General features: G+C 38.0%; 2 protein-coding genes across 4 annotated transcripts; one reads left to right on the top strand and one right to left on the bottom strand.

The window, feature by feature from the left end:
• Positions 1-15,705: 15,705 nt before the first annotated feature.
• Positions 15,706-46,155, top strand: LOC140764302 (carbon catabolite repressor protein 4 homolog 5-like). 3 transcript variants are annotated; one of them, XM_073102786.1, is made up of 15 exons: positions 15,706-15,959; positions 16,130-16,293; positions 28,605-28,670; positions 28,748-28,800; positions 30,221-30,305; positions 31,266-31,315; positions 31,575-31,653; positions 34,398-34,490; positions 34,609-34,641; positions 34,721-34,815; positions 34,931-35,063; positions 37,062-37,150; positions 37,223-37,307; positions 45,130-45,229; positions 45,823-46,155. In XM_073102786.1, the coding sequence occupies exons 1-14, from the start codon at positions 15,746-15,748 to the stop codon at positions 45,217-45,219; spliced, it is 1,329 nt and encodes a 442-aa protein (XP_072958887.1). In that variant the 5' UTR covers positions 15,706-15,745; the 3' UTR covers positions 45,220-45,229; positions 45,823-46,155. The 3 variants fall into 3 exon arrangements, with proteins under 3 accessions (XP_072958887.1, XP_072958888.1, XP_072958889.1); XM_073102787.1 differs by having other exon boundaries at positions 37,065-37,150; XM_073102788.1 differs by having other exon boundaries at positions 30,224-30,305.
• Positions 46,156-66,584: 20,429 nt separating this feature from the next.
• On the bottom strand, positions 66,585-68,045 carry LOC140765114 (ethylene-responsive transcription factor CRF4-like). Its single transcript, XM_073104033.1, has 2 exons — positions 67,761-68,045; positions 66,585-67,616 (listed from the first exon to the last, which is right to left on the bottom strand). Exon 2 carries the CDS (start codon positions 67,471-67,473, stop codon positions 66,760-66,762), a length of 714 nt encoding a protein of 237 aa, XP_072960134.1. The 5' UTR covers positions 67,474-67,616; positions 67,761-68,045; the 3' UTR covers positions 66,585-66,759.
• Between the last annotated feature and the right edge of the window lie 4,044 nt (positions 68,046-72,089).

Consider the following 72,089-nt stretch of genomic DNA (forward strand, 5'->3'; position numbering starts at 1 on the left):
ACATGTTTCAAGGCTAGAGATGGATGGAGATCTTAGTTGAATGGTTGGGCAAACCATCTTATGAGGTGTCATGGGAGCTTGAGTCTGAGATCGTCGATCAATTTCCCAACTTCACACCTTGCAGGCAAGGTGGAGGAAGTGTGGTGGGCTGATATGATTTAGCTAGTTATGACTTTTGTTTAGTTCTGTTTTAAAAATAGCTTTTGTTTTGGGAAGAATAGGATTTCTGGAAGATTTCTAGTAGTCGCATTCGAACATGACTTCCTATGTTCGAATGCGACTATCGAACGCCTACATACGTTTGTAAAAATAGAGAATGTGTTTAGTGCATTTGAACGTATTCGACCATGTTCAAACATGTCGTTCAAATGCCTACACACGTTCGCAACGACAGAGAACGCGAAATCCGCGTTCGAATGCGTTCAGCTGCGTTCGAACGCAATCGACGAATTGCATTATCTTAGAGATATCTTTTAATTATCTTAGGGTTATCTTTTAATTATTTTGTTGATAGGTTAGCCTCTAAATATGTGGAAGGTAACCTAATTAAGGATTATTAATGAAATATTAAAGTTTTCCTTCCCAACTCTCTCTCTCTCTCTCTCTTTCCTCCAACGGCATCCAATCTTGGATGTCGTCTTCTTCTACCCTCCATGATACGATTCGGACTTCACCGATGTCATCTCAAGCATGAATTCACTTTAGGGGAGTCTTTGTTTTTTGTTTTAATATTTAATTCTTAAGAAAATAAGTTTTATGTATGTCGCGTTCGATCGTAGGTGGAGTGCGTTTGAACGTGGTTGTGAACGCCTACATCACGTTTGCACATCCAGAGAGTGTGAATTGTTCGTTCAAACGTGCTATGAACGCCTGCATCGCGTTCACAAATCCAGAGAAGTGGGAAACAGGTGCGTTCGGATGTGCGTTTGAACGCCTGCATCGCGTTCGCAAATCTAGAGAAGAGAGAAATAGGTGTATTCAAATGTGATCGGGCGCGTTCGAACGCAGTCGGCGAAAATGTACTATTTAGGGTTATTTTTGAATTTTTTGGTTAGCCTCTAAAGGATGTGGATGGCAACCATAGAGTCATTATTGATGAATTGAGTTTTTGCCTTGCCTCCTTCATCTTCTTCGCTCTCGTTCTCTCCATTCTCGGCAACGCTGCTTCTAACCTCCCTCGACCGGTCAATCACCCTAGTCCCTTAGGGGTGGTCCTCTCCTCCCCCTTCTTCCAATCTATTCAACACTTGTCCTAACCCTTCCACTACTACATTTCACCAGTGCCACTCCATTAATGTCGGTCTACCACCAACCACTATCATCTAGGATCTCGTGCCTCCATCCACGGATCCTGATTAGACCCCCTTGATATTCGTCCACTAATCGGATGATATCTCGAGATCTCTAGATCCGATTTGCCTGAAACTTGATTTTTTGGAAAGCTCTTTTCTGGGGCTACAACATATCCAAATTTCACATTGATCCAACAGCAGAATATTTTAGGATCTATTTACAAATTTCCATGTCATATCCAATCTAAATCTGAGAATCGAAAGAGATCGAACCTTAGCCAAAAGGGGAGATCGTATCACTCCATTTGACCATGTCGCCTTGCCTCTCAAGAATCGGTCCACTCTCTCCCCCTTCATCTAGATTTATGCTCTACCCCACTACCATAACCACCAACCTCACAAAACCTAACCATTATTTTCCTATTCCATTACTCACATTACCCATACCACCATCTGACCCACGGTCAGTATTTTTCACATAACTTTTGATCTACAAGGCCGATCGACGTGATCTCAGTTGCGTTGGAATCCTTACTTCAAGAGGAATAATTTTTCCAAGTTACAAATCTACTAGATGGTTAGATCTCTCACATATTTTGTCAAAAGTTCTACCCTAAGGAGAATTTGGGCTAATCTTCAGATTGTTGCACTCTTATTATCCCTGAATATATCACTAGGTAGGCATATAACGAGATGCTTGCTCGTATCTCCTCTGAGTCTAACTCCTTCTTGGTCATCATCTATTGCTCATTCTCGTGCTAGCTGCCAATAGTTATCGTGTCCTTTTGCACATCCTCCTTAGCCTCTCCATCAGTCAACATCACCGTACCGGCTAGTCGTGCACAACGATGTCTAGGGATAAACTTCTTATCGCACTAAAGGCACAACCCCTTGGCCCTTTGCTCCTCCACCTAGTGTTAGAGTTTGCATAGAGTCCAAGGGGTTGTTTACACATCATTAGAAATGCAAAAATGTTGTCGCTATCTAGCTACATGTAGGTAATTCGAGTCGTCAAAGTGCAAGCGTTAGATTTGGTTGCGACCTGCTATAGCCACGAGTGCCCTCTTAAGTGCTCGATATTTGTCCTCCATGAGTAGAGCATCCTCTATGGCTTGCTCCTAGATCTATAGGTCACAGCACTCACACGTCGGCTTGAATGTCCTCCTGTAAGTTGGCGATAAAGGTGAATTTGAGTTGAATGTCTAACCATGGTGGTGTACATCGACTGGACACTCGTTCAAATTCCTCTTAGTCGGCTCTAACCGCCATCTAATGGATCATCTTCATCAAGATAGCAAGGAAGTCTTCATAGCTCGCTGATACACCTTACTTGGAGTCTTTTCTTATTGTAGTAGTTGTTTATTTAAAAAAAATAAGGTTTTTATATGTCGCATTCGAATGTGGGAGAGGGCGTGTTTGAACTGCCTTGTGAATGCCTACAAGCATTTACATCGACAGAGAACGCAAATTGTGCGTTCGAATGCCCGTGTGTGAACACCTATATACTTTTGCATTGATAGAGAATGCAATTTGTGCATTCGAACGTGGTCGACCCCATTTGAACGCGATCGATGAGAATCCACTGTTTCTAGGGTTAATAATTATCATTTTTTGCTTGTTTGGTTAGCCTATAAAGGTGTGGATGGCAACCAAAAATATTATGATGAATGAATCTTGATTTCTATCTCCTTTTATCCTTTCTACCCGAATCTCCCTTCCCCTTCCTTCAATCCCTAGCCGTGTGCCATCTCGACAACAGTGTTCTTCTAACCTCTCTTGTCTATTGAGTCCTCCCTCCTCCTTGGGATCTCAACCACTTCTCCCTCTTCATCCTTATCCCCTAAACTCTATAAACCATCCACCCTTATCTCTACTATCATCCCAAACCTTATCATCACCTCCACCCATCACCATCATCATCACCCCCACTCTTACATATTTTTGTCTCAGTTATAGTCCGAATCTGCGAAGGGCGTACAAAAAACATAGATTAAGAAGTTACGAATCGACCACCCCTAGTTTTGTAATTTTCTAACTACGAGAAAAAATCTGGTGAATATTTTTCCTCAGTTGCGCAGACTACTTTTCTGCACATCCTCCAAATGCCACCAATGCTCCATTACAGTTCTACTATACATCAAAACATCGTCAAAGAATACCAAGACATACCTTTATAGTAGAGGTCGAAAAATATCATTCATGAGGCTTTGAAAAGTAGCTGAAGCATTGGTGAGACCAAAAGGCATCACCCGAAACTCGTAATGCCCGTCCGGAGTCCAAAATACAGTTTTGTGCACATCCGTCGGGTAAACTCTAATTTCATGATACTCAGCCCTCAAGTCAAGTTTGCTAAATATGGTCGTCCCTACAAGCTCGTCCAACAGCTCCTCTATGACTAGAATATGATACCGATCCTTGACGGTGATAGCATTTAGTGCCCGGTAGTCGACATAAAAATGCCATGTCCCGTCCTTCTTTTACACCAATAGCACGGGCGATGAGTAATAGCTATGACTTGGTTGTATGAGGCCTTGCTCCAACATCTTGGCTATCATCTTAAAGATAACTTCCTTTTGCACATGTGGATACCGATATGGCCTCACATTTGCTAGTGCAGCCCCGAGTACAATCTCTATGTGATGGTCCGCCGTTTGCCTTGGTGGCAACTCCTTTGGTTCCTCAAACAGTTCAGCAAATTATCTAATAAATTAGATAACTTGATGGTAGTATTTGGACTCATTTGAGGCTCGTCTCCTATTGTTCCTAACTGAAGAAGATTGGCCAAATCACTCGCATAAGACAGCCCCACCATCGGCTGCATCGCTAAAATCGGCGGAGACTGAACGCCATCAAGCTACACATCTTAGTTTCCTTGCTTAAATTTCATCCACAGGCTTTGGAAATCAAAAGTGACGGGTCCCAAGCTTTGTAACCACTGAGTGCCTAAGACAATGTCCACTCCTCGCAGCGCCAACAGATACAAGTCCACAATGATGTCGTGTTCTTGCACTAGTATGTCAACCCGATGACACAAGTTCTCTGCCTGAAGCTTTGTACCGTCTCCAATAGCAACATCAAACCCCGTGGTCGGTTTAGGATCCAAGCCCAACTTCCTCACTAACCTCTTATTTAGAAAGTTGTGTGTACTCCTGGAATCGATGAGGATGTGCACACAATGCTTTCTAACGAGTCCGTCCACACGCAATGTTCAAGGTGTGGAAGTATCTGAATATGTATGCATTGAAATTTTAGCTTAGATATCTTTCTCAGCGCCCTCCTCTACGGCCTCCTCGTGGACCTCCTCTAAACATTGTCCATCACCAATAATCTCATCATCCTCCTTGAGACCATCGATGAGCATCACACTCCCAATCGGTTTGGAACACCGATGACCAAGGGTGAAACATTCGTTACATCAAAAGCAAAGGCCCTTCACTCTTCGCTTCTCCACTTAGGTAGGTGTGAGAGTTCGAACGAGGGGTCTTGTACCTCCTCTAACATCGGAAGAAGGTCTCAAAGGTGGTCATGGTCTAGTACTAGCAGCCGCTGTCTTTGAACTCGCAGAATTTCTAATCAGTATTCTAAGCGCAAACCGCCCATCTCGGTTGCCTCAACTTATTTTTACTGCCATCTTGAGAGCCTTATGCTTTTGCTCCATCCTCACGGCCTTCTCAAAGGCCTCCTCAAGAGTAGTAGGACAAAGTGCACGAACCTCCGCCTGTATCTCCTTCCGTAGCCCTGAAATGAATATGCTCATCAATGTCGATTCGGGCCAAGGTGGCTTATAATAATTACTAACTATTTCAAATTCTGCTTGGTACTCCAATATGGTTGTTCTCTGAACCATCTTTCTTAATATGGTAGCAAAATCTTCATATGCTATTGTCCGAAATCTGCGTAGAATCTTCCTACAAAAGTCAACCTAATCGATAAATCCTCCACCACGAATAACCGATCGATACCAATGCAATGCTGTTCCTTAGAGGTGAAAGCTTGCCATCTGGACCTTTGCGTCCTCTGTTGTCCCTTGATAATCAAAGTATTGTTCCACTTGAAACACCCAATCTGTCAGATCACAGTCTTAGAATTTTAGAAAGTCCAAGCGTGCGGTTCTCCCTCAAATAGTATTGTCAGGTTCGCGAAAGATCTTTGGTTTAGGACTGAACCTTTGTGCTTGTTGATCTCCTTCTCTAAATCCTCGAGCAGATCCATCACCATCTCCGAAGGGATTAACATTATCCTCTAAGTGTCAATCCTCTTTTTCGATGAAGCGCACCGGTGCCGCATGCCTTTCAGGTTCCACCACCGCCGGTCTTGGGTTGTGTATTGGAGGTGGGGATTGATATGTAAGAATAGGTAAAAGAGGATCATTAACATTAACATGTTGCACTTGGACCTATGGGGTATCAATTCGGTGTGGTCGCACTGCTAGTCCTTCTTGAGGCACCGATCTTCGTCGAGGAGATAATGAAGTCGAACGGTTTATGATATATTCCTTTAAAGCATTATGATCATTCTACATTGCATCAACCCTATGCAGCAATATTTGGAACATGCCCTATGTTCACTCGCCAAGCCCATGTTCACACCCATGGACGTTGGTTGACTTGGTCCTACCGTGGTCACTCTAAAGGAATCGGCCTCACGGTTAGGGTTATTATGGATTGAGTCTTCCCTTGTCGATGTGTTCTCCATTGGTCTCCTTGTTGATGTCATCTTTCTTTTTTTCAACCATTAATGGAGGTCTGAGGTTCGCCTGGCTCTGACACCAATGATGGGTTACGGAACGACTCCTTCAAGATTTGGATTTATTTTAGAAAGTAGTCCGCACAATCAAGGAAAAATATTCACCAAATATTCTTCTGTAATTAGAAAATTACGAAACAAAGTGGAATTGATCTGTAGCTCCCTGATCTACATTTTTTGTATTTACACCCTTCATAGATTCAAACTAAAACTAAGACAAAAATATGATATAGTGCGGATGGTGGTGGTGGTGACGGGTGGAGTGGATGTTAGGGTTATTGATGATAATGGAGATGAGGGTGGATGGTTGATGTTGTTTAAGTGATAAAGACGAAGGGGAAGAAGTGGTCAAGATCCCAAAGAAGAGGGAGGGCTCGATAGATGAGGGAGATTAGAAGTTAGGAGAGACCTTGCCAATGGTAGAGATGGTAGGTTAGTGAAGAGGGAAGAGAGAGATTGGGTAGAGAGACTAGAGAGAAGATAGAGTGGCAAGAAATCAATATTCTAATAGCATAATAATTTTGGCTACCATCCACATCTTTATAGAGGCTAGCTAACAAGCTAAAATAATAATTATTAACCTTAATTCTAGTAAATTTCCACCGATTGTGTTCGAACGCATCCGATCACGTTTGAACGAACAAAAGGCGTTCTCTGTCGACACAGGTATTCGAACGCGGCATTTGAATGTGCCCGACCACGTTCGAATGCGGATTTCACGTTCTCTATTTTTGCGAACCTAATGCAGGCGTTCGCAAATGTGTTTGAACGCGCCCCCCAACCGTGTTCGAACACGACCTACAGAAAATTTATTTTAATAAAAACAAATAACTAATGCAATATGAAAAGACTCTAACTAAACGTATCAGCCGCTGTCTCAAATCTACATGTAATCCTTCTACAAAAGTTTGCCCATCCAATAAATCCTCCACCTTGAATGGTCGATCAATACCAATGCAACGCCATTCCTTGGAGGTGAAAGCTTGTCATACATACATTTGCGTTCTCTACTGTCCCTTAACAATCAAAGTATTACTCCACTTGAAACACCCAATTTGTCGGATCACCGCCTTAGAGCTTTGGAAAGTCCAAGCATACGGTTCTCCCTCGGATAGCATTGTTGGGCTCTCGAAAAATCCTCGGTTCAAGTTTGAACTGCTATGCTTGTTACTTTCCTTCTCTGAATCCTCGAACACGCCCATCACCATCTCTGAAGGGATCAACATCATCATCTAAGTGACAATTTTCTTCATCAACGAAGTGCACCGGTGTCGCACGCCTCTCCGGTTCCGCCACCATCGGCCTCGGGTTGTGTATCAGAGGTGGGGGATGATATGTAGGAATAGGAAAAAGAGGCTCATTGACATTAACATGTTGTACCTGGACCTATGGGGCGTCGGTTCGGTGTGGTTCCACCACTGGTCCTTCTTGAGGCACTGATCTTCATCAAGGAGATAACAAAGCTGATCGATTCATGACATATTCCTTCAAGGTATTATGATCATTTTGCATTGCATCTACCCTATGCAGCAATATTTAGAATATGCCCCTAAGTTTATCCGCCAAGCCTCACACTCATGGACGTTGGTTGACTCAATCCTACTGTGGCCGCACTAAGTGAATTGACCGTACGATTAAGGTTTTCATGGGTTGAGTCTTCCCTTATTAGTGTGCTCTTCATTGATCTTCTTGATGAGGCCATCTTTCTTATCTCCACCATTAATGGAGGTCCGAGGTTTGCCGAGCTCTGATACCAATGATAAGGTAAGGAACTTTCTCTTCAATATCTGGTTTAGTTGTAGGAAGTACTCCGCGCAACCGAGAAAAAATATTTACCAAATATTCTTCCCTAGTCATAAAATTACAAACCTAAGGGTGGTCGATCTATAATTTCCTAATCTATGTTTTTAGTATTTACGCCCTTTGCAGATTCAGACTAAAACTGAGACAAAAATACGATAGAGTGTAGGTGATGGTGGTGGTGACGAGTGGAGATGATGGTAAGGTTATGGATGATAATGGAGATGAGGGTGGATGGTTGATGTAGTTTAAGAGATAAGGATGAAGGGGAAGAAGTGGCCGAGATCCCAAGAAGGAGGGAGGACTCGATAGATAAGAGAGATTAGAAGATAGATGAGATCTTGCCAACGGTAGAGGTGGTTGGTTGGTGAAGAGGGAGGAGGGAGATTAGGATAGAAAGACTAGAGAGAGGATAAAAGAAGATAGAAATCAATATTCATTCATCATAATAATTTTGGCTGCCATCCATACTTTTATAGAGGTTAGCCAATAAGACAAAATAATAATTATATTAGTGGACTCTCACCGATTGCGTTCGAACGGGGTCAATCACATTTGAATGCACAAAAGATATTCTTTGTGAATGCGAATTGATGCACGCATTCGCACATTTTGCATTATCTATTTTTGTGGACTAATGCGGGCGTTCAAACACGCCCCCTTTCACGTTCCAATGCGACCTATAGAAACTTTATTTTTTTGAAAATAAACTACTAATGTAACAAGAAAATACTCTAGCAAGGTGTATCATTGGTGGAGGAGGACATAGCCGCGGAGGATCTGATAGAGGCTGGGGATGAGGACCTCAAGGAGGATATAGCCGCCAAGATCTTCATGCATGCTTACTCGGGGACGAGTGCCCCAAAAACTCTATGGGTGGACAGGGTGGTCAAGAAGCATAGCGTACTCATACTCATTGACATCGGGAGTATGCATAACTTCTTGGATGAGCGACTCATACGAAGGATTGGCTTGGAGGCTAAAGCCACCATCGGCTTTGAGGTGACCATCGGAGATGGCACAAAGCTCCGAGCGGAGAGCGTTTATCGTAGGGTCTCATTGAGGGTGCAGGGCCACAACTTCATAGTAGATTTGTACCCCCTGGCACTCTGTGGGGGTAGACGTCATCTTAGGCACCTAGTGGCTCCAAAGCCTAGGCTCGGTGACATTTGACTTCTCACACATACAGCTCACCTTTCGGAGGGATGGATGAGTGGTGAGATTGGATGGGGTCCAGAGGCAGCCACATCCTACGCTGCAATCACTAATCGGTGTACCAAGCACCGGAGAGCTCTCCTATTTCCTACAACTGGCTCGGTGTACTTGAGCCTATTCCAAGCTCAGGTAAACCTACTGATCTAGTTAGTTGCTTATTAACTTTGTTGGGTTGTTTGAAGCCCCGACGAGGCTACCCATTACCAAGCGTGCCGACCACAGAATTAAGATTGTGCCAGGGGCTGAACTAACCAACGTTCGGCCTGATTGATACCCATATGTGCAGAAGGAGGAAATCTCGAGGCTAGTCACTGAGATTCTAAAGTAGGGTACCGTCCAATCAAGTCGGAGAACGTATTCTTCACTAGTACTACTTGTGAGGAAAAAGGATGTGAGTTGGCATTTTTGTGTGGACTACTATGCACTAAACACTATCCCTCTCAAGGATTGGTATCCCATACTAGTTATTGAGGAGTTACTAGACGAGCTAACAGAGGCATCCTACTTCAGCAAGCTCGACCTCCACGTAGGGTACCATCATATTCGAGTCTGACTCAAGGATGTGCATAAGACAACGTTCCGGACTCACGATGTGCACTATGAGTTTAGAGTCACGCCATTTAAGTTGATGAATACGCCAACAACATTCCAAGGCCTGATGAACAACATATTTTGACCAGTCCTTCAGTGATACGTGCTAGTATGCTTTGACGACATTCTTGTGTACAGTAGGACGTGGTCAGACGACATGGAGCACTTGCGAGCGGTGCTGGCCCTATTAGCCGAGCATTCCATGAAGGTGAAGCAGAGCAAATGCCTATGGTGGGAGCGCTCAATGGAGTACCTTGGTCACGTCATTTCAGTGGAGGGGGTGGCAGCTATCCCGAGAAGGTTTCTTGCATGTGCAGTTGGCCACGACCGAGGACTATTCGAGGGCTTCATGGCTTTTTGGGTCTAATGGGCTACTACTAACGGTTTGTGGCTGGGTACGGCAAGATAGCGACCTCGTTCACGTCCTTGCGAAGAAAGGACGCCTTCGAGTGGACTAATGGGGCAACTCGGGCCTTCAAAGAGCTAAAGGCTGCCATGACCACTGCCCCTGTGCTAGCCCTGCCGAATTTCTCTCAGTAGTTCATGGTAGAGTGTGACACCTCCGGGGCAGGGATCGACATCATGCTCATGCAGAAGGGGATGCTTGCCATCGGGAAGATCACAACAGTTGTCCACTTATAAGTGTGAGATGCTTGCCATTTTGCACATGGTGACCAAATAGTTGCCCTACCTGATCAGATAGCAGTTCGTGATTTAGACACTGCTGGGGTATAATTACAAGCTACAATACAAAAAGGAGGCGGAGAACAAGGTAGCAAATGCGTTGTCACAGCAACCTGCACCAGCAAAATTGGCGGCCATATCGATGCTGAGTTTTCCATTCCTCAAGGATCTCCTAAGAACAGGTACCATTGACCTAAAGATATTGAGGTTGATGCAGGAACTGGTGGACAGCTCGGCGAGCCACCCTGAGCTCGAGAGCTGCGAGGGACTATTATTAGACCAAGGGGCGCATCCAGGTGCCAGCAAATGATGGATTGCACGCAGCTCATGGATCACTTCCACTCCACTCCTAAGGCTAAACATGAGGGCACGCTAAGGACATACAAACGGGCTCTTGCAGAGCTGTACGGGGGCTAGGATGAAGAAGGCAATGATAATGCACGTGAAGGTGTGCGAGGTGTGCCATCGGGCGAAGACTGATTCCCTCATACCAGTAGGATTATTACAGTCCTTACCGATTCTAGAGCGAGTTTGGGAGGACATCTCCATAGATTTCATCGAAGGGCTACCAGTGGTGCGAGGGTACTTAGTCATATCCGTGGCGATAGATAGGCTAAGTAAGTATGCTTACTTCTAAGCCCTAGCGCACCCATTCTTGGTGAAGACTATAGCAGAGTTATTTGTATGTGACATTGGGAAGCTCCATGGCATGCCACGCTTCATAGTATCAGACTGAGATCGGGTCTTCATCAATGACTTTTGGACTGAGTACTTCGCACTTTAGGGGACTTGATTAGACCTCAGTTCATCTTATCACCCACAAACTGATGGCCAAACTAAGGTGGTGAATCGAGGCATCAAGTAATATTTTCGCTGCTTTGTAGGATAGCGTCTCCAAAGATGGCTAGATTACTTGCTTTGGGCAGAGTGGTCTTACAACACTATTTTCACACTAGCATTCAGATGACACACTTCAAGGTAGTGAATGGTAGACCACCATCGACCTTGTGGACCTACGACCTAGTGGCCTCCATAGCACGGACAGAGACAAACTTAGAGTTGACTGATCAAGATGCTACCTTGAGGAGGCTAAGGACCCACATGGTAGAGGCACAGAATTGCATGAAGCAGGTCTATGATCGCAAGCATCGTGAGCAGGAGTTTGCGATCGACGACCTAGTATTCTTATGTGTTTAGCCATATAGGTAGGTGACTCTGAGCCCAATGCGTAACCAAAACCTAGTGCACCGATACTTTAGGTTGTTTCGAGTGCTCGAGCGATTTGGCCTGATGGCATACAAACTAGCATTACCTAAGGAATTTCGTGTCCACTCGATGTTCCATGTTTCAGTCTTGAAGGCTCAAGCCTGGACGAACCAGATTGTGGATGGAGATATACGTGACCTAGTGGAGCCGGTGAGGGTTCTGGCCAAGAGGCGATGATGTAGAGACAGGTGGCTATATATGAAGATTTTGGTGGAGTGGTTGGGTCGACACTTCAATGACGCTACATAGGAGCTTGAGTCTGAGATAGCCGAGCACTTCCCTGACTTTACACCTTGAGGACAATGTGGTAGAAGTATGGTGGATTATTGTAAACCGGCCCAGAGCTAGTTGATCTAGTTGAGTCAAGTCAGGTTGATCAGGTTAGTCTAGTTGAGTTGAGTTTAGGGTTGCTTAGAGAGCAAGTAACCTAGCATGGGGTAGCCACTATAAAGATGGTGCGGTGAGCACCCTAAGAAGGCAATGAGAATTACCCTAATTTTGCTTTTCTCTCTCTCCCTCTCTCTCTCCCCCCTATCTCTCTTCCTCTCTACCTTCAATTGGCGGCATCTCCGAGGCCACTAGCTGAGATCCACGCTCCCTCTCACTCCACTCCTAACCCACCAACTCACGTGACCGACCACACCCCATTGCTCCTAGCTCCCCCTTCTTCAACCTCAAGCCTCCATCTCTTCTCCATTAAGACCTCCCAAGCTTTCCTCTCCACTGCTGACTTCCACTTAAGCCATACAATCCCAATCGAGACCACGACCCCACCCGATTTACTGAGTCGGAACCAGCACCTTCGCCTATCCGACTTGGCTATGCAGACCATCCCCATCTTTGGCGACATCATTTTTCTTCTATTTCTTAATCATTCTTTTTCTTTTTCTCTATACAAGTTCTTTTAATCGCTCTTTAGTTATTACAATAAGAGACTAATCAGAGATAGTTGTGAGATAATTAGAATAAATTAAATAAATAAAAATTATTTAATTAATGTTTCAGAAAGAGAAATTAACCTATGTCGCAAATAAATTATAGTTATGTTTAAAAAATTATGAATTATAGTTAGAATTTTGTATTTAAATATATAATTTTTTACTTAAACTAGAAATTATTCGTTTCGCCGCTGAAAGATTTCTAATATGAAGAAATTATAAATATAAAAATTTTAGATTATGATGTCACTAATTTTATCCAAATTTTTTTTATAATATTTTGGATGTCAAATGATTGTCTTTGAAATATTTCCGTTTGCAAGACCATTGGTGCGTGGCACGCAGCCAACCATCAGAGCTAATTTTGTAATTTAAGTATGGAAACTATGTAACTGCTACCATTTCCTTCTTTTTATTATTCATTTTAGTGCAAAAAGCTCTTCAAATAGAATTTTAAATTGAAGAAACTCAAAATAGTAAAATTCTAGATCATAATGTCACCAATTTTATCCAATTAATTTTATATTATTTGGATGTCAGACGAATATCTTTTGAATATATTTTTTAAAACTATGCATAATTTGAATTTCATAGTTAATCATGAAATTCATAGTTTAAATACAAATTTTCTACTCAACCTATATAATTTTAAGTCTACATAGTTTCAAAAAAATATCTAAAAAAATTATGAAAATTAATTGGATAAAAATCTATGACATCAAAATTTATAACTTTTATATTTAGAGTTTCTTTAAATTTAAAATCTATTTACAATAAAACGAAGAATTCATAGTTTAAATACAAAGTTCATAGTTTAAGCATGAATTCTGGCCGTAGTTTATTTGCAACATAGATTAAGTTTTTTATTTAAAATATTAATTAAAGAGTTTTTATTTATTTAAATTATCTTTTACTGTATTAATTGAATAGCGATTAGAAGGACTTATATAAAAAAAAAGAAAAAATTAAGACTTGAAGAAAAATAGCAGACGAAGAAGAAGAACCAGCAATGGCATAGAAAAATGGCATAGAAAAGAAAAAGAAAATGAAAAAGAAAGTATGAATCATTTATCTCTTCATTGTCCCATGCATTAAATAGTAGAAAGACAAAATTGAAAAAAAGAAAGGAAAAAAGACTCATATGTAATGGAAATCGAAAACATGCCGTCTAACAAAAGCAAAAACCCCAGCAGGGTTTTTGGTGCAAAATAACCCTAAAAATTGAAAATTCTTTTATATGTATTATGCTCGAATTCATCTTATAAGAGCTGCTCTAACCTATTCTTCATATTTGGAGCCAACACGGAGCTAAGAGCTTGGTGCACTCCAACGTACCGGACTCTATATTTATTAAAATAATAATATAATATATATATTTATATTAGCTATTTTAAATTAGTTAATATGTTATCTTAGTGTTATTATTTTTTAATAAAAATATATGGTTAAAAAACTCTAATCGAAATATTTAAAATAAGACTAATATCCAATAGTTTCAGAAATAATTTTAAATTATTAATTTTTTAATTAAACGTATAGAAATTATATTATACAAAATAAATATCGAAATAAGCATTACATGTCATTAACTAAAAATATTAAAATTACATTACATAAAATAAGTAGAAATTAACATTTCATAATAAAAATAATAGATATTTAATAATCTGGTAAGTCATCTCTATAGCTTTCCGGTTCCATAGCCATCTTCTCTTTCTTGACTGTATCACCGTAATTTTTATTTGATGTATTTCATATCTGATGTATTTTAATATTTAATATTTATATTGAAAAATAATTTTGAGTAATTATATTTTAGGACACATTGATTTTAAATAATAATAAACATATTTATTTTATAAATAATAAAATATTAGACTCATTTTTATAAATAATAATAAATTTAATATTTAAATTAACTTAAAAATAATTTTGTTAGGTTTTTTATTTATTGGCAATTTTGTACAAAATATTCTAAGTGTATTCTTTCATGTATTTGAGCTTTACACAAGTCTAGAATATCACTGGTGTGAAGAATTGCAAGATCATTGGAGAAAAACCTCGCGTTCTCACCGCGTTCACAAACGCGTTCGAACGCGGGCACTGCGTTCACACAGACAGAGAGCCGCATTCACAAGCGCGTTCGAACGCGGGCACTGCGTTCACACAGACAGAGAGCTGCGTTCACAAACGCATTCGAACGCGGGTACTGCGTTCACACAGACCGAGAGCAACGTTCACAAACGCGTTCGAACGCAACCTGAAGAATTCAAACTGTCGCGTTCGAACGCACTTGGGCTTGTTCGAACGCACCTGAGATTAAGTTAGGCCGTTCGAACGCACTCGGGCCGCGTTCGAACGCACATATGAAGTTTGCAATTTATTGGATTTTCGTGAGTACGACTTGGATTTGGTTCTATCTTGGAGATCATATATAAGGATAGTGTTGCCCTAACCTAGGGTGGTTGAAGAAGATTATTCAAGGAGACTTTTTGGAGGCTACATCGATTCTTCAACAAACAAGGCCCTTCGCATCTACAAATCTTAATCTTTCGTCTTAAGGGCTATCTAGACGAAAGATCAATCTCGAGGGTTACTGAGATTGGACTTCAATCACAAGAAGCAGTGAATCGTGGGTTCTAGCGATCAAGATTGAGAGGAACAAAGTCGTTTGGATCGACGGGTTGTTTTGTGAGTCAGTCTTGTAACTGCTACTATCATAGTGATTGGTTTTGATCCGAGTTTAGATCCGTGGTTTTTTCCCGTTTGGGTTTTCCACGTTAAAATCTTGGCGTTCATCTCTACTTTCGTTTTTAATATTTCTTCCGACTTTTACTTAAGTGAACGAGAAGTATCATTGCCTAGAGGTTAGATACATACGTGTGTTTAGGGGTTTTTCAAATTTAATACTAGACTCATTTTGAAGGTCGCGATGAGACATTTTTATTAAAAACTGATTAGTAAAACTAATTATAAACTCAGTTTAACTAACTAGATTATTTAATAAAATATACAGATGAAATTAAAATTGTTGAATGCAATAATTATTAGGCAAATTTGAAAGTTTAAAAAAACGCTTAAAACAAATTTTGGTGAGGCTCGGTGCGTGTTGCTAGCTCAAGCTAGTTATAGTTGCTTTATTTGGAACCTGGTCGGACCGGAAGAGTTGTAGTTTTAGTTCTATTACTAGCCTGACCTCGTTGTCCTCACCGTATGTCTGAAAAGTTCTCGGCCGCTATGAAGACGGCCGATGCCATCGGTTCCTCGGAGTCTGCCGCCGGAAGTCACCGCAGGAAGCGCCACCGCAATCCGGGCCCCACCAACCCTGGATCCCGTCACAGCAACCCCAAGCGAAGGAGAACGACCGGAGTCGGTGACGGGATTCGCCAATGGGTCTACACCCCTCGCGACCTCTCCTCTTTAAAAGGTACTTCTATTCCTCTTTCAGCCTGATCAAAATTACGGTAATTTTGGAATCAAGAGCCGCCATTTTGTCCATTATGAGCTTTTCTGATAACAATCTTCTTTACTATATAAGAATTATCTAGTAATTTAATCTACTTCGTTTGTTAACTGGCAGACTGTTTGATTTTTCAGATAGGTTCACTGTCGTTTCATACAATATATTGGGTGTTGACAATGCTTCAAAGCATTCGGATCTCTACCATAAAGTTGCTCCGAAACATTTGAGTTGGGAAAAACGCAAGAAGAGGATACATAAGGAGCTACGTCATTATAAACCGAGCATATTATGCTTTCAGGTGCGCAAACTTATTTACCATTTTTTATTATGACCAAGATTTGTACAAGTTCACGTAATTTTTATGATTATATCCTTAATAATGTGTTTGTTGATTCTTAATTTGTTTTTTGGTACTTCTTCAGCATCATAAATCCAATGGTTGTTTGGACTATGCTTATTTCTCACAAGGATTTAATTTGTTTACTTATTTTAGTTTGCTTTCTCTGCTAGGAACTAGATACCAAGCCCCCGTTCACTTGTAGAATAAGGGTGGAATAGGGATAAGTATTCTAATTTTTAATACAAGAAGAAGATGGCTAATACTAGCATAAGCTATTGTAATATTTAGTTCAATACTAGTAAGGTGTAATAATTACATTTGATATAACATAAAGTTGATATTAAAGTATTGAAGAATAATGAATTTGTATTGAAAATTTGTGATGTTTTGCCAAATGACAAAAATACTCTTGATTGGCTTATTGTTGTAGTAGTAATATATATTTATCTAAAATTATAATATTTTTTATTACAGCTGCAGATTTAAAATACTTCATATACCTGCACAAAAAAAAAATATTGCAGTGAAAAAATAACCCCCCACTCTATAAAATAATTATGTACTGCAACAAAATAACTGTGCACTATGGGATAATGTGGGATTATAAGCCTATACTGTAAAGAAATATAAGCCCACACACTGGGTTATAATTTTTTATTATAACTGCAATCTTACTAAACTCTATATACCCACAATTATTGTATTTAATAAGCACTTTCCTGCATTTTCAAGATTAAAATATTTTTTACACTTGCCTTCTCCGTAAAAAATAAAATTTACAACCACGCATTGAATAAGCCCTACTTCTCCACACTAGCCATTTTCCCCCATTTTGCCACACTGCTGGTGAATAACCACGCGTTCTTTTGCATTATTAGTAAATATCTACGCATTTTGCCACATTGCTAGTGAGTACCCACGCATTCCTTTGCACTGCGGATAAATATCCATGTATTCTGCCGTACTACTGGTACCCATATATTTCTTGGCACTATGAGTAAATATCTACGTATTCTGTTGCACTATTGGTGAATACCCATGTATTCTTTTGCATTGCAAATAGATAAGTCAGCACTGCATTCAAAGGTTGACAAATACTCGGCATTGAGCACTACATAAAATAAGTCTGCACTGTATATTGTTACTGATAAATACTAAGCACTATATAAAATAAGTCCGCACTGCATACGGTAAACTCGTACTAACTATTGAAGAAGGAAATACGAGTATAGTTATAAATTTGCACACCATAGTATAAGTGCGCATTCATAGAAAATAAATTCGCACCAAGACATATCTTAAGGATAGAATAAATCTAAAACAATTTACTGTAATGCAAATAGATAAGTCAGCACTGCATTCAAAGGCTAACAAATACTCAGCATTGAGCACTACATAAAATAAGTCTGCACTGTATATTGTTACTGATAAATACTAAGCACTATATAAAATAAGTCTGCACTGCATACGGTAAACTCGTACTAACTATTGAAAAAGGAAATACGAGTATAGTTATAAATTTGCACACCATAGTATAAGTGCGCATTCATAGAAAATAAATTCGCACCAAGACATATCTTAAGCAATGTTTTGAAAGGCAGCCGCGGATGGCGGGCGGTCACCCCACCGCCTAGCGCCTAGGCGGAAGGCGGGCGACAAGGCGGGTGACAAGGCGGTCTAGCATTTTTAATATAAAAAAATTATAAATAAATAAATAAACATATATAATATACATAATCACAAATTCACAACCATAATAACATAAATACATAAATAGTAACAAGTTCTAAAATAAAATACTAAATAACATAATCATAATTCACAATCATAATAACATAATCACAATTCACAACCACAATAACATTACCACAATTCACAACTATAATAACATAAATACATAATCAAAGATTCAAAATTATCACAACCATAAGTTCCTCGCAACAAGTTCACAATCATAACAAAATAATATGATAAAACAAATAACATATAATCAAAAATTCAAAATTATCAAGTTCATAACAAGTTCACAATTATAACATAAAGGACATTCTAATCTTCTTCATAATCTATGGGATAAACTTCATCTACCAAAAGATTATCATCGGAATCATCATCAAATTCTAGCTCAACATCATCCTCATCATTTGTTTCTTCATCCGACTCAATTAATTGCTCATCTAGAGAAGTGGAAGGAGTGCTACTAGTAGTAGCTTGAGTAGATCTAGTGCTCCTCCTTGATCTTAAATATTCTTCGGCTCCTGATGCTTCTGTCACCATCTCCCAAGTTAACCCTTCACCTGGAAAGACCTCTTACTCTACATGATCATTGTCCAACCATTCCCTTGCATTATTTCTTTCTTTTGAAACGACTGGATCCTTCTCTTTCGCTATCTTTCGATCCTTCATTCTTGCATTAAATTGTACATAAACAAGATCATTTAGCCTCTTCACTTCCAATCTATTTCTCTTCTTTGAATGAATCTGAAATCATCAAATCAAAGACTAAATCAATTTGATAATAAAATTCATCAATTTAGCTTAGTCAATACAATGATTAATGATATATTACCCATTCAAAGGAGCTCCAATTTCTTTCACATCCTGAGGAGCTACATGTTAAATTAAGAATCTTAACTGCCATACATTTCAAGTAGGGTGTTAGGACCAGAAAAAATAAAAAAAATAAAAAAAATAAAAAATAAAATATTTGGGTTGAGAGAGGAAGGTGCACGTGCTCTGCACGTGCAGCCCCTCCCCTCTCCCTCTCCGGTACGCAGCGGGAGAGAAGGGATTTCACCTAATCCGAATCAGATTAGATTTAATCCTTTTCTAATCTATAAATTAAAAACCCTAATCTCTGTTTAACCATCTTAGCTTTTTTTTTTTTTTCTCTCTCTCTCTCTCTTCTTCCTCCCTTCTTTCGCTTCTTCCTCACCGTCGGAGTTGTCGCCGTGGAATCGGCCAGCCGGAGCGTCGCCGGAGCCAGCAGAGACCACCACACGACTCCCCCGTAAGCCCTTTCCCACCCCTCTAATTTAATTAAATTTTAATTGAGAAAATCCGAAATTACCTGATTTGGGGGTTTTCGGCCTCGTCGGCAAATCAGGCCGGCCGGCGGCTTCGAGTCGCGGCCGTTACCTCCGGATCCCGTCAGGAACTGAGGGTGCGCCGGCGAACCTCCGCAGTGGCGGCCGCCGGCGTCGCCTTCTTCTTCTTCTTCTTCTTCTTCCTTCTTTCCTCTCTTTTTCTTTCTCTCTCTTCAGTTTGGGGAAGACAGACTCGGGTTGCCCGAGTCTGATCTTCTCCCTTTTAGTGATGGATCCGGGTCGGGTTGGATCCGAATCCAAGGAACCCGACCTAGTTCCATTATCTAATTGGATTGGGCCTCGGCCCAATCCATTTAAGAATTTATTTGGGTGGGCTGCGGGCCAACTGCAGCCCAGCCCAATTGATTTGGGCTTAATTTAGCCCAAATTAATTATTCTTAGGTTAAATTGTATAAACATTTTTAATAATTGTTTTAATTAAAAATGTTATTGTTATTTATTATTTAAGGTGGTGATTTTTAGTACGTGGGCTAGATATTTGAGATTTTGGTTGTCTTGCCTAGACTCAGGTGAGTGGGTTCACTCACGTGTTTATTTTATTGTATTTCGTATTGTTGTCAGACCATGTAAATTTTCTATACGCAAATTATTTATTTCACTCTCATGTGTAAAAATTAAATTATTGCAATTTCTGTGTGCAAGTCTATTTATTTCATCCGTATGTGCGAAAATTTAATTGTTTTATTTTCTGTGTGCATTTTATTATTATATTTCAGTGCATCACTATACTTCGTGCTAATATTAAAATTTGTGAAAAGAAAAAATGAGATTAGTATTAATATGACTTAGAGAACAGTCCCGGTATAAATCGTTGCGATTTTCCGTGGTGACTCAAGTCTATCTGGAAGTCCAGGGGAAAGTCCTAAGTTAGATCACTGTGGTGACTTTCTTAGGTGACTCTGGCGGGGTTAGGGAACAGTCCTAGGAAAAATGAGAAAAACTTCCTAGGTGACTTTAACTTCTCTCAACGGTTAGAGGAAAAGACAGAGTGTGTTGATCACAGGGTGATACCCTCTGATGACCCTAACCGGATCAGCTATGAAGAAAAGTCCCGAGCGTCATCTCGAGGTGACTTCTAGTTGATGTGGATCCACAGGGTTTAGACCCATTGAGACATATGACAGTATAAATATCAAAAAGATGTAATATGTTGGAAAACGTGCAAGGTTACAAGTTGTGACATTTCTCTATTGTTACCATTGTTATTATATAGAGAGCATGCCTATTGCATACTATCATGGATATTGTTGCTTTTAGTTAATTTATTCAGCATTAATATGTTTTAAAAATTTATTTGGTTCGAGTGGATTCCACTCACTGAGCTATAGTTGTTGGCTCACGAGTTCTATTGTTTTTTTTGTATTTGTTTATTTATTTCAGGTAATAGTCAGCGGGGCGACTGAGCGTGATGTACCCGGATTCCACCTCCACTTAGGATTCACCTATTTACCTTTCCGCTCTTTTAGATTTTGTGCTTTAGATTAGAAGGTTTTATTTTATTTTATTTTAGTTTAGAGACTCATAAACATTAACATTGTTTATTTTATTTCAATTGCATTTAGTAATAAAATTTTAATAAAGCACATTCTCATTTTATTTATTTATCTTGTCATCGTATACGTAGAGAGTATTATTAAGGCTTCGTGCATCTCAAGCATATTGAGATGCATGGCCGGTCATGATTCCTATTTTGGGTCGTGACATAGGGGGCAGCGACTCCATATACACTCCACCAATGAGCTATAACCATAAAAATTAAAAAGTAACTTAGTAACATACAAAGAATAAAACTGTAAAAGACATGTTTTACACAATTACACTTTTACAACATATGCTAATTAATAATTATTACTTGGGTTGAATTCATCATTGTTAACTTCTCTTGTTAATCTTGCTAGCGGTCTCCCAAATATCCCAGTGGCATCCTTATATGCTTTCATCTCCACATTTGAAATGTGAACTTGAATGGCTTGATCTGGATAAAAGCTCTCAATACAACTAAGAACACCATCTATTACATTAAAGTCAGTCTCCATCTCATCCAAATCTCTATAAAAATAGTATGAATTTAAGTAATATGCAGCAGCGTGGAGATGTATATCAAGCTTTCCATTTGTGTAGTGATCAATTGCATCTAGAAAAGGCTTGGAAGATGTCTCATTATTATTGAAAATATTCTTTATTTCTTTCTTGACATCTTTCAATCCACCATATATGAATCCCATTGGTGGCTTTCTTTCACCATCAACAACTCGTAGCAACTTCACCAAAGGAGTGAATACTTTAACTGCTAATGACACTTGCCTCCAAAATTGGTTATTGAGGATAGTAGAATAAACTCTCTTTCCTTTCGCAGTTTTTGACCATTTGCAACTTAAAAATTCATCGGAAGTAAACATAAGCCTTGATTTTTCTTTCTTCTCCAAAAGACTCTGTAATGTGAGAAATGAAGTGGCAAATCTTGTAACCCCGGGTCTCACGATCTCCCTTTTTTGTGTAAACTGACGCATCAAACTCAATGTTTTGTGATGTCCATAAATGAACACAGTGATTTCCCTTTCACGTTCAATTGAACCCCTAATCCTTCCTTCCTTTGATATCATCTCTAACATCAAATCTATACAGTGGGCAGCAAAAGATGTCCAATATATACAAGGATAATTTTGCTTTAGCAATCGTGCAGCTGCTAAATTAGCAGTAGCATTATCAGTCACAACTTGAAGTACATTTTCCTCTCCCACTTCCTTGATACCCTCAACAACAATATTGTGAATGTATTCACCTGTATGTGAATCTTTAGAGCAATCAACTAAACGTAGAAAACTAACCCCCAGCTCACAATTGACACATAAATTCATAATGCTTCTTCCTTTTCGATCTGTCCAAGCGTCAGTTAAAATGGAGCAGCCATTTTTCTTCCATGCAGCTCTATGGCTCTCCAAATTATCATTTGTTTTAGCCATTTGCTTTTTCAAAAGTGGCTCACGTAACTCATGCATAGTTGCCGGCTTGAACCCTGGACCATACTGACCAACTGCTTCCATCAAAACATGAAATGATTTATCAGTTACAGCATTAAAGGGAATGCCACACTTATAAACCCAATGAGCTAAGTACATTAGCACTCTATCTATTTGTTCTTTTGCAAAAGTATCTTTTATACTTGTCTGTACCATCTTCTCCCGCTCTCTAATTGAAACTTCTGGATCAATAGATGTGTATTTGTCTAAAGGACCTCTACTTCTTGGCCTTTTACTTCCAACTTCTAAAATTTCTGGATCTTCCTTTTCTCTAAATATATTTACTTCTGCTCTCAATTCTGTTTCCTCTTTTGATTTATTCTCCTTTCTCCTTTTGTTGCCCTCTATATGCTCTTTAATAACTTTTTTTGCCTCATCTGTAGCTTTTGGACAAGGCGCAACATCACCTCTAACATGAGCAATATGCTTCTTGAATCTATTAATTCCTCCCTTAGTAACCTTCCCACAAAATCTACATTTCACCGTATTGGCATCAACTTTATTTGGAAGGTATCCATATTGCCACCCTGGATCATTGGAGCCAACAGGCATAAAAAATTCAGATGAAGTTGACCCAACCACAGACGGTGTTTGAGAGGAATTAGTGGTCATATTTGACTATCTGTATTCTGTAATGAAATTGGGCAAAAAACAAATATGATTGATAATTCATAATTCACATTTCAGATTTAAAAATAGTAATTAATTACTGTTTTACCTTCTCCAGTAAAACAGATAGTAAGATATTTAGTTATTACTAATTATTGATTACTAATTTACTCTCTAGTTAATACTTAATAAGTAATAACTTAATCCAGTAATTCACTAATTCAAAAGAAATGTTTGAGACAGATTAACACTAAAAATTAACTCACTGTTAAATCTTAAATTCTTAATCTCTAATCTTAATTTCTGAATTAATTAGAGGAATTAAGAAATAAGAAACAGAGAAAACATATTATCAGACAATTACTGAATTAATTTCTGAATCAAATAATTAACAATCTTAATTAACAGAATTAAAGAAAAAATAGAAGAAATGAGGAACTAAGTAATAAGAAATAGAGAAAAACTGAAAAATCAAAAACATATTATCACCTATCAGATAGTTACTAAATTAATTTATGAATTAAGTAATTAAGTAATTAACAATCATTAACAGATTACTAATTAACATTTCAAGTATTCAACAGATTAGCAGAATAGCAGAAAACTACTTCAATTAATTTCTAAATTAACTAGAGGAATTAAGTAATAAGAAACACTAGAACAGAGAAAAACTAAAAAACATATTATCAGATAATTACTAAATTAATTTCTGAATTAAGTAATTAACCATCATTAACTAATTATTAATTAACGAACATATTATCATTATTATCAGATAATCACTAAGTAACTAACAGTGTTAAGATTTAACTACTTTAGACATAATTGAAAATTAAAAAAAAAAATTAACTACTTCGGTGTGAGAGACAGTGAAAATGTGAAAGTGAGAGAGAGAGAAGGAGAGAGTGAGAGAGAGATTGTGAGAGAGAGAGAGAGAGAGAGAGAGGGGCCCATACCTCTGCAGCGAGAGCCGGCGCAGTGAGAGAGAGGGCGCAGCGAGAGAGAAAGGGCGCAGCGAGAGAGAGAGGGCGCACTGAGAGAGAGGGCGTAGCGAGAGAGAGAGGGCACAGCGAGAGAGAGAGAGATGGCGCAGCGAGAGAGAGATTAGGGATTTAGGGATTTAGGGATTTTAGTGAGAGAGAGGGCGCAGCGAGAGAGAGAGAAGAAATATTAATGGTTAATGGTTTGGTTAGTTTTTTTCAGTGGATATTCGATAATCCGATCCACTACCGCTAAACCCGATAAAGCGGGTTTGGCAGGCCGAAGCGCTAGCCCGCCTTATCGGCCCGCGCGGCCTGCTAGCGCTTTTTAGCGCTCAGGCGGCCCGCCAATGCGGCAGACCGCCTTCTACCAACGCCAGGATGAGTGGCGGGGCGGCTGGTGCGCCGCCCCGCCATGGCGGCCGCCTTTTTCACTTTTCAATATATTGATCTTAAGGATAGAATAAATCTAAAAAAAGTTATTGTAATACATGAAAAATAGAACTATACTTAAAAAAAATCAGAAAATAATGGAGAGATGTGCAGAGGTCAACCACGACAGCAACAACTGAAAGGGGCCCAAAGTATTAACCAAAGAAAGAACGACCTCCTCCTTTGCTTTCTCGATCGAATTTTATTCGTAAATTCCTAATCTTGAAGTAGTCTTCCTCGTGAAATTCCTCGTCTGCCATGGATGGCCACAGCTCGAAGCTTTTGGAAGTTGAGGTTTTGGGGCAAGAAAGGGTAGAGAGAGAGAGAAGGGAATGGAACCCTTTTCTTTTCGCTTTCAATAATTTAGTTATTTTTAAGGCATGGCTGCCTTTGGAGAGAAGAGAAAGAGGAGAGAGAGAGAGGGAAATGAATTGTAGCTGATTAGACCAAAAATTAGTGCTGTCGGCTCATAAGGGTAAAATAGTAATTTTAGGGTATTAATAAATTAGTTTTTAAAAGTTGTATGAAATAATATGAAAGAGAATATTAAAATAATATACTAGACTAAGATAAGATATTGTTTAGTTACTACATCAGAATAAGGAGGCTTATTCTAGAATAAGCCTATTCCTATTCCATAAGTGAATGGGGGCCAAGTATATACGTTTGTTTTACTTGTCAAACTTAGTTGCATCAATAATTCAATAGGCTGATGAGATATGATCAGGAACCATCTTACTTGTACTATAATAGTAAACCTATACATGTATACATTCTGGAAAGTTTCTAGGTATTTGATATTTTAACCTAGATGGAACAGAAATGGATCTTGAATAATGGAGAAAGTAGAGAAAGATTGATGGGGAAATTTACTGAAAAGAAGAAGATAAAGGACTTAATGGTGGTGACTGTTAACAACCAAGGACTTAATGATAATTCTACTGGAGTATGGGATGCTATATCCTTTGTGGCAAGTGGATACTACTTTTACTTATTCTCTAGTAATTTTTACTAAATGTAACTAAAATTATAATTCTGCTACATCAGTAATTTTTCACTAAAGGTAACTGAAATTATAATTCTGCTACATCATCTCAAGTAATGGTTTCATTCTGCAGTATTAAATTTGCTTTAACAACTCTCTCCCTAATCTATTTCAAGCTACATGAACAAAGATTGAGCAGCATAGAAGAAATTGAGTAAGCAAAATATCTATGTGGTTTGTACGATCTAAGAGATGTGATGCAACTACATGTCCTTAAGACAAATAATTATATGTTTATATATATATGTATATATATACTTACTTTCATGTTAGCTAGATTTATTGTGGATTTTATAGCCACTGTTTGTCATATTAAAGTGGAATATACTATGAAAACAAAGTCTTAATTCTCCTACTGAAATAAGCAAACTCAAAGCAGTTTGATGTAACAAGAAATAAGTATAATCCTATATTCAACTTCAAACATTTGATCAAGCAATAGTAATAATAATGACTTTTGGTATTTGTAGTTGACCTTGTTTCACTTTGAAATATCTTGGCAATTGATGACTATGCTGAGTATTCACTTCGCACTAAGGACATATCGTGCCAATTCCATAATGGTTCACTTATTGAGGAGATCTTCATACAGATAAGGCCGTCAAATCTCAAATAAGTTTTGGGCCATACATGACGACCTATGCGAGTTTATTATTGAATGTTAGCTGGTGTGGATTTGGCATGAGGCTTACTGATTTTTGCCAACCACAGTTGACAAGTAGAGTGGTTTCTCTTGGACTCTTCCTAACATGAGGCTTATCTTTAGAAAAAGTTGGCAAAAAAGTTGTCTTGTGAATGTCCTCGAGTATTATAGAAAATCCTCCGAGTTGGTGCTCCTTAAGGAATCAAAGAATCTTGTATTCATTTTTACCCTATTTCAATGGATTGACAGGCAGACTTGTCAAATGATACATACATAGATCAATATTCTCGTGGCATCTCATTATTACCAATGGTGATACTTGAAAGTGCAAAAAGAGTTTATGCGTGATAGAAGCAATGTCAAGCTCATCTCTGTGTGTGCATGTGTGTATTTTTTGGGTGATGGAAAGAGCTCCTGACTCAATATTTAATCATTTGAATTTATGCTTCTGATGTGAGGGAATCTATACTTTCAATGTTAACCTACTTCAATACTTGAAGAATGAAGCTATCTATATTAATCTTGAAGATAGCCGTAGTTCTACTACATTCATCTTTTCTAAGTTAGATCATCTCTTGTTAGTTATTAGGTAAAAAATGATCATTGTAGATGATGATCAGTGAGATCCTTTGATATATATATATATATATATATTTGTGGACAAATTGTCAAATTGTTATTGCCTGTCCTGGGGCCATCTAATTAGTCCTCTTAACAATTTGCTGAAAAGCCGACAAAGGCCAAGACGATAATAAACTATTAGTGAAGTTTTTATTGTGTGGGGGAGGAACCTAATTCCTTGTAGGAGAAAGGCCTACAAGAGGTTTTGCATATCCTTCTTAATTTAGTAGCTATGTATGAAAGTATTCTTAAGATTCAACTATAATGACCATTGTAGACTAACTTCTGTTAAGATTACAATTTTATTGGATATAGGAGAATATTTGGACTAGTCTATACCATAGGTTTATCCTTTGGCAGCTCTTGCACCTTAAACATCTTTATCTGTGATATGTGCATCAGTACAAGTGGACAATGTTTATCTTTTTCCCCTCTTCTTCCTCTTCTTTTTCTCTCTTGCCCTTCTTTTTCTTCTTCCATTTTATGGATTCTATGTTTTCTTTATCCCTCACAATCTAGGTAGGCTTTTTTCTTCCCTTACAAGCTAGGTGGGTTAGTCTTTTCCCCCCAAAATTAGGTGCGCTTGATCTTATTTCCTTCATGGCTTGGTGGTTTACCTTTTATCTTTGTTTATCTATCAAGCCATACTAATATGAAAATGATATTTGGAGGCATAAAAAGAGATTCACAGAAGCTCTATCTTTTCTTATTGGGCATAGGGTTAGGTACTCCTCATCTTTCCCTGTATCTTCATTGTATTCATGTTTTCTCATTCTTAGGCCACATCATTTAGTCTCTGTGTGGATGATGCCTACACAATTGCCATTGCTGGTTGAATCAATATTATGCTAGGGTAAATGATTAGAGATTGACAACTAGGAAATCAAAGGAAGCTTTTCCTTTGCTTCCCCTAATTCTGTTCATTACCTAAGAAAAAGGGTCTCATCTTCTGGGAAGCATTTTGAGTTAGTAGTTTAGCAACATCTCAGTCTATTCTGAACTACTTTGAAAAGATACCCATTAGAATAAAAAAAAAACTATGGAATGTGAGAAAATTCATTGATCCTTTCTCTTCCTCTCTTTCTTTCCAATTTCCCTATTCTGAAATCCTAATCTCCGATCATTCATGTGGATTTCCCCCCTTCTCCATCCCCACGCTTTTCAAGATAAGAGATCATATTTGAGAAAATCAGATACCAGAGGGTTTTAACATGAAATTTACACGGCTATTTGTCTGTTTGGGTAGTCTAACTCAATGGTTAGTTTAAACTTATGCATGCAAGGAGAAATCTCCAAAATTTAAACATGCGTGTACATTGTGATAGTTCTAGTGTAGTGTGGTGGAGAGTTTTCTTCATCTAGCCCAAGAGCCACTCAGACGGTGATTTCATTTAGTGTTACCCTAATGTAGAAGAGAATTGATATCATTACTTGGATAATAGATGTGAAACTTCTACTATATTATAATTCTAGAAATTACAATATAACATGAAAACTATTTTTCTGTGTGTTAAACTTGAGTTACATTCCTCAAGCTAGGTATTAGAAGTAATTGTTCCAGTAGGCATGCCAAACTACTACATATTTTCTTTTCTTTTTCTTGAGGAACTGAACTTTCCTTGATTTTTTGAGGCATAGTTTTTTCATATGGCATATCTTAGACTTGATTCATGATACCAATGAATTCACAAGATGCACAACTTATTATCTGTTTATTGTTATTTCTTGTATTAGCTTGTCTTATAGGAAAGATTAACTTAGCAATATTCCTTATTCAACCATTATTTTTTAATGATTCATGCTTGTTAACAGGAAGTTGATAGATTTGATGATTTGGCTGACCTACTTGGCAAAGATGGTTATATTGGTACTTATAAGGTACTTACTCTGTTTTAACATGATCAATCTTCAATATATTGGCATGTTTCTAGTGCAATATCTTTTTTGAACTTTAGAGGCGAACTGGAGAAGCAAGAGATGGGTGTGCAATATTCTGGAAGGAGGAAAAGTAAGTCTGATATTTCTGTGAATATAAGTATTATGAGGAAGATAAATAATAACTGCACTTAGTGGCTTGTGGTGTAGGCATGTTATCATTTCTGATTCTTGTACATGACGAGGCACCAAATTTTTTCAGTTAACCATTCATTGATAGTTTGCTTCATAACTGCAAAAGGAACTTGTTATTTGTATAGTGTCTGGAAGATATATGGCAGGCTGGCAGCTAAATAGTTCTCTTTTCCTTCTTTTCCGTTTTTGTCGTACATTCTGTAACTACTGAAATGAAAGGACTTATAAAGAGGTAGATCTCTTCTACTTCTACAGCTATCTTAAGCGACCTTATATTGGTCTGAATACAAAGTTATCATGTCATATGAAGTATGAACTTTAAATATCTATTGGCAGAACACTCCTTTTGTAAATGAAAAAAATTCATAGCAAGTAATTATATTATGGAGCATCAAAGTCATATCTATTTAGACAAAACCATTCATGTTGGAGTAATTCTGATATAATCATTTTTTCTTAACCTACTAACCTACTGAAGTAGACTACTGCATACACTCTAACCTCTATCGAAAATTGCTACGTGATTTGGCAGGAAAAGGCTCAAATAGCTTTCTGTTACGATCACAATTGTCGGATCGTAGTGACTTCGAACTGTTACGAGTCTTTTGACCTGTGGTGACTAGTTGTCTTTAGAAAAAATTTAAGACTAAAAATAGAAAGAGAGGATAGCTTCGCTAGAGAGAAACTAGATCTCTAAGTTTGAGTAAAAGTATTTTCTCAATATTTTCATCCACAACTACATAAAAAGAACTCTTAAAATAGAGATGGTTATCTGCATGATCCTATTATAAAGGATATGGACGTTACACTTCATATAGCACTACTAGCACTACTCTTCTATTCCTATTATAAAGGAAGGAGTTACACATGATCTAAACACATGAACTAGAGTAACAAGACTTGGTAAGCAAGCTACTAAAAATAAGGTAAATGTGAAACACGTAGTGGGCTCCGTGATAGTTGGTGGCCAAACAAGTCATGTACGCGCATGCATGCACCTACATGCACGTATCACTTTCTGATGGCTTCTTGCATGAAACTACCAATAGATACGGTTTATCATTAGTTGTTTCATGTTATCTGAAACTTTGAACCTTGGTTTATGATTAGTTGTTTAATGTCATCAAATGTATAGTTGATCCTTTTTGATATGTCATGCTTCTTTGATATAATTTGGTCAACAACTCAACGTATCTACTATAGAAGCATAGGGAGATAAAAACTATTCTGGGATATATGTTTTTATTTTGTATATTATGATGCATAAGATAATAAATCATTCATAAATTTCTCTTTTTGATATTTTAAATTTTGGTAATGTGTTTTCCTATCGATATCGTTTCTTTGAATTCTTAAAGCAGATTCACTCTTCTACAACAAGAAGACATTGAATTTCGACAATTTGGCCTCCGAGACAATGTTGCATTGCTTTGTGCTTTTAAGGTACACTAGATGCTTAACTATATTTTGTAATGCCTTCAATAGTGTTTAAAATATCAAGGGAATGTGGCTTGTTTTTTGAAGGTGTTTGCTGCTCCAAATCTCCAATTAAAGGACTTATAAGTGTATTGAATATCTGTAATGATCCAATTATGTGGGTCGAGTCAGTCAAGTCAAACGAGTCGAGTTTAGTTAGTCTAATTTGCTTATTGTTTTTAATTTTGAAATAAAGCAGATAATTTGTATGTAGATTCGATTTGCTATGACTCTACTCGTATAAATAGGAGTTGTCATGAGTTAATTATTAGGAGTGGAATGATCATTAAGTTAAATTATTTTAGTATCTCATATTTACTGTTTTTATCTTAGTCGTTAGCTTATCTTTATCTTTGTAGGAGTAGATCTTAATCATAAAATTCTATCAAATTTTTAAACCTTAGCTACCATCTTTTTTCATGAGCCATCCTATCTTATGACCGTCTCCCACTACCTTGGTCGTCTGTCACTCTCCGACGATCGCCGTAACGACGGATATTTACAATTATATCCAAATTCAACCTTCCCTCACTATTTTATTTTTAATTTTTCACTCCGACTTCAAAGCTATTACATCTGTAACTCTTGAGGCTACCACCGATAAGGATCTCATAATTTTCTTACATCTCGATCGGTCCAGATCCGGTTCATAACAATATCCTTGTTTCTGATATCTTTGTTTTGTTTATTCTTGTACGCTTATTACTCTTTTATATTTGATTCTAGCATTAGCAACTCTTTTGAGGTGGGATAAGAAATCTTGTGATAGAAGCTATATAATTGCAAGTGATCTAGCATCAATTGGATATGCATATTAGTACTTGTGGACCTTTCTCGGCTCTAGACCAACTGTTCATATATAATAATTCATATAAGGACTTTTTCCTTTTAAATTCTAAGATTTTTTTTTTAAAATTTCTGTTATAGGTGTCTCATGACCATTCAAATTGTAACGATGCAAGATCTCAGACAGCAGAGTAAGTTTCTTGCTACCATGTTATATTGTGAAAGACTAAAAATGGCTCAATAGTAAGAGGTGTTTTTTTAGCTGAGTCAAGATAGATGATTATTGTATATGATGCTTATAGATTACATGCATGATTTAGTTGTAAGTGGTCTCAAACCAAGATAGTCAGGTTCTGTGCTTAGTAAACTTAAGCAGCTGATTTTCTCATCATGAATATTTCTTAGCTGTTCTCTGTTATTCAAATAGTAATGGGGCTTCTACATGTATAGGTCACAATGTCGGACTCTAATTGTTGGCAATATCCACATGTTGTTCAACCCAAATCGCGGAGATATTAAGTTGGGACAGGTACACTGTTTTAGCTATTGATCTGCTCTGAAGACATTTTATTGGGCTAGTTAATGAAAGAACTCTTATGGTATAAGATGTGAAGTGTGGATATTCTGGTGCACTTTTGATGTCTTTAAAACTTAAAAGCGGTCCTAGTAGGTATCTGTGATTATAGATCTCCAAAGGATTGGGCTTTCATTTTGTAACACCATTTCCCAAGCAACGAAGTCTTTAAAATTCTTAGGTAATGCAAGATATGTTATTTTTGGTAGTTCATATATTCTCTGTACTTGGCCTTCGGACTTGTTTTTCTTACTGAATAGTTTTGGTTTTTTTGCAGTTGTGATTTCTTAGCTTTAAAGTTCTTTTTCTGTGCTCATTTTCATGGATGGCTGTTCCAGCGGCGTACCGACACATGGCACGAGAGATGCCACACTGCACCTCTCTTAGTAGCTTCGCCGCTCGCCAAGATTTGGATCCGCAACTTAAGTTTTTAATCTCTCTCTCTCTCTCTCTCTCTTATTCTCGACCTTTCTTCCTCTCTACCTCGGGCTAAGGCACCCGACAGGGGGTGCAAGCTTGGGTGAGCGGATTCGGATCTGCAACCTAAGTTTTTAATCTCTCTCTCTCTTTCTCCCTTTCTTCCTCCCTCCTTCGGGCTAAGGCACTTGACGAGGGTGCAAGCTCGAGTAAGTGGCGACTCGGCGAGTGGTGACGGTTAAGGTGAGTAGTCCCTTACATTTTCTCTCATTTTACAACACAGTCGGCAAGTGCTGCGACATGTGCCATCCTGTGCCAGCCGGTTATCGGTAGGGTCTATGCCTGTGGCACGGCCATCGTTGCTCATTTTATCTTAATCCAATAGAAAGACTGCTGCTTCTGTTGAACAACTTGAAGACCTATATCAGTGACGTTTTCAGTATGTATGTCTGGCTCCCTTTTCTATTAGAGACAACCCTTAGGGACTACTTATTAAGTATTTGCCTAAGAATTTTGGTGGTTTAAACAATTCTAGGCTCCAATAATGATTGTGCTGGAAGATGGACTTAACTTAGTTTCCAGTTGATTTTGAGATTCTCTATCAATGGCCTTAGGCGCAAAATCTGCTTTTTTGTTCTCCTGGTTGACTGTTGCAATCTCCTCTACGTATTTCTTATTAATTTACCGTGTTTTTGCAGTCATCTCTTATCTCCCGCAGTCACTCTTTTCACTAGGATTCTGGGTTTTCTTGGATTGCACTGGAGCCTTTCCTGATCAGGCCACCCCCTCCACATGGCAGGCTTAAATCTTGGACACTTGGGTGTTGCACCTGCTTGAAACCTCTTTAAGGAACATTGAGGAACTTTGTTGTATAATTATCCTTACAAGGGCAGCTTCTGTCCCTTCAAGTAGCTTTGGATGGTGGCAAGGTCTATAAGTGAGTACTATGTGGTTCTTATTATATAACCCACAGAAGGCCAATTTTGTCCTAGGCATGTCATTTGGGAGCAAAGGTGATATAACTCATAAGTTTTAATCCAAAGGTAGTACCTAGACTACTTGGACGAGATTGCAGGAGACAACAACTGGTCCTATGGTGGGCTTTTCAACTGCCTTTTCATCAATTACCTTAAAGTTTAGCTAGACATTACAAGTTTCCATATTCAATGATAGTGGCTCATCATTTTGAAATGTGCTTACACATAAACACATGATATTTGTAAGAGATTCACTTGACATGTCTCATACTTTAGCTATTGTTCTTTTTTTCTGTTATTCAAGTGGCTTTGTGAATCATCATTTGTATTTGTTCCTGTTGGGCACTAACTGATGCAGAGACAAATACGGAGATGCCTGTTGGATTTAGATATAGTATATTGTGTCTATGTCAGCTTACTGAATACCTTTTAATCGTGCCACCATTCCCCTCCAACTTACACAATCAGCTTATTTCATGAGACTTGGGCCCTTGTGACTGCTGGCACTTGCTGGAAAGGAATTGGTCACTGATTCATTGTTTAACTGATATAACTTGCATTAAGTAAAAAAGAACTAAAGAACTCAATAATCTAAGTTCCATAAGTTCTAATTGATTTTGTTAACAAGAAACTTGATATGAGTTCTTAAATGATCAAGAAACAAGTGCACTGATTGTTCAAAGGAACAATAAACTAAGTTGCACTTACTATATGACTAGATTTGAATATTTGAATATCCAGATCTTTTGCAAACAATTACTTTTGAAATTTCCACCCTTTTATTTCAAAAGCTTTTCTTTCTGAATTCATCTTCATTCTTTATGAAGTTTGATAGCCTTGAAACCATTTAATGGTAATAGAAATACATGTCTTACCAAGAAAGAATTATTTAACGTTTGCATGTTAAACAGAAGAAGTGCACCCTGTTCCCTCTGCTTGAGTTAAACTTTGCCTGTTCTATCCTGATACAAATTATAGAAAAAATTGAAAACTATAAGAAATAGAAGTCTAAAACTTTTATGCAGATTGTGGTAGTTTGTCTTTTCTTATTATTCTTGAAGATTGGATCTTAACCGCCTTTTTGGGCAAATCTACCTAAATGCAGTATATTTTTAAAAGTTCTTTCTCACTAATTTCTTTCCTTAAGTTATTTGAAAAAGTTTACTTAAGGTGCCATATAACTTTTGGTAAACTTTAAAAAATGGGAGTGATGGAGGACATGTGGCCATGTTTTCTATTCCGAGAACATTTTATATTTTCTGTTTACTGTAGTGATTCTGACTTCTGCTTCACTTGGTTTTGTAGATCCGTGTGTTTCTAGAGAAGGCAAAAGTATTATCACAGGGTTACAAGAACAGTTCACTTGTAATTTCTGGTGATTTTAATAGCATGCCACAGGTGATATCTTCTGATGTACATGTAGTTTCTGAATAATTATACTACAAGAATAAACCGTTCACTGGATACTTTTATCATTTCTTGCTGATGAAGCTGTGGATTTATATTCTTGAAACAGAGTGCTATTTACCAGTTCTTAACTTCATCTGAGGTCCATAATATCCCCTTAATCAGATTATTTCATATTTCAGCGTTAATCTGGTTTCTGAATTGATGTTTGAAACTTGCAGTTGGACATTCTTGCCTATGATCGCAAGAAAATTTCTGGTCAGATTGAGCTTCCAGTTAGGCAGTTGCCTTCTTCTGCTCAAAGTGATAACTCGAGGTCTTTCTCTGATACACCATTATTCACTTATTAATACTCTTCATTTACAGCTGCATTGCTGGAAAGTAATTTTCTTCCTCTTGTTCTTATTTGAGATATGCACCTTAATCTGCAGAACACCAAAGTCTATGGCAAATCATTTGAGGTATAAATGGACCGCTGAAGAAATACGCCTTGCAGCTGGAACCTGGGGGTGCACCAGCATTCAGAACCATCTAAAACTTTCTAGTGCATATCGTGGAATTCCTGTAATTTCTTTTATTTTTCCCATTTCTTCCTTTTCCTACGTTGTGTTCTTTTTCAACTGCATGATCCATCATAAAAATTCAGTATTCTGCAAACCAAGATTTCTGAGTATTTGAAACTTGAAAGATATCTACTGCAAGAGGCTTCCACCCATGCAGTGTCTGATAAGAGCAACATGTATGCTGCCTTATCACTTCTATTGGTGTAGTTATTTCCTTGATTCAAACCCTTAACTAGGATGAAAGGGAAAAATCTTACAGTGATACTTTTTACTTTTCCTTTCTTCCTTGCAGCCATTTTGCCAATGTATTCTACCAGAGCTTGATCCTAGGACCTTGGTGACCACCACTAAATTGTGCATCGATGGGCAAAGTGTTTCCCTCGTACCCAAGTTTCTAAATGTTATGCGTCAAAATTCTGATTGGTCCTACTTTCAAGTTTCTTAACTGTTTTCCCATAAGAGAAATAAATTCCTCTTGGTTGTTATTTAGGTCCTTATGATTCCCTACCTATAGGGGTGAAAATGGGTCGGATTAACTCTGACCCGATTTGGACCAGACCCGGATAAAAAAATCTTACTCGACCTAGATACGCATAGGATTTTTTGAAAAAAACCCATATATGAATTCAGATACTGGTAAAAAATCCCATTACATATACTGATACGGGTCAAATATAATTTTTCGAATACGAATACGGATATCGGATATCTATTTACCCGTATATTTTCTGAATGATTTACAGTTTTTAATTTGCTTATTTAAATAGTGAATATTAATATAGTTACTAATAATGTGTTCTATATTATTTGTAGAGATTGATTTGCTAAATTTATATGTATTTGACATGCAAAATTTTATTTTTTTAACTCTTATTTTTTTGTATTAATTGTCATAATTTGTAAAATTTGATCTGTATTCGTTTAAGATCTGATCCTCTATTTGAAAATTATCCGATCTATAGTCGAAAATTATTCGTATTCATTTAGTTAGGATATGATTTCAAATTTTGCTATCCGTTTAATATCTGTGTTCGAATCTATATTCAAACCAAAAATATGGATACGAATGTGGGTTGAGCATTATCCAATCTATTTTCACTCCTACCTAGCCATGATCAACTCACCTTGGTTAGTATGATGGGTCTTTTAGTTCCTGAGTGCAGTTTACTTAACTAGATGATTACTTCTCTTCTATAAATAGTATAAAAGTTTACTTAACTAAATAATGAGCCTTGTAGTTTTTCTAATTGGTCCTCAGATGCATAAAAAGATGAGCTACTGGATACTGGGCAGTATCAATTACAGAGTTTCTAGCTTAATTTACATTAGTGACAATTGTCAAATTCTTTTACTATTTTCTCATGACCATTTTTGAAGATTGTACTTGTCGAATCAAATGTATCTTATGCTAAGGAATGGTGCCCCAATGCATGAGGCTCCCGCCTAGAAAGGACCTTTGGAGAGGAGATGTACACGCTACACAGTTGAACCCATGATCCTCATGTGATGCCCTCTCTAGAACCATTATTTCTGATCACATAAAAGAAATGTTAGTTTTGACCCAACCTTTTATTGTTTAGCTAGATGCTTAACTATAACAATGCTTTCTTATAATTTAGCATAGTTAAAAAAAGGTTAAGGTAGAGGTCCCAATAAGGGTATATAAGATCAGGGATGAAAAATAAGGTTTCTTTCCCTCTATTGAAGGGTAGTTGGTACGGTATGTAAAACCCCTTGAGAAAGTCATGACTCATCAATGGCCATGCCAGTGAAATCATTTTAAATACACATGGCAGAACAAAGATATATTTGAGATAAATCCATAATTGAAATTTGAGGGGTTGTTGTGTATTTGTATGAATACAAATTTATGGTAATTAAGTCAAACCATCCTATAGTTGAGGGGATGTTAGTATAATTACCCCTAAAATCTTTTCTTTACCTAGCTTAGTACATCTATGTAGTTCATTCTGGATCATACATATTATTTTTGCTGAAGCAGGGAAATCACGATACAAGAGATAATAATGGAGAACCTTTGGCAACTTCTTACCACTCCAAATTCATGGGAACTGTTGATTATATCTGGTGAATATTTTTAGAAGTAGTTTCTGGTTATGAAGATGTTGTAGCTAACATACCGTCTTCTGTTTTCTTTAGGCATTCTTCTGCACTTGCTCCTGTAGGGGTTGTCGATACATTACCACTTAATATTCTAAAAAGATTGGGTGGTCTTCCTAGTAAGGTATGTACATCTCTTTTTTGATAGTCTTTATCCTCATTCTCTCGCAAGATTTTGATATCTTTCTACATGCTTCTTCTATCGGTACATATTGTTTTCATTTTATCAAATATCACAAGATATTAACTTTTTGGTTTTTCATATTTTTCACCATTCCTAACTGTTTTGGTCAAGAAAGTTCATGATGATCGACAAATAATCATATAACTTCTTGCATAAATTAGAGATGTATGACAAGTACTATACTATTATCTATGTTGAGACTATTGTTTATAATTCTTTGCCAAGTTGGTAGATATTTGTACTCTTGCTGCAACCTTATTATTCACTTTTTGAAGTGTATTGGCAACAGCCAACCTGAAAAGGCTAGTATATTTTTATATTTGAAAATTAGAGTGATGCAAGCCATGCTAGTGTTGAAGCTATGGTTTTATGCATAAATCATTTCATTAGAAAAATGTTGTGAAGTGTAATGAGATATGTCTCCGTATTACAGTTTTAGTCTACACTCTACAGGGTAAATCCATTTAGAAATGAAGGTTAATTTGTAGATCATCGATAATTTCCTAGTGAAACACCCAAACCTCCAAATACACGTGTAAACCGCGTAGGTAAATCTCCCCACACGGTGCATTACATGACCTGTCAGTACAAGAATTTCACAAGGCACACAACAGCACAATTTCACCATAAATAAACTCAACTATAAGAGTCCGGATACAAGTTCCACAGGCCACAACAAGCCTTCCAAATATACATCCAAAATACAATGCTAAAGTTCAAAATACAACATCATCATAACGCCCTCGCAGGGGCTTAATACAACTAACATACATACTGAAAAAGAAAGGCAGCTACTCTTCGCTATCCACACCTGCGTCCCCTAGCTCTAAAATAATGCCACTATGAGGTGGTAAGCTTACAGCCCAGCGAGTAGGATCTATACAATCTAAAATAATGAAATCACATGTGTATATCCAATGTATGCCTATATTTGCTAACAATAACAATATGCTTGTTGAAATGACTTACCACAAATTACTAAATCAATGCAATTGATAAAGACTACTAGTCACTATCTTGGAACATGCTAGTTCCTAAACGTATCATGATAAGTCCACACAGATATAAAGCTTGATACAATCTCTTATTCGTACACATCTCAATCATAGGGTTTACATGTTATGCATAGCAATAAAATAGTAATTTAGTCATTTCATGCCTACCAAAGTATTAATCATACTTATCATCGCTCACCGAGCTATTCACCACACAGGGTAAATACTCTCAAGAAACAATCATCCATCACATAATTATCCATCATTTCATACATCGAAGGAGGATATATACACATCTAGCGGTAATGCCACCTACACGTATATGGCGACATTACATGTGACCGGTTGTCTATGGCCATCAAACTAAGGACCCCGATCGTAAGCCCATATCTCACTTTCTCTGAATTATCACCGCCCTCAGCGGGAGAATCGGGAGCCCTAGGCTCATCAACAGACGCTCTAACCCTGCGTCGGGTACCGCTAGAGTTATATCCCCGCCTCACAATCATGTTCTTCTATCATCATAATCTAGTTCTGACTATACAGTATAACTACCTGAATGCCACATAGGCTCCCGACCTCAGGTGTAGGCCGCTAATAGTATAATCATATAAGATACACTCTACTCTTAACCTTGGGCTGAGTAAGGGTACTACTGCCTAGTCAGAATTCGACTACTAATGATAGGTGGAAGTGGTGCAGTGTCTATAAGTGTATAAAGCATGGCATAGTCATCATGATCGTTACATTCTATATTCACAACAAATGTACATTTATGCAAGGGTATACCATACAGGATACATGTAGAGCATTATCACACTAATGCTTATGCTACATTAACATTCTCATAATATTATGGACTGCAGCCCACGGGCTCCATAGGCTGCGGTTTGACCTGCAGCCCATAGGCCCTACGGGTCCATGGGCTGCGGTCAGAACCGCAGCCCACCACTGGAAGGGCTCATGGGTTGTGGCTGGACCGCAGCCCACAAGTCTCGTGGGCTGCAGTCTAAGCCGTAGCCCAGCAGGGGTGTGGGTGGGGGGTTAAACCACCCCCACCCTCGCATGCCTTTCCCTTCCAAGGGAAAGAGACAGAGGGAGGGGAGGGGAAGGCCCATAGGGCCGGCGGCGCAGCGACTAGGCCGATGGCGCAGCCACGAGGCCGGCGGCGCAGCACGAGGCCGGCGGCACGGCCACGAGACCGACGGGTGGTAGGGGGAAAGAAAAGGAAGAGGGGAAGAAAAGAAAAGGGGGAGGAGGGCCCGACGGCGGCGGGCCGCGCTCCATGGCCGGCGGCCATGGGGGGGGTGGGGGAAACCTTCCTCCCTTCACGAAGGGCCCGAAGCCCAACTAGGGAGGGTTTCTCTTCTCCTAACGTAGCCCTCGGACCGGCGGCCGAATACGGGGCCGCGGTCGCCGAGGGCGTTCGCGAGAGGGAGAGAAGCTAGCTAGCAAGATTAACAACGAGGTTGAGACTTACCGCAATCCGCGCGCTCGGCTTCGTCGGCAACCCGCAAGAGAGGGAGAGAGGTAATGCGGTGGAGGAGGAAATAGGGGGGAGGATCGGGGTGGCTGCGGTGATGGGAAGGGGATAAGGGAGATGGGGAAGGTGGCGTGCACGGCAAGGGAAGAAGAAGGAGAAGAGAGGACGCTGGGGGGGCAGGCTTTTGTGACGCACGGCGCGTGCGTCAGGGAAATTTTTTTATTTATTTTTATTAATTGGGGTGTTACACCTAGATTGCCTTTAAGATATGCATATTTCAACAAATTCATCTTATAAAGTAGGCTTCTTGAAGTTAAGATACAATAAAGCTTCCATAGAGACTTTTTAATATCATTATGTAAATCCATTAGACAAAGTTTATTGTTTGGTTAAACAGACATATTTGATGATCAATTTTGTTTCTTGCTGGTGATCATCTCGTTTTCTTTTTTACCATTATATGCTTTTCAAGTCATTCCAAATGAATGCATGTGCTTTTAGGCTTTCTCTTCATCTTTCTAGATCCCTCATTTATCAAGCAAAGCAAGGAAAATGTCACAATGTTGTGATGGCAGTATGCTAATATGAGTAAGACAATGAGCTCTAATCTAATAGATAGGAAAGCTATTGGAGTCAGTAGTTGAGGACAAACGACCCGACCAACGGAGATTGTGTGATGACCTGTATTGGGAATCATGTTCAGAATCATGATCTATACCCTGATGTGGCCGGTGCTTGGTGGTAGCTGACTAGGGCTAGGCCGGCCAAAATAAAAAGGTGGCTCAGTTTGGCCTGGGTCCACGTGCAAGGCTGATCTAGTTTAAGAGTGTCTCGGCCTATTGGTGGTGAGTCCGTAAGCCATTGGTGGCCTATGGGAGGTGGGACAACCCTTGGTATAGTTAAGGTAGGACACGGCTCAAGGATGGAAGGATTTAGGGCTTTGACATGAACGCAGCTCTTGGCTGACCTAAAAGTTTGCACAGGTCGGACCTGATCTAATGGACGGCGTATCTGGGCTAAGCAGGGCCGCATCTTAGGGTGGTAGGTGGCTGACTACATGTGGATAGACCCTAGGGAGGCATAGGGGAGCACACGGAGGATGGACCAGGTTTGAGAAATGTTAATAAAGAGTTTATAAGCTAACAATTTTAGCTCAGTGCCACCCAAAAGCCAATAAAATCTATAATTTGTAAGCATAATGATCTTAAAACCCAATGCTCATCAATTTATAATTCATAGACAATACTAATCATGCTCATAATAATATTAATAAGGTACAAGTTATGATAAACCAAATAGTAATTAATAACATGCTTAAGATTTCATTATATTAAATGTTACGATTCGATCATGTAAGGTTAAGTCAGTCAAGTCGGTTGAGTCAATTCAAGTTAAATTGAGTTAGTTAGATTTATCTTATTACTTTAAATTTCAAATAAAGCGGATAGTCTGTATGTAAATCCGATCCACTAGGACTTTACTCCTATAAATAAAAGTGATTGTGAGATGATAATTATCGTCGAATGAATCTCAGATTAGCCAAATATTTTTTATCATCTTTATCTTTTAATATAGATGTTAGGTTATAGCTATAGAACATCCAAAGTTTCCAAACCCTAGCCATCATCCTTCACCACGAGCTACCTTACTATACGGCAGTCCACCACCACCTTTGGCCGTTTGCCATCTTTCGACTTACCGATCTGCTCCGATTTAACCTTACTTCACTATTTTTATATCTTTTCATTTTGACCTCTGATTTATATGAAACGATTATGCCCATGGATCCACATTAATTAAGTGATTCTCAAGATGATGCTTAGATTTTTTGCTCTTAGTTGATCTGATTAGAGTTACTATGTTATAAAGTCTTTTGATATATCTTGAGACCAGAATACCTGAGAGAGTCATACCAATAATCTAAAATGAGTATGTTCCGTGGACTTTCAAGTAAACTCGAGTTACCATAGAAAGTTGCGAAGTAATCTATACCCAAAGTGTTCTCTATGTCATATCTACCACAATTTTTGTCTAGCTACTCATAATCAATATATTTGCTAATTGCACAATGAATGATAATGCACAAAAATAATATGATGTGTATTGCACAGAGATAATATAATGATATTGCACGAAGCTAACATGATAGCATAATAGTACGAAGTACGAGACAAATAATTTTTTTTTGTGCATCTACTCACTTGAGGTCCAAATGGAATAACTCAAATTCTTATCTAGGTGTGAGGAAAAATTGCTACCTTTAATAATAAACAAATTTATATTTTAATCTAACCATAAATAGAATTTCTAAAATTAACATCTAATTAAATTGAGTCTAAATCGAAGCCCAAAAAGTTGGCTGTGCTGCGGCTAGCTCACAGCCTACCAACTACAGCAAATGGATTGGGCCCAAGGCCTAGTCCTCCCTAATAAATTAGACTGGGCTGCGACTGGTTCATTTAGTTCATATGTGCTGGCCCAAGAGTCCAAACCTAAACCAAATAGCAATCAGATTGGGTTGGTCTAACCAACTCAAAATCAAATCTGAAGCTCGAAACTCGAAACCCAAAAGCATAACTCACTCGAGCTGAGCCCAAAGCCCTTATCTTTTCCCACAAAGGGATCAACAACAACGAAAGGATGGCTACCGGCGATCCCTTTATCATCAATCCAATCAGCCACGCCAAAACAGCCCTCTTTATCAATGCAACTCACACAAGGTGGAGCGAGGTCGGTTGAGGCGGCTGACGACAAATGGCAAACAGTCACTATTCCATGGTTGGTGGCCATGGAGCTCACTCCTACGGTGGTCTGAGCCACGATGGCTCCAAAAGAAAGCACCAATTTCACAAGGTCAACAGCGCAAAACTTTTGGACTTGCAAGATGACGAAAATCGAAGTCGCTTATCAATGCACTTCAGGGACGAAGCCACAATCACGAAAATGCAGGTACACAACTATGTACTTTATTAAGCTAAATATAAATGCATGAGATGGAAGAGGACTCATAGGTGAGTCTGAGAGATGGTCTTCAATCGCTCCGCATGCTTCAGTGGCCAGATTCCAGCAACACATGCTCCAACGAAGTTAGAAAAAAAAAAAAAAAAATATGAAGAAGGTGATGACAGCTGTGTAAAGAGGAGAGTAGGGCTAGCCAGGGTTTTTATAAAAAGGAAAAATTTTAGGGTTTATTTGATTTGTTAACCACTGAACTCGACCGGAAGACTCATGCCCATCTCCCTCGTTGTGTAACAATTAAGAGGGAGGGAAAAGGACACACATGCAATGCAAGCAACATTTTCTTTAATTTTGGTTATTACATATTATGTAGTTATTATCTGAAGGAACTAGGTAGAAGTTTCATGCAGGGCTGAATGGGGCAGACATGTATATGTATGTTTTATACAGGTATTAAAGCTCCATTGAAGCCAATTTGAAATTTTAGGTCAAATTGCAGTTTGACACTTTTGGCACATTGAACTCACTGGTCTTTAAATTGGTTTAATCCGAGTCTCACTTCTGTTCCTTTTTAGTTTTCTGGATATATTTTATATATTTGGTCAATTGAACTAGCCAATTGTTAGTTTGAGTTAACCTGGAACGAGGCTGTCCACATTCTGTGAATAAGGTATTTATTAGCTTTAAATTTCCATCTAGGTGGTTTTAGGCTAGAATGTTATGTCCCCTTTTCAGTTAAGCTGCACATAGCCAACCTCATTTGGCCATATGAAAGTGACTGAACCACTTTGTCACAAATTCCCTATGATGGTCATTTGACTTCTAACAATGATTTCTTTGTGACCGTCAACAGAAGTATTTAAAGAAAGATTAAAAAGTTGATGTGCGTGTACCGAAAGGTGGAACTACAACCTGATATGCAATCTTAAGACTATTTTCAAGGTCCTCGAGCTACCTTGCTGCACTGGTGACGTGTGTGATTGACAATCAATTGTTGTTAACACCTCTAGATTGAAATAAATTTTTATTTTCTTCTTCTTCTCATAGATGAAGTTTATCCTTGAATTGTAGTTCTGACCTTAAGCTAGTTGTTGGCATGTCATTTACGCTGACAAAGTCGCTTCTTGAAAACCATCTTGTTCATTCAATCAGTTACTGATAACAGACGAACCAGTTTGTTAACTTGTCATGCTCTAAAAATTTAAGCTGTTTGAGAACCGTGATTCATCTTTTCTAACAGTTCCTCTCACTTTTGAGCTTAAAATATTTTTGATAAGATCAAGAAGTGGACTTGATGTAAATGGGTGGAGATGTTTTTCTATTTAATTGATAAAGTAGGCTTGACTGGATTTGAACTCAGGACCTTATGCTCTGATATCATTTGAACTCATTAATTATTCTAAAAGCTTAATCTGTTAGATAATAATATTTTTGGCTTTTTTTCTTTTAATATCCTTGAAGAGAAAATCTTTTTGACCTTCTTTTTACAAGTTGATGCTTTGAATGATCACATTTATTTAAATGCTGGAGATTTTGCTACATCCTTGGCAACTAGATCTTTACTTGATTAAGTGCATTGTCTGTTATTGATCTTCACATGATGATTCCTTGAATGAAGTGTTTCTCCTTCAATGTGGCCTGTTAATTTGTCTGAACATAAGCCACCAGATATATTCTATGTTTTAGAATCTGCTATGCTACTATCCTCTTCAATACCAATATAGATACCTACAAATGTGGTTGCTGGTTTACTTTTGATATGACATGAAATTGGAAAAATGTTAATTTTGGATGAAAAATTAAGGATGTTAATTCGAAAATATTATTATTGAATTTGTAAAAGATAAGTGCAAGTAATTTCAGGGGTAAATTTATAATTTGAGAATAATTCAAACTTAAACCTATTTTAATTCTTCCTTACATTTTGAACATGGTCAGAGATAAACTATCGTTTGGTTACTAAATATGGTTAGTGTTCCCTAACCAGATTCAAATAAATCCTTGGACCTAAAAGAAACGCCACCATAATGCCCCGAAAATTAATTTTATGACTTCAGGACATTGAATACTTCACAAGTTTCTCTAATGAGCCTCTAAAATATGTAACATCAGCTATCAAAGGTTATACATACTGGTACATCATGGGCTTATAAACATCACTAGCTGACTAGAATACTAGGGACGCTCTGCAAGAGGTCTTTGCGGACCCTTCCCATGTTTTTGAGGCCTTTTCAAGGCAGTGGATATAAAGTCATGTTATTGTTTAGATCTCCTTTGTCTTTTTGCTTGCTTCCAACTCTTCAGTTTCTTATTTGTTCTTGTGCAGAAATGGGCTAGCGATCATTTGTCTTTGGTTTGTGAGTTTGGCTTTGTTAATGATGCTAACTGCATTGATGATAGTAGTTGTTCCTTGTAAGAATCAACAGGTAAATTTATATCCATCTACTGAACTGTTTATTTGAATTTGAACTTTGAATTGAACATTATGCTGATGACGTTGATGTAATCTCAAGACCTTCATGAGATGTAACTCGAGTACCTCAGTCATACCATCATAAAGAATTTATGCATTGGATTTTAGAATGATTTGTATTTGTAATCCCGGAGAATGTAATTCTGCAGGTCCGAGAATAATATATGTACATACAAGTGAGCATTAGCTGGCGATTTTTCATGGCCAGTCATGCTTGTATATATTAATTGAAGTAATATAGAAATGTAGATATCGGGCTTCTTGACTTCTCATTTGGTTGTCACTACATTGTTGGCATCTTTTGAGTTGGTTGGGATTTCGGTCAGCAGTTTTTTTCCCCTTTTTCTTACTGACTGCTACCTGGCTATCTGGGAGAATCCCAGGGAAGCACTTAGTGAAATTATTCAAATCACTAAAAGTTACCGCTCAGAAACATTTTCTAATCTTCAAATTTACTTGGTAAATAGTGGTTACCATCTTGCATTGTGATCAACTTGGATTTTCTGAATATTCAAAAGTACAACCGTTGATACTTTTATCTTGCAGGTCAATTCCAGGAGAACATACAGACATGTAAGTTAATGTGTTCCCAGCTAATCAGGAGGGAAAATTGCACAAAGTAGGAATCTCACCATTTTTCACTTCTGCTGGGGCCACTGCAGAAGAGCAGCTGACAATTGAAAGCACTTATTTTTCACCAGTTCCAATCTTATTAGAGGAAATAGAGTTGTAAACTGGAAATGGGAGTAGATTGTTTGAATATCTTCATTAGAATTTCTGTAACCGGGAGATATTTATGTTATATGAAAAATGATTCTTTCTATAGTAGGAGAACAAGCATTAATATCAATATATCAAATGTCTTATTTAGTTTCTTTCTCTTTTTAAGATCTTGTCATCTGCTGTTTACTTCAATAAAAACCATCGTGCTCAAAATTAGGTTTCTTGTGATTACTAGGAAAATAATCTACAATTATTCTGAACTATTAAATTGCTCAAGAAGGTAACTATCCTCTCTTTACATGTGGAATTATTTATGGTCATGCTATATGAAGATTAGTGATGATTCTATTATTGGAGAATAAATTTGGTTTCTTGTTGGACCTCTTGTATTGGCTACTAAATATATTATCTCGAGGGGTTTTAGTGTTGGTCACTCTAGTACTTAAATATCTTAAATGGTAATGAATCTTTGGCCATATCATCCTCCATTACATCTGACATACAGTTTCCAGGCCGCAAGCTCATCATCTACCCAACAACATAGTTGTCACTACTTGAATTTTAGTTTGAAATTATAACTTTTAATTTTAGGTTGAAATCGTCTGCTTTATATCATGGTATCTCTAATTTCCAGTGATTGGCTTTTTTTTTTGTGCATAGCCTCATCAATGATACCTATTTGGGGTTTTCAACATCTCCAATGGATAGTTCTATATTTTATAGCCCAAAGGCTCCAAATATGGAGCAAATCACATTTTAGAGTCTGATGCAAATACATACATCCGGACTCTTTTTTAATTATTAATTATTATTATTATTACTTTGGGAAACTTATAGATTGTCCAAATTTTCTCAAATTTTCTCGAATCTCAAAATATCTGGGTCAGATGTATATGCATACCTCAGCTCGCCAAGGAAGGGAAATGTAGGAGATGAATAGGCTACAAGCTCGGCGGTATCGGGTTGGCATGATAGTGCATTTGTCGCTCTATTTTCAGTTCCATTTTTGTATTAGATTTCATAATCATATTCCAGCAATTTTGTGACCCATCTCTGCTGTGCCGAAGTGTGTATGCGCTGTCCCATAAAGTATGGAAAGCTCCTTTGATCGGTTCGGATAATGAATCACCTACCGATCAAATAAGGCATCCACTTTGTCACCGCATGCAGAATTGCCAATATCTCTATTTCATAAGTCGATAATTGTTGAGATTTTTATGATAAAGTCTTACTAAGATAGGCAATGGGACATTCTTCTTTCATTAATATAGCTTCTATGCTAACACCCGACGCATCATATTCCATAATGAACTCTTTGGTGAAGTCTGGTAGCGCTAAAACGAGTGTTGTCATCATTGATGTTTTTAATTTTTTAAAGGCTATAGTGGCTTCATCTATCCATCTAAAAAAGTCTAGCTTCATCTGCCCACCTAAAAAAGTCTTTCTTCAATAAAGAAGTAAGATGAGTAGCGATCTTGTCATATCCGGTGATGAATCGACGATAATATCTGATCAGCCCCAAAAACCCTCTCAATCCAGTAGTAGTAGTAGAAATAGGCCAAGCGGTCATGCATGCAACCTTTTGAGGATCCGCCGCTACACCATCCGTTGAAATGATGTGGCTTAAATACTCCACTTTTTGTACTCGCCATAGGCACTTGGACTTCTTGATCTTCAATTGGTTTTCCTTCAACAAATTCAGCACATTCTCGAAATGCCGCCAATGCTCCAATCCAGTCCTACTATACACCAAAATATCGTTAAAAAATACTAAGACATGCCTTTGCAATAGAGGCCGAAATATATCATTCATGAGGCCTTGAAAGATAGCGGGAGCATTGGTGAGACCAAAAGACATCACTTGGAACTCGTAATGCCCGTCCGGAGTTCGAAATGTAGTTTTCTACACATCCGTCGGGTGAACTCTAATTTGATGATACCCGCCCTCAAGTCAAGCTTATTAAATATAGTCGCCCCAGCAAGCTCGTCCAACAACTCCTCGATAATCGAAATGGGATACCAGTCCCTGACGGTAATAGCGTTTAGTGCTCGATAGTCAACACAAAAATATCATATCCCGTTCTTTTTTTGCACTATAGCACGGGAGATAAGTATGAACTATGACTTGATTGAATGAGGCCTTGCTCCAACATCTCGGCAACCATCTTTGAGATAACTTCTTTTTACATATGTGGATACTGATATGGCCTCACATTCGTCGATGCAGCTCTGGGTACAATCTCTATGTGATGATCCACCGCTTTTCTTGGTGACAACTTCTGTGGCTCCTCAAACAGTCCAGAAAAGTTATCTAATAAATTAAACAATTTGATAGTAGTACCTGAACTCGTTTGAGGCTCATCTCCTACTGGTCCTAACTGAAGAAGATAGGCCAAATCATACGCACAAGGCAGCCCCACCATAGGCTGCATCGCAGCAATTAGCGAAGATCGAACACCATCAAGCCACACATTTTTGTTTTCTTGTTTATATTTCATCCACATGTTTCGGAAATCAAATGTGATGGGTCCCAAACTCTGTAACCACTGAGCACTAAGAACAATGTCCGCTCCTTGCAGTGCCAACGGATACAAATCCACAATGATGTCGTGTCCTTACACCCCGTATACCAACCCGGCGACACAAGCTCTCCGTCCTAAACTTTGTGCCGTCTCCAATAGCAACGTTAAATCCCGTGGTCGGTTTAGCATTCAAACCCAGTCTCCTCACTAACCTCTCGTCTAGAAAGTTATGTGTACTCCCCGAATCGATGAGGATGTGTACACAATGCTTTCTAACAAGTTCGTCTACCCGTAATGTCCTCGGTGCGGAAGTACCCGAATATGCATACATCGATATTTCAGCTTGGATATCTTCCTCAACGCCATCCACAACGGCCTCCTCATGGTCATTCTTTGGATACTTCTCATCATCAACAACCTCATCATCCTCCTCAAGACCATCGATAAGCATCACACTCTCGATCGGTTTAGAACACCGATGGTTGGCAGTGAAACACTCATCACATCAAAAGCAAAGACCTTTCGCTCTTCGCTCCTCCACCTGAGCAGGTGTGAGAGTTCCAACGGGGGTCTAGTGCCTCCTCTAACATTGGAAGAGGGTCTCAAAGGTGGTCGTGGTCTAGTACTCGCCGCCGCTGTATTTGAAACCGCAGAATTTCTAGTCGGCGTTCTAGGTGTAAACTGCCCATCTCGGTTGCCCTAATTGGATTTCACTGTCATCTTTAGAGCCATATGCTTTTGTTCCATCTTCACGGCCTTTTCAAAGGCCTCCTCAAGAGTAGTAGGACATAGAGTACGAACATCCGCTTGTATCTCATCCCGTAGCCCTGAAACAAATCTACTCATCATTGTCTCTTCGGGCCACGATGGCTCACAACAACTACTGACTCTTTCAAACTCAACTTGGTACTCCAATATAGTTGTCCTCTAAACCATCTTGCTTAATATGGCAGCAAAATCTTCATATGCCATTATCCCAAATCTGTGTGTAATCCTCCTATAAAAATCAACCCATCCGGTAAATCTATTACCACGAATAACTGATTTATACCAATGCAATGCCGTTCCTTGGAGGTGAAAGCTTGTCATCTGGACTTTTGCATCTTCTGCTATACCTTGACAATCAAAATATTGTTCAACTTGAAACACCCAATCCATTGGATCACTGCTTTGGAATTTTGGAAAGTCCAAGCGTGCGGTTCTCCCACGAATAGCAATGTCAGGTTCACGAAAGATCTTTAGTTTAGGTCTAAACCTTTGTGTAGGTTGATCACCTTCTCTAAAACCTCGAGCACGTCCATCACCATCTCCATAGGGATCAACCTCATCCTCATAGTGCCAATCCTTCTCATCGACGAAGCGCACCGGTGCCGCACGCCTCTCGGGTTCTACCATCGTTGGTCTTGGGTTTTGTAATAGAGGTGGGGGATGATGTAAAGGCATAGGTAGGAGAGGATCATTGACACTCATATGACGCATCTGGACCTGTGGGGTATCAGTTCGATGAGGTCCCACCGCTGGTCCTTCTTGAAACTCCGTTTGTCATCGAGAAGATGACGAACCCAATCGATTCATTACATATTCCTTGAATTCATTGTGATCCTTTTGCATGTTGTTAACTCTATGCAACAATGTTTGGAACATGCTCCTAATTTCATCCATATTCGAACCCATGGATGTTGGTTGACTCAGTCCTGTCGTGGTTGCTCCAAAGGAATCGGCCTCACGATTAGGATCATTGTGCATTGAGTCCTCCCTTGTCGGTGTGCTCTCCATAGGTCTCCTTGTTGATGTCATCTTTCTTGTTTCAACCATTAATAGAGGTCTGAGGTTCGCCTGCTCTGATACCACTTAATGAGCTCTAATACCAAATTGATGGGCTGTGATACCAAATTGATAGGCTACGCAACGATTCCTTTAAGATATGGATGTAATATAAAAGTCAGCCCACACAACTGCGGGAAAATATTCGTCAGATATTCTCTGATAGTTATAAAATTACGAAACTAGTTGGGTTAGATCTGTAAATTCTTGATCTACAACTTTTGTATTTACACCCTTCTTAGATTCGAATTATAACTAGGACGAAAACATAAAAGAATGTGATGGTGATGGTGATGGTGACAGGTGGAGTGGATGTTAGGGCTATGGATGGGTATGGAGATGAAGGTGGATTGTGGATGATTAAGGGAAATAGACAAAGAGAACAAAGTGGTCGAGATCCCAAAGAAGTGGGGTGGCTCGATAGTCGAGGAAGATTAGAAGTTAGAAGAAACCTTGCCAACTATAAAGGTGGAAGGATAGTGAAGAAAGAGGAGGGGGAAGTCTAGAGAGAAAATAGGAGAGAAGAAGTCTAAGGTTGATGGGTTATGGCAAGGTCAAAACTTCAATGGGTTAGGAGTCTACATTTGCTACTCTTCTTCCAACATGTTTTGAGCAAAGCCATTTACTTGGAGCCTTGCAGCAACGCCTTAATGAATGAAACCACCACCCTTCTTATGGGCTTAAAGGAACTACACTCTCTCATAATGTCCTATGCATGCTTTTCTCTAACTCTCAGTTGATTTTGCCAGTTATCAACAACTCTTCCATTACTTTGATCGGAACATCTTCCCTATCATTGTTGATTGTATCTAGTGAATACCTTTATCCCTCCATTAGGTCTCTTACACTAGTAGGAATAATAACTTCTTTATTGCTCATTCTCTAGCCTAGACATGATAACCGGGCGGGCCGGGCCGGGTTCGGGCCGGGCTTTTCGGGCCAAGCGGGCTTAAGTCTTTGTTCACGGCCCGACCCATTAATCACTCGGGCCGGGCCGGGTTCGGGCCGAGCTAGAATAGTCTAGCCCGTTACCGCCCGTTGGCCCGTGAGAGATCGAGCCGGGCCAGCCCAACCCATCAATCACTCGGCCCAACCCATATTTCAGCTATTTTTAGAATATTTTTAACTATTAGTTTATTTTTTTTAAATATTTATATTCCTCTATTTAAAAAAAATTTTAAAAAATTAAAATTTTTTAAAAGTCTGCTTAAAATAATGCAAAATGGTATAATACTAAAATATTTTTTACTGTAGCAAAACGGGCAAAGCACTGTAGCAGACGGGCGGGCTTAGTTGCGGGCTAAACGGGCGGGCTTTCGAGCCGGGTCGGGCGGGCAAAGGGCTGGCCCGTGCCGCCCATGGGTAGTTCGGGCTCGGGCCGGGCCGGGCCTAAACCGGGTCCGGGCCGGGCTTAGCCCGGTCCAAACCGGGTCGGGTCGGGCCGGGCATGGGCGGGCTAGGCCATTTGATCATGTCTACTCTAGCCACTTTAGTCATTTGACGATAATCTACTATTGTGCTAACTGATCCATCTTCTTATGTAATCAATTATTTGGAATCTTAATGCATTATTTATGAACTCTTTCTTTAAAAAAAAAAGTGATCAAACTTTAAGTAGGTCAGGTCGTCAGGATTGTATCCTGATGAAAGTTTTATTTGATTAATATATGGACACTATGTTTGTATGGGGCATATGCACAAAATAAAGTCTTTAAGTTTTTAAAATAGCAAAAAGTAAACATTGTGTATCTCTTATGTAATTTTCAATATAAAAAAAAAAATAAGCGCATTTAGTTTCAATAGCTTATTCTTATTATTACTAAAATGTAAGCCCCCATTATAGAAATAGCCTTCTTCTAGAGTAAGCCTTCTTATTCTGGTGTAGTAACTAAACAACATATTAGCTTTTTATAATATATTAATTAAACATTTTTTCTCTTATTCCATATAACTTTTAAAAATTAATTTAATAATAACCTAAAATTACTATTTGTCTCTAGATTAGGCAACACCTAAGAACTAGCTATAGGTAGCCATGAGAAGATAATGCCTGAAACACTCACTTCCAAAAATCACGTGTTCCTCACGTAGAGAGATCCACGTGATTCTCACAGGACCTGCCATTGAAATAATTTCACAGAGTATCTGGGATTAGTCTAGAAATACCATAATAATCTAAGCAAATAATCTGAAGTTATAATTATCACAGGCCTCAACAAACCTTTAGGAATACAAGTTCATATACAAATTTTAAGCATAAAAACCCTCACAAGGGCTAAAGTCCAACAAGGAATAACAAAATAAACAATATTAATAGGAAAACAAATCTGCTACTCCTCGATATCTGTGTCCTTCATAATTAGCTCTAAAATATTTCCACCAAAATGGCGGTGGGCACAGAGCTCAGCAAGTATAATCCAATAGTAATCTATGAATATTGTATTGCATGATAAATAGAAATGCATAACCATAATTATGAACATATCAAGTAAATATATACAATACAATTTTTTGTTAGGTTTTTAGTGTTGGTAATTGTGTACAAAATATGCTAAATATTTTTATACATGTACATGAGTATTTATACAACTCTAGAAAGTATTTGGATTGAAGAATATAAGATCAATGGAGAAAGGTTTCCGCATTCATATCGCGTTTGCACCATGTTTGAACACCGCGTTCGAACGCACTCTCAGGAGTTCACATATACAGAGAATGCATTCAGGCCATTCGAACGCGAGCACATGCGTTCGGACATACAGAGGACGCGTTCAGGCCATTCGAATGCGAGCACAAGCATTCACATATACAGAGAACGCGTTCGGGCTGTTCGAACGCGTGTGCAAGAGTTTGTACATACAAAGAACGTTTTTTTGCCATTCAAACGCAGTTAAGGGCCATTCGAACATACCCTGCATACGTTCACAGCACGTTCACACATATAGAGGAGTGTTTTTGTGCGTTCGAATGCAACCTGTCGAAATCAAGCCACCGCATTCGAATGCACTTGGGCCCGTTCGAACACACTTGAGAACAAGTCAGGTCGTTCAAACGCACTCGAGCTGTGTTCGAACGCACCTGCGTAATATGCAAATTTTAGACTTTCATAATTACGGATATAACTTGGATTTGGCTCTATCTTGGGTACATATATAAGCATTGTGATGCCCTAACTCTAGGGTTGTTGGTGAAGGCAATTGAAGAAGAATTCTTGAGGCTACATCATTTCTTCAACCAATAAAGTCTGACTCTTCTACAAGGCATTAATTCGTCTTAAGGGCCATCTAGACGAAAGATCATTCTCGAGGGCTACTGAGGTTGGATATCAATCACGAGAAGCGATGAATCGTGGGTTTTAGCGAGCAAGACTGAGAGAAACAAGGTCGTGGGGATCAACGGATTGTTTTGTGAGTTAGTCTTGTAACTACCATTATTCTAGTGATTGGTTTTGATCCGAGTTTGGATCCATGGTTTTTTTCCGTTTGGGTTTTTCCACGTTAAAATCTTGGCATTCATCTTTGCTTTTATTTTTCAATATTTCTTTTACTTTTTACTTAAGCAAAGGAGTAATATCATTGCCTAGGGTTTAGATACATACGTGTGTCTAGGTGTTTTTCAATTAGTATCAAAGCAGATTCTCTTACCTTTAGAGAGAGATCAGCTAGGCATGGATTTTCATAGAGATAGACAATTGTCTATTAGACCTCCTATTCTAGATGGATCAAATTATGGATATTGGAAAGCTAAGATGAAAGTTTACTTAAAGTCTATAGATGAGCGAGTATGGATTGCTGTTATGAACAGTTGGAGTGCACCGATGTACATGGTGAATGATAAGCTTGTTTGAGAAACCGATTGAGTCATGAGATAAGGTAGATTATGTAAAGGTTGGCTAGAATAGCAAGGTAATAAATAAAATTTTTAGTTGTGTTTCCTCGGAAGAATTTAGAAGAATTTCTACTTGTGAGATAGCAAAAGAAACTTGGATGATCTTACAAACCTAGGAGAGAAAATTTCTAAAAATAAAATTGTTCATAAAATCCTTAGGTCTCTCTCAGAAAATTTTCAGGCAAAAGTTACAACTATTGAGGAAAGTAAGGATATTGATTCTATAAAGGTTAAACAATTGGTAGGAAATCTACAAACGTTTGAGTCTAGTCTTTTAAAACATAAGTAAGTCCAAATGTATGGCCCTAACCACCATTGAACAAAATTTAGAGGAGTCTGATGATGAAGGCGATTTAGATGTTGATGTTGGCCTTGTTTGTTAAAAAGTTCAATAAAGTTTTTCAGAAGCCAAACAAGTTAAATACTGAAAAACTTGAGAAAAACAAAATTTTTGTGAAAAATAAGAATCCTATGAGTTCAAATACTGGGGTGACTAACAACAATGGATACACTGGTAATTCAAATAATAAAAAGATTGTCTTTATTTCTACAAGTCTACAAAAAGAAGAAAACTTGAGATCATCAATTATATTTACAAAGCAATCCCGGATGAATGTCTCTAAATTGAAGTTGAATGAACAAACTAGTAAATCTTTAACAGCGCCAAAGGTAAACTTTAGACACACTCATCAACAAAAGGTGAGTAAAAAAGGGTTTGTTCCGACATGCTTTCATTGTGGCATTCTGGGGCATATTCGACCTTATTGCAAATTTTTATAAGAACCTAGGAGTGCCTTTATTTATGGAGTAAAAACAAAGGTCATATGGGTTAAGAAAAGTGATTTGAAATGTTATGTTGTGCATACTGTCTTGAAAGCTTTAAATTCTGACTTATGGTATTTAGACAATAACCGTTCAAGACACATGTCAAGTAACAAATCCTTATTTTCTAATCTCGAAGAACATGAAAGGGGAGTTGTGACATTTGGAGATGGTAATTCATCCAAAGTAATAGGTAAGGGAAAGATAAGTAGTCTAGGTGTTCCTATTCTTAAAAATGTCATTTATATTAAAGGCTTGAAAGCAAATCTACTAAGCATCAGTCAATTTTGTGATGAAGATTATGATGTAAATTCTCAAAAAATAATTGTACTATTCTAGATCATGATGGTAATGTTATATGTTATGGATCTAAAACATCTGATAATTGTTATGTTGTTGAAACTTCATATTATCTGAAATGTAACAGTGCTTCTTTTGACATTGTAGATCTTTGGCATCAACGTCTTAGACATGTGAATCACAAGGAATTGTTTAATCTGTCCAAACAAGAAGTGGAAAGGGGAATACCTAAGATGAAACAAATGTCAAAAGGTGTGTGCTATCCAGGTCAAATTGGAAAATAAATTAAGATCTCACATAAGAAAGTAAATGCAGCTACCACTGACTGTGTGTAACAATTAGGCTACATGGACTTAATAGGTCCAACAAAAACAGAAAGTCTTGCAGGTAAACGGTATATATTCTTAATGATTGATGATTACTCTAGATATACCTCAGTTGCATTTTTCATGAGAAGTTTGAAACGTTTGAAGTTTTTAAATCACTATGCTTAAAACTGCAGAATGAAAAATCTACTGCCTTAGTTATAATTCGTTCTGATCATGGTAGATAATTTGAAAATAAAAGTTTTTATATTTTGTGATTCTTTTGGTATTCAGTATAAATTTTCAGCTCCTATAACTCCACAACAGAACGGGATTGTGGAGAGAAAGAACCGTGTTGTGCAGGAAATGGATAGGGTTATGCGTCATGCTAAAAAAGTTCCTCAAAGGTTTTGGGTTGAGGCGGTCAATATAGCGGTACATGTGATAAATCATGTTTATCTAAGACCAGGTACAAAATTGACTACATATGAAATCTAGAAAAGTAAGAAACTTAGTGTTAAATATTTTCAAATATTTGGTAGCAAATGCTATATCTTGCATGATTGAGAACACTTGACTAAATTTGACACTAGGAGTAGTGAGAGCATCTTCTTAGGATATTCTAATAATAGCAGAGCCTACAGAGTATTCAATCTTGACACTTCTATTGTTATGGAATCTGCTAATGTTATTATAGATGAAACCACTACTGACAAAACTGAAGTTACTCCTATTCTTGTTCCTATAGGTACACATGAGGAAGACATGGAAAAGGAGCTTGATCTATCAATTGAGAAATAGAACGAGGACAAGGTTGAAATGAACAAAGATGATCGTAATGTACTGAAACTATCAGCCATAGTGAAACTAAATCATCCACTATCAATGAAAAATTTAAAAAAATACAGAAAAAATTTCTGTCAAGTTCTACAAAATAAGTCGAAAAGTGCATAATTATATACTAAGTCTGTTTGACTGCTGTGTTGCATCATTGTTTAAATAAGAAAGTTTGTTTAAGAAGATTGTTCATGTTGTCTATGCTCAACTTGCTTATGCATATTGTTATGATCAATGAAGATTAATTTATAATTTGAGTGATGCATTAGAGTTGATCATAATATGCTCTTGATGATTTGATTGATCTGTATATGACTTATTTTATTTGATTGTCATATTCAATGTCATGAATCTATTCTGAATTTTTAGAAGTACATCTTCAAAAATATTTTATTTTTTTCTGATTAAAAGAAATGGCATTCAAACGCAGGATTCTTGAGTTCAAACGCAGTGACTAGCGCATTCGAACGCACGGACTGGTGTGTTCGAACGCACTCGAGGGTTCTTTAAATATTGCGTCCGAACCCAGGGTTTCATCTTCCTCCTTTCAAACCCTAAAAGCCCCTTCTTTTCCACTCTCCCAAATCTTCAAGATCTTCACGGTTTTCACTAAATCCTTCACTCCATACTCTCTGAAAGGCTATTTCTCCTCCGGATCTAGTGCTTTTTGGTTGAATCTTCAAGTTCTTCATCACTTCTTGTGCGGTATGATTTGTGAATACTTTCTTATTTTTTTATTCAAATTAGCCTTTTGATCTTGGTTGATTTCGTGCATTTTTAAGTTTTAATCACGATAGAGTTTACATCTTGATGTTTGTTGAGCAATTGAATGTGACAAACTTGTTTTTTTTAGTGGAAGATGGATTTCACTTAGGGCTTTAATGGTTTCTTGGATTTTTTGTTACTTTTTATGCTTTGGGTATATGTTGGATGTTGAGATTTGTTTTTCTCTATAGGATGCTTAAAAAAACTGCAGTTTCCAAGAAGCCAAGACCGCCTTCTTCGCCGTCTTCTGCTCCAAAATTCTCTTCATCAAATGCTGTAGGCAGATACAAGCATAACTTTGGAACTCGCCCAATAATTTGTGAGAGGCCTGTAGTTATCTCAGATTTTACCTCCTTGGGAATTGAAAAGATGTTTGCTGAGCGAGAGTGGCTGTTAGTATGTAAAATGGATGGCACAGCGTATGTTGAGGTTGTCTGAGAGTTTTTCAGTAATGCCACTATTTTGGATCGGTATATATGGTCTACAGTCTGAGGTGTATTCGTGTATTTGGACTCTGATGTCATCTGTGCAGAGTTTCAACTTCCTGATGGCGGTTTTGAGTATCCCTTCTCTAAGCCTCTTCCTGTTGTTCAAGACTATGCAAGTGATATTTTAATACGGGGCAAGAGTGGATAGATAATATGATGCCACATGCAAAATTGACATATGTGGCTCATATGTTACATCTCATTTGTCTATATAATGTTACTCTAAAAACTCAGCATTCTAGTATCAGTCAAGATCGAACGTTCCTCCTTCATGCGACGTTATCAAGCGTTTCGATTGACTTGACCATTGTTATTTATGATTCTATTGTGACAGCTACACAAAAGGAAGCCCCCTATGAAGGCTTGCCGTTTGGGATCTTCATCACCAAACTATGCATGCAAAGTGGTGTGAGAGTTGATTCCACAAAAGCTTCGGTTACAGCTCAGAAACCCTTGGATCGGATCACCATTAAGAGGAATCAAGCTCATGATCTACTATCTCCTTACAAACCGACCTCCTCTTCCACCGCTGAACGTTGATCACATTAAGAAATCTCTTCAGAGGACAGCTCTGATGATAAATCATATCAACCTGAGGGAAAATTTTAGTTTTTCATGAATGGTTTGATCAGCTTAGCACTTAGGTGCATGATCTTCAATTGGCTCTTGATAGGTTCTCTACTACTGCTGTAGAGATACGGGCTGGGCAAGCTTGTTAGGGGACAGTGCTCGACTCTATGCTGTCTATCCTCCATTGTCATTTTCCTCATAGTGCTTAGCCTTTGGAAATTTGTGTCAAAAAGAGGAAGAGTTAGTTTATAGATCGTGTGTTTAGGAGGAGTAAGGAGTTAGTTTATAGATTGTGTGTTTAGGGGGAGTAGATCGTGTTGTATTTGAATTGCTTAGTGACTTGTATTAGTACTAATCTTATTTGCATTATTCTGTAATGTGCTGAATGCTTTGTTTAAACTAAACATGTGTTGCTTTACGGTTTTAGATAATTGAAGTTTAGATCACATGTGCTTACTATTTTTAAATTTGTATGATCTTACTTCAAGTTATTTTCACTTGATCTTGGATTAGTATGTTTTTAGTTACAGGGATTGAAGTGTTATAACTTTTAGACTTGTTGAATGCTCATTTATGACTCTTTGTAATTTTTGTAAACTAGATGTTTTGTCACAACCAAAGAGGGAGATTGTTAGGTTTTTAGTATTGGCAATTGTTTACAAAATATGCTAAGTGTTTTTATATATATACTTAAGCATTTATACAAGTTTCAAAAGTATTTAGATTGAAGAATTACAAGATCAAAGGAGAAAGGTTTCCGCGTTCACACCGCGTTCGAATGCGCTCTTAGGAGTTCACATATACAAAGTATGCGTTCAGACCGTTCTAACATGATCACAGGCGTTCATACATACAGAGGACGCGTTTAGGCCATTTGCACGCGAGCACAGGCGTTCACACATACAAAGAATGCGTTCGGACCATTCAAACGCGTGTGCAAGAGTTCGCACATACAAAGAACATTTTTCTGTCATTCGAACGCACCCTGCATACGTTCACAGTACGTTCACACATACAGAGGAGTGTTTTTGTGCATTTGAATGCACTTAGGCCTGTTCGAACGCACCTGAGAACAAGTCAAGCTGTTCGAATAGACTTGGGCCGCGTTCGAACGCACCTGCGTAATATGCAAATTTTGGACTTTCATGATTACAGATATAACTTGGATTTGACTCTATCTTGGGTACATATTTATGACTATAAATCAATCGATAGATTCAATTCTTCACAAACATCATTAAGAAACAAAAGAATAGAGTGGAGTGGTTTTGAACATCAGAGCAAAGGATCTATTTTGTCATTTATAGAAATAGAATATTTTGATTATGTTGACTAGATAACTAACCAATTTAATTTGTAGGTTGTGGAATAGATCAAAATCTCATTATAAGTATTGTGATGCCCTAACTCTAAGGTTGTTGGTGAAGGCAATTGAAGGTGAATTCTTGAAGCTACATCGTTTCTTCAACCAACAAGGTCCGACTCTTTTGCAAGGCATTAAATTTTCGTCTTAAGGGCTATCTAGACGAAAGATCAATCTCGAGAGCTACTGAGGTGGATATCAATCATAAGAAGCGGTGAATCATGGGTTTTAGCGAGCAAGACTAAGAGGAACAAAGTCGTGGGGATCGACGGATTGTTTTGTGAGTCAGTCTTGTAACTACCATTATTCTAGTGATTGATTTTGATCCGAGTTTGGATCTGTGGTCTTTTTTCGTTTGGGGTTTTTCACGTTAAAATCTTGGCGTTCATCTTTGCTTTTGTTTTTTTAATATTTCTTCCGTTTTTTTACTTAAGCAAAGGAGTGATATCATTGCCTAGGGTTTAGATACATACGTGTGTCTAGATATATTTCATTTTCAATAAACTTTCATCATTATAGCTCAATATATATAAAAATCCACACAGAAACCATGTCACTAATATCATATTTCACAAAGCAACATAGTATCGAGGGGGGCTAGTCATCTAGCGGTATTATTGCCCATACATGCCTAGCAACGCTGAATATGACCGGTTGTCTATGGCCATCAGACTAAGGACTCTAGTCGTAGGCCCATCATCACCGCTCTAGTATATCATCACACAGAGTAGAATCATTACTTGTAGCTAAATCATTGCACAGAACAGAATCATCGCATACAACGGGTAAGAGCTCACAGCTTGATAGACACCTAGCCGTGCGTCCTTGGGTACCGCTAGAACTATAACCATATCTCTCAATCATCTTACTAATATCATTTTAGACAAGTCTCCAACCAGGGCAATGTAATCACCTAAATGCTCCACCAGCTAACGATCTCAGGTGTAGACCGCTAATATAATATTATATAATACACTCTATCCTTAACCCCAGGTTGAGTAGATGAGAGAGGCACTGCCTAATTGGGACTAGACTAACAATGATATGTGCATTTGGTGCTATGACTTCTAATATTTATTATATCATGATCATCAAAGTAACATGTATTATAATTAAGCATGGGTCTATCATACATATGCAATAAGTAGTAATTAATGCAAGTAAGAAAAGACATATGTAAATATTATTCGTAGACTAATATAGGATCTAACTCACCTGAAATATCTCTGAAATCTGTCTCACTCTCCTAATCAGTCGGCTCCTCCTAAATTTCGAGATCCTCCTCGCAAAGTAATGAGTATAATAATTTATCAGATAAAATAAACATAAGAATGATAAACTTATAGAACTAACTACCTTATTGTATAAATTAAGTTTAATTTTTTCTAGGTCCAAGTAGGTGTCTTGGTCTTGCATTTATCCTTCCCTATTAATATATTATTTTGTATTAATTAAAAATAGTTTATGGTAAAATTAGAATTATACATTTGCAAATGTCAAAGATAACTGAAATGATTAATAAATTCAAATACCTAATTTAATTATGTATTATCCTAAATTATGTTAATAACATGATTGAGAAAAATTTAGAAAGGTAGCTAACATAAATTTATAAAAAAAAATATTAATAGACTGGCTGGCTTAGGATTCACAGGCTAGGCTGGGCTCAAGGCCCAGTCAGCATTAATATTGAGAAAGTGGGCTACCGGCCTACCCACAACCCTTTAGGCCAAATGATAAGCTAGCTACACGTGTGGGCCACGGCCCACATTGTAGCCTACCCAAAAATTAGGTGGGCGGTGCTCTTAAGCCCAGTCCACCACATTAACCACCAAAAAAATTGGGTGGACTGGGCTGAGCCCAATCCACCTCTAGCTACGAGTGTGGGCTGCGACCAACACCGTAGCCCATAGAGGTTGGGTGGATTGGGCTCACGAGCCCAGTCTATCGCTGGCTACGGGCATGGGCTGCAGCCCACTCCCATAACCAAGACAAGCTGGTGGGGGTTGATTAACCCCCACCCAGCTCAAGCTTCTTTTTCTCTAGGAATAGATAGATGGAGTTGCTGCTACCGACGATCCCCGTTACCGGTAGCCAAGCTCCACGGCACCACACCCCCCCCCCCCCCCCCCCCCCCCCCCCCCCCAAAGTCGATGAGGTCGACTTGGGTTGCAACCTGGTTTGAACCATCGACTAGTGTGGCTAATGGTGAGGAGTGAGGAACTCCATGGCCAGTAGCCATGGAGCTTCCTAATTTAGTGAAAATGGTCTTGAAGCCCTCATCTCGAGTACCCACCTCTTCCCTGTGAAGGGGTGAGTCAATCGAGCGAGGCCACCACCGCTGGTGGTGGCCGCTAGTGACTAAGGAACTCGACGGTGGGAGGTGACATGGCATCGCCTCCCACGCATCCTGTGGGTACCTACGGCAAAGGGTGCAGGGAAACTTCCCAGACCGGTGGGTAGTCAACCCAAAGTCATTGGCTGGCGAATTTCTCCGACGAAGATAGAAATGGATAAGCTACAATTAACTATGATTTACTAAGTAATATTCAAATTAATTTAAAGGGGAGAAGGAGGCTAGCCCGAGGATTGAGGTGAGGGGGTTTTAATTGGTCTCGGTGCTCTGGTGATCCACTGTGCACGACGAGGTCCTCGACGGCTCAGAAAGAGAAAAGAGAGAAAGAGGTGGAAGAGCGAGAGAGAGAGATTGCGAAGCCAAGAAAACTAGAGGGGGAGGGGTGTTGGAGTTTATATAGAGATGAGGGGGAGAGGGGGTGGAGTGGAGTGGAGTGGAGTTCAACTCCACTCAGGTGCACTTCTCTCCCACCTCTCACAACTAACTGCGAGAGGTGGGGGAAGAAGGAGAATAAGTCAGTGCTACGGTTAGAGTGCACACGCATGGCGCATGCACTTAAATTTTTTTTTTTATGGGTGTTACAACACCTCTCTCTCCTCTCTCAAAAGGCTGCCATTAATAACAGAGAGCCTCCTTTAACGACCCTATCGCCGAGATCTCTCCTCTGAGAAGAATTGAGTAGCACTCTTTGCACCCAATCTTGTTGTAAGAGTACGACTCTCCCACCCTTCGAGCAAGCAAGAGGAGGTAAGAAAGTCATCCTTTCTAATCAACAAATAATTTTGTTCCTGAAGTAGATTTGCTATCACAACCTCCCAGCATCACAAACATGTTATGTGAAATTTGCAAATTATAGTCGTGTAAAAAGATGCAAACTTTTTATTGTAATACAAAGAAATAACCACATAGTGTTTATTATAATCTTGCACTACGGATATATAATCCTACACTACTGATAGATAACCACGCACTACGGGATTATTTCCTCGTAGTTGCAGAGTTATTTTCCTATAGTATGGGATTATATATTAATAGTGTAGAGTTATATATCTATAGTGTAGGGTTATATATTTGCAATGCGGGGTTATAATATGCATTGTTGGTTATTTCTCCACATTATGATAAGAAATCTACATCTTTTCATGTTGTATTATTTAATAAATTTAATACTAATGGAATGGAACATTAAAACAAATCATTTTGATATCATCAATTAAAATCAATACTTAGTTTAACCTATGAGAACTTGGCATTTTATTAATGCCCCTGGAAGTTTTTTATTAATAGAGGATGTTAAGAAATACGAGAAAAACTTATCTTTTTATAATCATGTAATGTGAATATACGAAGAATATAATATGCACTTTAATAATAAGTATTACAATCACAAATAAGTTTAAATTAGTAGGACTACTTTAAATCCAATCACATAAATTTACTCATTCTGTATATAACATCACTAATTTTTAATATAATTTTACTATTCTCTATTACTCTAATATTAACTTTATATTATATTATATATAATTTTTACTTCTTATACTAGTATTCAACTAAATATTAAAATAATTATATTAATATTAGCACTTTTTTCTAATATTAAAAATTAAAATATATTATTTATAGTTTGGCGTATTCCAAAGCTGGGGAGGATTTTTTTTATCTACAAATAACTCGAGTCTGTACACCAGTAACTTCATAGCTTCGGCACTGGCACTTTCGGGTGTTCCTTTATTACCGGACAACCCTCGATTAGGGGCATATGCAAAGCATGGCTTTCTTACACGTAGACACAATATTCTAGACAGTACTTTGTGGATTTAATCAAATCACCCTACAGGAATCTGCAGGTCGATGCATCCGAAAGAGTGCAGAGAAATAATAGTCAATTAAAGTCCCCAGCTACACAATTAGAACGGCAGATGTTTGAATATTTGATCTCTAATAAATATCAATCAAACCCTTCAACTGACAGGTGACAGTTTCCTGGTCAAAGTTGCATTAAATCCCATATGATGCATACCACCATCCTGTCTGATTCCAAGCTCACTGTTATCGTCTCTTTCCCTTTCTTTTTCATCTTCGATTTTTTTTTCCTTTTTCTTTTTCACACTCCACATCTTGACTAATCTTTCCATATATTTTTCTTGGTCTCCGAAGTTGGTAAAAATTGTCATTTGTTGACCAATTGGTAGATCTGCATGTGGGGTTATAAGAGGAGAAAAAAAGGGCTAATGGTTGATGATTAGTGACGGATGGCGAAAGGAATGCCATGCCATTCAACTTAAATTGGCTAATGGTGGAGTTTCTTCTCTCTCCGTAGAGATGTGGGCCGGACCTAATTTTACATTATTAATAATTAGAAAAATTATTAAGAGATTATACAGAGATTGAGAAGTCCTCAAGAGATCGACCCGAGGGGCCCCCGTCCACTAGTTAGAAGTTTTCACCACCGCGGTTACGAAGGTCGGAGTAGACATGTTGGAGATCAAGGATCTCTAGACTGTCATGCCTCTTAGGAGACAGATCTTGAGTCGTCTACCGTTCTTGCTTGGTAAAATGAATTACCTATTTATTTTTATTTTTATTATCTTTTTTTTTTGTTTAACTTTTGAATTAAACAAGCATAGCCAATAATGGAAGTGTTCAATACTACATTTCTGAAAAAGATGGAAGTGTTCAATACTACAATAAATCCCCCTTTTTTATTTAAGTTTGAGTTCTCATTGATGTGTTATCAAAAAAAAAAAAAAATTGTACTAAAAAGTCTCTTTGTTTTTATTCTTGTGCGTCTTTCGGAATTATATTGTAAATGATGCTTTTCTCATTTATTTCTTCCAAATATTTTTTTTTACCAAAGAAATAATTCGTATTTTTTTTTATTCTTTTACTGCTGCTAGTTTTCTTTTATCTCTTAATCTTCTTTTTTTCTCTTATACAAATATCTCTAATTGCTCTTTAATTAATACAGTAAGAGATAATTTAAATAAAAAAATTTTAAATCAATATTTAAAAAATAGAACTTTATCTGTTGCAAATAAAATATAGTATCTACTTGCAAAATTGTGAATGTTTATTAAAATTTCATATTTAAACTATGAATTTCGTACTTACAACTTAAACTATGAATTTTTTGATTCACATAGATTTCAAATTTGAATAAAAAAATTCTAGATTATGATGTCATTGATTTTATCTATTTAGATGATTATCTTTTAAATATTTTTCTAAAATTGCATATAATTAAAATTTCATAGTTTAAGTCCGAAATTTGTATTTAAATTATAAATTTTCATTACGAACTAGTTGATTCGATATGGACTAGATTGAAGACGTGACTTTCGAAGGAAGTTGCAGATGATCTAGTTGTTGGATCTTTTTAAATTTTGGATATATTGTCTCTTTTAAAAAGATATTTTCAACGAATCCAAGATTGTAGGATTTGGAAGGCTAGATCTTAAGATATAGGCCGAACAGTGGTCGAAGGTCAAGTAAACCCTAGCTTAATAGCCCTTTAATGACTAGATAGGTGATAAGTTAATTCCTTAAAATGAAGGGAGAGAAGTTGTTATAGAAGAGGGGGATTAAGAGTTAGAAGAAGCCGACCAAATATTTGGGTGATAGAAAGAAGGAGGTTGGAAAAAGTGCCAATGACTAGAGCAAGAGAGGAGATAAAAATACAATGCCGTCTCAATTATTAGATTAAACTCCAATTAGGTTTCCTCCATATATTTAGGCTCATCCAGACTCAAACAACTAAATTAAAACCCTAACAAACTAACTAAACCAGTTTTCTTTATCTTCTCGAATTAATCTTTAATTTGCCACAGATAGATTTCGAATCTTATGAATAGCAAAATTGTAGATATGGAGGTTGACGATCTTATCCAACTGGTTTAATATTATTCGGATGTATAAATAATATTCTGTAAATATTTTTCTAAAACTGCGCAGAGTTGAATTTAGCTATTAAATTAATCATAACTTACTAAAGCTCTAATTAAACTAAATAAGCAAATAAGATAATTAGACTCAATCTATTAAGACTAATATTTTTTAAAGTGATCTTGATCGAGTTCGGATCGTATTAATTTCATATTTAAATTATAGAATTCTAATTTTAAATAATTTTATCAAACTATACAGAATATATTTATCTAATATTTAAATAATATAAAATTAATTGAATAAATCGGTGACATCATGATCTAAAATTTTACTGGCAGAGTTTTTTTTTCATGTTAGTAATTTATCTAAGGGTTTAAGAAAGGGTTTTACAAATTAAAATTTTGGGGTTTACGGAAGGGTATTTTTTTTTTTACTCAGAGTGTTTCCGCTCTCATCTCATTCTTTTCTTTCTCTTCTATTCTCTCCTAAACAACGCATTCCCACACGAGAACGAAAAACAAAGTACAAATGTGATAGCCCATCTTATCCCAATTGTCAATTCCTCCATTTCATCTGCGCCGCACAATGACACAAAGAAGTAAAACAAAACTAATCACAAAAATGAGGCAAGCAACAAGCATGAATAACAGCCTTGAGTACAATAAAAAGACAATGTCTCACTTACCATTTCACTATTCCAAAACTCATGCAAATACTTATAACAATTGGATAAAAAAGATCACTTGGCTGCAACCTCTCACAGCTTGCCAAAAAAACCAATATATCTTCCAAAAACACTTAATAACGCGATTATTAACGAAATATAATTATTCTACTCATCAAATTCCAACCAAGCGTCTAAATTGGAGAAATCATCGCCGCCAATCTCCGGAGCCCAAAAAGGTATATCGTCGAACCCGACAAAGTCGTTCACGAACAAGGGACCAAGACCCACATCCCTAAACGGGTCCGGGCCGAACCCGATATCCAGATCGGGTACTGGCAGCAGCTTTTCCTCAAAGAGCTCGGACACGGTCTTCTCCTCCTTATCGGAGATGTCGTTACGATCCGACCCAAATCGCCTCGCGGCGGCGGCGTAAGCGGATGCGGCGGCCTCGGCGGTGTCGAACGTCCCGAGCCAGATCCGGTTTCCGCTTAACGGGTTTCGGATCTCCGCCGCCCACTTGCCCCATTTCCTCTGCCGTACTCCCTTGTACTTAATAGTGGTGGTGGTGGTGGTGGTGGTGGTGGTAGTAGTTGTAATGGTGGAAGACGAAGTCCGCAACGAGTTGGTCGGTGATGGGGTTTTGGGCTTCGATCTCTTGATGAAAAATTCGTAAATGGCTCGCTTCTTCTTCCTCTTGTAAGAAGCAAACTCGAGCTCGTCTTCGCTCGATTCGGTGGCATCTGGGTCGTCGAAAAAGACGCGAACTTTTCGCACAAGTGTTTTGGATTCGATTGGATTGGTGTTGGTAGTTGGATTCTTCTTCCGTTTTCGCTTCAAAATCTTATCTTTTTTCACGAGCTTCCTCTGGAGACCCGGCATCTCAACAAAATCGAGGAAGAAACAAAGAATAATAGAAGAAAAAAAAATCGAATAATTGGGTGGATTTAAAACTCTGTCAGGTGAGGGCTCCTCCACAAGCCTCTATATGCTGGAATCCAGAATATTTCACTCCAAAACCAACTCTGCAAACCATGTACACACATCAAGACTGGATTTTCACGGATTCGTTGACGAATATATGGAAGAAATCGCGATGGGTAGTTCTGAAATTAACGGAAGAGCAAACATCGAAAGAAAATTTTGGGTTGTCTTTGAGGGGTTCATACCTTCGCATCGAAGTCGATTTCCAGGACTCTAATCTCTGTTGCATACGTGAAGAGGAGGACGAGAAGAAGAAGGAGAGCAGAACAGCGAACAACACCAGATCGAAGAGGGAATCAGACGACATATATCCCTTTCGTCCTCTTCTTCTTTTTCTCTCTTCCTTGCTCGAGTTCCTTCTCTCTTCTTCTCTCTCCTCTTCTATCCGGCTGCTAAAACCCCAACAGAAGACCAGAAGGGGGATATTTGACGCTAAGAGAGGAGAAACCGAAGAGATTGCGAACCAACGGCTGCGATTTGTCTCATCTCCATCACGATTTTCTTAATTTGTTGCCTTTAGTGCAGCTTTAAGTGCACATGGGAAAAGAGGTTTTACGGATAGGTGAGAGTTGTTATTTTTGGGGTTTAGTGCGGAAGGAGACGGGTTTAGTTAATTAAAATTCATTAATCAAAAGTCAAGGAGACAAAAGATTATAAGTTACTATCACACCTATACAAAGTGCTAGCGGCACTTTTGTGTAAAATGAACATAAACTTGCGCATATATGAGCATCCCGTAAAAGAAGAGTGGACGTAAATTTAATATTGCCAACCATATGACAGCCAAATTAGTTTCTCTAAAAATATAATTAAAAGTAAAATTATTCAAAGCATCTTTAAGATGTTTTATATCTTCCAAAATATTTTTTGGGTTCCAAGTGCCATCTCCATAATTAAGAGTATGGATGAGGATCGGTCTAGACATGCAACTTATGAATTCTCACAATTTTGGCCTTCTCTAAAGCCTTCTTTAGAGGGCTCTTCATAGTTGATAGGAGCACCACCTACTAAGCAAGTTATCATGATTGATATCTTTGAAAAACCGTCCTCCACTCTTACCTGTGATTCGCGATTGGTCACATGATCATCACAATTGAGTTTAAGCTAACTGATTGTAGGTTGGATCGAACCGAATTGAAGATGGAGAAGCTTTATTTTTTAAAATATTAGAGCCTAGACCAAACTTGAGATAATCCATAGTCATTACAATTATATTTCTTCGGCGTGTGCAAGAAGAAGACAAGGGAGAAGTAAAGTTGACATAGTTTCTATTTTGTGGAAGTTATCAACAAGAGTTAGCAACAATAGTTAGCAAAAACTTCTTGTGGTCTTTAGGATAATTGTCACACTCCTTAAGCCAATTATCTCCAAATTATTTACCAGTAAATAAAATATCTTAACTAAAAATAGACGTTAACGTTCATTATTTGTTTAGCAAAATAAAATTTTAAAGATTATGCTCAGCAATTTCAAAATGATTGCTACAGATGTTTGCAAAGAGGATTGTTAGGCATAGCCTACCTGAGGAGCCTAGCTTTGATAGGCAATCACTTATGAGTGAATTTCCATAAGAAGTGAGTTCTCGGGGCTATATGTAATTTCTAAATCAAGGTCCACTTGGAATGCATTTTATCTCACAATTGAAGTTTTCAATAAGGAAATTAAAAGCATTTTTTGTGTTGGCCTGACTATGAGTGTCATGCACCTAACCAAGATTCTTTCTCACGGAAATGAAGATGAATTTGGAGGATGGTCTCGGTCATATAATCGAGCCAAACCAAAGTAGAATCCTCTTGATATGCTAATTAACCATATGTATCAATCTAGCCATTTTCTAAGTCCCAGATCTTACATTTATATTAAGGTGAGCAAGCTTAAGGAAAAGAGGCATGGAAAACAACCATGGATCATGCAAAATAGTAGTAGACTTGCCATCATTAATATTCTTAATGAAATCATCCTTTAAAATTTTCCTAGCATTAAGAATATATTTAAACATGACAAATCTCTCCGCCTAGTACTTTTACCCCAAAAGGACCATACTTGTATCTAATTTGAAATAAATGTAAAAGGTTTTACTCATTGAGTAAATTTTAGGATTCAGAAAAGCTAGATGAGTTAGTCTAAGGTTCCTTATAATTCCTTATACTAAGGCCGCCTCTATATTTGGGCAAATTGGTACTGTTCCAACTAATCAAGTGGTTCCCTTTTCAATCTCCATTAGCCCACCAAAAGGATTTAGACTGCTTATTAATAACATCAATAGAGCTAAGAGGCATCATAGTGTTAGGTTTTTATTTGTTGGCAATTGTGTACAAAATATTCTAAGTGTATTTTTTACATGTATATGAGCTTTACACAAGTCTAGAATATCTCTGGTCTGAAGAATTGCAAGGTTATTGGAGAAAAGCTGTTGAGTTCACACCGCGTTCACAAACGCGTTCGAACGCGGTGCGTTCACAAACGAGTTCGAACGTGAAATATGCGTTCACACAGACAGAGAGCAGCGTTCACAAACGCGTTCGGACGCGGGCACTGCGTTCGAACAGACAGAGAGCCGCGTTCACAAACGTGTTCGAACGCAACCTGAAGAATTCAAGCTGTCGCGTTCGAACGCACCAACAAAGTCTAAAAATATTGGACTTTCATGAGTACGGATAAGATTCAGATTTGGCTCTATCTTGAAGATCATGAGTACGGATAAGACTCGGATTTGGCTCTATCTTGAAGATCATGAGTACGGATAAGACTCGGATTTGTCTCTACCTTGAATATCATATATAAGGATTGTGAAACCCTATCTCAAGGGAGTTGAAGAAATATTATTGAAGGAGACTTCTTAAGGCTACATCGATTCTTCAACTAACAATGTTCCACTCATCTACAAGAATTTAATCTTTCGTCTTAAGGGTGATCTAGACGAAAGATCAATCTCGAGGGCTACTGAGATTGGACTTCAATCACAAGAAGCAGTGAATCGTGGGTTCTAGCGATCAAGACTGAGAAAAACAAAGTCGTTTGGATCGACGGGGTGTTTTGTGAGTCAGTCTTGTAACTGCTACTATTATAGTGATTGGTTTTGATCCGAGTTTGGATCCGTGGTTTTTTCCCGTTTTGGGTTTTTCCACGTTAAAATCTTGGCGTTCATCTCTGCTTTCGTTCTTAATATTTCTTCGGACTTTTACTTAAGCGAACGAGCGATATCATTGCCTAGTGTTTAGATACATACGTGTGTCTACGGATTTATTTTTTCAATTGGTATCAGAGCAGGTTCTCTCACCCTTTGAGAGAGATTAAATAGGCATGGATTTTCATAGAGATGGACCCTCATCTATTAGACCTCCTATTCTAGATGGATCAAATTATGGATATTGGAAAGCTAGGACGAGAGCTTATTTGAAGTCTATAGATGAGAGAGTATGGATGACCATTGTGAACGGTTGGAGTCCACCAATGTACATGGTGAATGATGAGTTTGTTGAGAAACCGATTGAGTCATGGGATAAGACAGATTATGAAAAAGTTAGCTGGAATAGCAAAGCTATAAATGCAATTTTTAGTTGTGTTTCCTCGGAGGAATTTAGAAGAATTTCTACTTGTGAAATAGCAAAAGAAGTCTGGATGATCTTAGAAACAACTCATGAAGGTACTATGGCTGTAAAACTTTCGAAACTTCAGAGGTTGACTACTAGTTTTGAAACCCTACGTATGGAGGAGAATGAGACATTTGATGAGTTCTATGCAAAGCTGAGTGATATAGTCAACTCTAGTTTCAACCTAGGAGAGAAACTTCCTGAAAACAGAATTGTCCGTAAGATCCTTAGGTCCCTTCCAGAAAGGTTTCAAGCAAAAGTTACAGCTATTGAGGAAAGTAAGGATATCGATTCAATGAAAGTTGAACAATTGGTAGGAAATCTACAAACATTTGAGTCCAGTCTTTCAAAACCGAGGAAGTCCAAAGGGATGGCCCTATCTACAGTTGAACAAAATTTAGAGGAGTCGGATGATGAAGGTGATTTAGATGTTGAGATGTTGACCATGTTTGTCAAAAAGTTCAATAAATTCTTTCGGAAGCCAAACAAGTTAAATGCTGAAAAACTTGAGAAAAACAAAGCCTTTGTAAAAAGGAAGAATATTGGTAAATCAAATAATAATAAAACTGTATTTGTTTCTGGAGGTATACAAAAGGAAGAATACCTAAAGCCATCAACCGCATTTACAAAGCAATCGTGGATGAACCCTTCTAAACAGAACTTGAATATACAAACTGGTGAATCTTCGACAGTACCAAAGGTAAACTCTAATCACTCTCCTCGACATAAGGTGAGTAGAAAAAGGTTTGTTCCGACATGCTATCATTGCGGCATTCTAGGGCATATTCGACCACATTGTAAATTTTTGCAAAAACCTAGAAGTGCTTTTATTTATGGGATAAAAACAAAGGCCATATGGATCAAGAAATCTGATTTGAAATGTTATGTTGTGCATACTGCCTTGAAAGCCTTAAATTCAGA

This window comes from Typha angustifolia, chromosome 8 (assembly GCF_048772165.1).
Source record: "Typha angustifolia cultivar Huaian chromosome 8, ASM4877216v1, whole genome shotgun sequence".
NCBI classification, from domain to species: domain Eukaryota; kingdom Viridiplantae; phylum Streptophyta; class Magnoliopsida; order Poales; family Typhaceae; genus Typha; species Typha angustifolia.

Bases quoted from the DNA above. Each gene is read 5' to 3' on its own strand.
- LOC140764302 (XM_073102786.1), top strand. From the start codon at position 15,746: ATGTCTGAAAAGTTCTCGGCCGCTATGAAGACGGCCGATGCCATCGGT. The intron at 30,306-31,265 runs GTACACTAGATG...TTTCTGTTATAG, and splicing joins CATTGCTTTGTGCTTTTAAG to GTGTCTCATGACCATTCAAA. The intron at 34,816-34,930 runs GTCTTTCTCTGA...CTTAATCTGCAG, and splicing joins GCTCAAAGTGATAACTCGAG to AACACCAAAGTCTATGGCAA.
- LOC140765114 (XM_073104033.1), bottom strand. From the start codon at position 67,473: ATGCCGGGTCTCCAGAGGAAGCTCGTGAAAAAAGATAAGATTTTGAAG.